At 44.5% G+C, this 58,905-nt stretch overlaps 2 protein-coding genes and 1 non-coding gene across 14 annotated transcripts; 2 read left to right on the top strand and 1 right to left on the bottom strand.

The window, feature by feature from the left end:
• Positions 1-380: 380 nt before the first annotated feature.
• On the bottom strand, positions 381-48,183 carry SPATA6L (spermatogenesis associated 6 like). 8 transcript variants are annotated; one of them, XM_042964212.1, is made up of 14 exons: positions 47,967-48,180; positions 47,301-47,436; positions 43,362-43,499; positions 40,670-40,718; positions 37,022-37,063; positions 26,100-26,224; positions 20,601-20,678; positions 17,317-17,544; positions 14,221-14,323; positions 10,972-11,006; positions 10,021-10,217; positions 6,142-6,235; positions 4,747-4,849; positions 381-642 (listed from the first exon to the last, which is right to left on the bottom strand). In XM_042964212.1, the coding sequence occupies exons 3-13, from the start codon at positions 43,389-43,391 to the stop codon at positions 4,760-4,762; spliced, it is 1,071 nt and encodes a 356-aa protein (XP_042820146.1). In that variant the 5' UTR covers positions 43,392-43,499; positions 47,301-47,436; positions 47,967-48,180; the 3' UTR covers positions 381-642; positions 4,747-4,759. The 8 variants fall into 8 exon arrangements, with proteins under 8 accessions (XP_042820146.1, XP_042820142.1, XP_007094223.2 ...); XM_042964208.1 differs by lacking the exon at positions 47,301-47,436 and having other exon boundaries at positions 4,747-4,866; positions 47,967-48,183; XM_007094161.2 differs by lacking the exon at positions 47,301-47,436 and having other exon boundaries at positions 47,967-48,181.
• TRNAC-GCA lies at positions 33,666-33,750 on the top strand. The gene has a single exon. It is a non-coding gene; the product is annotated as a tRNA-Cys (tRNA).
• PLPP6 (phospholipid phosphatase 6) lies at positions 43,758-47,468 on the top strand. 5 transcript variants are annotated; one of them, XM_042964219.1, is made up of 2 exons: positions 43,758-45,031; positions 45,474-47,468. In XM_042964219.1, exon 1 carries the CDS (start codon positions 43,825-43,827, stop codon positions 44,728-44,730), a length of 906 nt encoding a protein of 301 aa, XP_042820153.1. In that variant the 5' UTR covers positions 43,758-43,824; the 3' UTR covers positions 44,731-45,031; positions 45,474-47,468. The 5 variants fall into 5 exon arrangements, with proteins under 5 accessions (XP_042820153.1, XP_042820149.1, XP_042820152.1 ...); XM_042964215.1 differs by having other exon boundaries at positions 43,758-45,069; XM_042964218.1 differs by having other exon boundaries at positions 43,758-45,096.
• Positions 48,184-58,905: the final 10,722 nt, after the last annotated feature.

Here is a 58,905-nt window from a genome sequence, read left to right as displayed (position 1 = left end):
GGGGCGCCTGGGTGACTCAGTTGGTTAAGCGTCCGACTTCAGCTCAGGTCATGATCTCGCGGTCCGTGAGTTCGAGGCCCGCGTCGGGCTCTGTGCGGACAGCTCAGAGCCTGGAGCCTGCTTCAGATTCTGTGTCTCCCTCTCTCTCTGACCCTCCCTCCTTCATGCTCTGTCTCTGTCTCAAAAATAAATAAACATTAAAAAAATTAAAAAAAAAAAACAAAAAACTGTTCAAGAACACATCGGCTGCCACAAATGAGGAGCACCTCCAAAGGCGTCCTGAGCTGTTCGATTTCTACAGGTGCCCTCCCAATAAAAGCACCGGCCACCCACCCTCCGCTACTTTCTCGTTCAAGCTCAAAACACAAGCACACACAAAGTGTATCAAAAAGTTTCCAGCTTGACAAGGAAATAGGAGCCCCGCACTGGAAACACTTTAATCAACGACTCTGACCTAGGTACAGAAGACTGAGTGAGTACAGGGTTTGGTGTAAAGGGGGTGAGACACTGGTGATTCCACACACATAACAAAAACTTGTTCATTTCTCGAAGGATGTGTCAGTTGACTCGACGAGTGAGTTCTTCGCGATGCTCCTTCAGTTTCCCCTGTGAAGCCGGCAACGTCGTGCACGGCACGTGGTCCTGAGGAAAAAGGCAAAGGATCAGCGCCAAGGAGGAGACGGTGATTTCGCTCAATCCTAATCTAGGCAAGTAGCTCTTCCCGAAGATCCCTTGGTGTCTGAGCCCCTTCTACATTCCCAGTGCAGGGGGAGGCGACGTTAGGGAAACCTGACCGAGCAGCTGTGTGACCTTGGGCAGGTTACCTGACTTCTCTGCGTCACATCAGTTTGAGGATAAAAGCCCCTGTGACAGAGAGTAAACAGACTCCTGCCCACCCAGTGTAGACAGAGTGAGGCTGGGAGCTGTACCAACCACTGTCTTAGGACCTGGAGGCGTAATGAGCTGAGACAGACCAAAAATCAGCATTTTAATTAACTTTTGTCCTTTTTTGGTTTCTTTCTTGATTTTTTTTCCATTTTGCTACTCTTTAATTTTTCTTTTTTTAAAAAAATTTTTTTAACGTTTATTTATTTTTGAGACAGAGAGAGACACAGCATGAACGGGGGAGGGGCAGAGAGAGAGGGAGACACAGAATCGGAAGCAGGCTCCAGGCTCTGAGCCATCAGCCCAGAGCCCGACGCGGGGCACGAACCCACGGACTGCGAGATCGTGACCTGAGCTGAAGTCGGACGCTTAACCGACTGAGCCACCCAGGCGCCCCACTTTAATATTTCTTAATGTCTATTTTTGAGAGAGGAGAGAGGGCACATAGGGGGGAGGCAGAGACAGAGGGAGAGAGAGAACCCCAAGCAGGCTGTCAGCACAGAGCCAGACATGAGGCTCGAGCTCATGAACTGTGAGATCGTGACCTGAGCCGAAATCAAGAGTCAGATGCTTAACCTACTGAGCCACCCAGATGCCCCGCTATTCTTTAATTTCAGAGAGGTTTTTGTGCTACGGTTCTCGTCTGTGTCTGAGGACACGAGGCCTGGGTTCCCTGCCCACCCTCTGGCTGGAAGCACTCCTAGCGGACTGGCCCCTGCTCCAGACCAGCCATGGTGCTGGAACTCAGCGGGCCGGAGCTGGTGCCGTTTGGTCAGTCTCTGTCCCCTTCCTCGGAGGGTTTTCACAAGGAAAACCAACTATAATACATGGCTGCGGGAATGAGGTGCTAAGTGGAGGTTCGTTTGGGAGCAGAGGGCAGCGGGCCTCAGTCTGCCTGAGGGACCAGGCGTCGCAGAGGACAGCCCTGGAAGCTCGCCCTTGAAAGCGGAGTCTCAGTGAGCACCTGCCAGACACACACAGTCAGCTCACACACTTGGTAAGGACCGAAACACAGAGACAACCACCCATTCCAAGAGAACTAGGGGGTGGGGAGTGGTATACGGGATTTTTTTTTTTTTTTTTGGTGGCAAAATTCACATAACACAAAATTTTCTGTTCATGGTTTATAAAATTTTAACCATTTTGAAGTATACAAGGGATGATCTGTTTTATAGCAAAAGTGCCAAGTCCCAAATCATCCAGAATAAGGAGAAAGAGATGTATTCCCACCCCCACTACCCGATTCTTCCGCCCGTTCCCTTGTCAGACAACTGGATTCACTGTTTCTGGGTCAAGAATTGCTGGTCCTTTTGTGGTAAGAGTCGACTGTTTCATTTCCCCCGGTCTTGAGATCACTAGGCACCCAGGAGGGGGACAGCTGGTCAACAGCAAGAGAGCCAAAGTGGCAAAGGCAAGCGACAAGAATTGGAGTCTCCAAGCGGGAGACGGTCCTTGAGAAAATCAAGGTTGGGGACAGGTAGTGGAAGCCCACGGGGTCTTCTGTGGATGCTCCTCTCTGGGACTGTCTTCCTGACCCAGAGGGGGGACTCTAGCCGTCCCATTTTAGTGGCCTGATCTTGCTTGTTTGGATCCTCCCTAGATTCACTGAGATACTCAGCATCCTTGTAATAAGTGCCCTGTTTGCTTAAGATGAGCCAAGGTCACCCGTGTTTCTTTGCACGCATGAACACTTTCACGGACACAGCCCTCCAGGACTCCTGCCTCCCCAGGAATGCATGACCCAAACAGTGGGGGGTGATCGGGGAGCGGCATGGAGCACTTCCAGAGAAGGCCTACGAGACTATTCCAAACTAGTGGGTGGGAACTTGTGTTTGGAAGGAAACCTATTTTCTTTCTTTCTTTTTTTAATTTTTTTTAATGTTTATTTATTTTTGACAGAGACAGAGACAGAGCACGAGTGGGGGAGGGGCAGAGAGAGCGGGAGGCACAGAATCTGAAACAGGCTCCGGGCTCCGAGCTGTCAGCACAGAGCCCGACATGGGGCTCGAACTCACGGACAACGAGATCATGACCTGAGCCAAAGTCGGACGCTCAACTGACTGACCCACCCAGACGCCCATATTTCTTTTTTTTTAAGTAAACTCATCCCCAACATGAGGCTCAAACTCATGACCCCGAGATTAAGAGTCACATGCTCTACCGGACTGGGCCTGGGCCAGCCAGATGCCCCAAAGGAAACCCACTTTCTAAGAAGTTACTCATTTTTTTTCTTCCCTTCACTCTCTCCCCTCCCATCGGCATCCACGTATCAGCTGGTTTTGGAACTTGATGCCAACACAACTTGGCATTCAGTAATTATGTGGGCCCGGTTCCCATGGTGGTAATTATGTGGGCCCTGTTCCATATAACTGCCTAATAAACGCCGAGATGACTATTTTGGCAACTGGAGATTCAGTGGCCCAGAATCTATCCTTTAATCTACCAAGCAGAACGTTCGGGGGTAGAAGCTTGGAGAATGGGCTATTACCGAGCTGTCCTCCCCACACCTCGGTGCTAAAGGCAGCGAGTCCTGGCCAGCCCTGGAGGCGGGGGGGCGGGCGTGGGCAAGCAACTTGTGCCCTGAAGCATGAGTGACCCTCGAGCCAGATTTTCTGGAGCCCAACTACTGTGAAAACCTAGCATATCATCTCACACTCCTTTATGGTTTAAAAAGACTCATAATCATTTTGATGTTGCTAGGATGCTAGGGACTACATAATACAGCAACACAGGATCCCCGAGGGAGATGTTCAAGGGCACTGTCCACGGACTTTGCTCAGATTCCCAAGGGCTCTGCTCTTTCTCCCCAGGGCTCCCCTATCACACAATCTAGGTTTCGGGAGGCCACAGAATGTTCGTATTCCTGGCCACGCCATCCACTGGCCATGTGACCTTGAGCACGGCACCTAACCTCCCTGCGCCTCAGTTTCTCTATGAAATGGGACTAATGACAGAACCTACTTCATAGGATTGTTATGAGAATTAGACATTCACTCATCTTTTTTTTTTTATTTTTTTTTAACCTTTATTTTTGAGACAGAGAGAGACAGAGCATGAACAGGGGAGGGGCAGAGAGACAGCGAGACACAGAATCGGAAGCAGGCTCCAGGCTCTGAGCCGTCAGCCCAGAGCCCGACGCGGGGCTCGAACTCATGGACCGCGAGATCGTGACCTGAGCTGAAGTCGGACGCTTAACCGACTGAGCCACCCAGGCGCCCCAACATTCACTCATCTAATGCAACCAAAGTGTTCGGACCAGTTTCTGGCACTCAGGAAGCACTTTGTAAGGAAGACCTATTCTAATTCTAGGCCCAGGCAGGAGAGGAAAAGAACAGAATTCACTGCATCATATGGCCAACTACTTACCATACACCTGAATCCTAGAGTTGGCCTCATCCCCTCGTTCGACACTCACTCATTAAGGGATACCTACCGAGCACCAACCACAGTGGAAGGTGATCTGATACAAGGATACTTTTCCCAAGAAAAGTGCAGAGAGCTTTGGTCACGAGACCAAAGGATAAATAGAAGTGACCCAAGCAGGGTCTGGAAGCAGTATTCTAGATGGAGGGCAGCACGTGTAAATACCCCACAGCAGGAAAGAGAGCCTAGAGCTCAAAGAGGTACCATTAAATAAGAGGGTGGGAAGGAGGGGAGAGAAAGAGAGACAGAGACAGAGACAGAGACAGAGACCGGGCTAGCTGACCACAGACAAGCGTGCTGTGGTTCTACCGCGTGGAAGAAGAATGTGGCTCTTAGGTCTCCACCCCGTCTCCTGTCCACCACATTTTCTAGTTATTTCATGTTGACAGGAAATTAAGCAAATCAAAATAGGAAACAGCACTTAAGCTGCTCACTTACCTAAGACAGCTGCTTAAAAGTATCTCTGTTCCTGCACTGGGTATTTCTTCAACGGGTAACTTGGTCTTTCAAGGATATACTTTGTTTCAGAGATAGTATATTCCTGTAACAAAAACAAACCTGGCAATTGCATTACTCATAGTGTCATATAGATCAACAATACCCAGATGTGTGCTTCTGCATGTAAGAGGCCGGGGGGTGGGGGGGTGGGGGGGTGGGGGGGTGCCTAGGTGACTCAGACAGTTAAGCAAATGACTCCCGATCTCAGCTCAGGTCTTGATCTCAGGGTCATGAGTTCAAACCCCCGCACTGGGCATGAAGCCTACTTAAAAACAAACAAACAAAAAGAGGTCTATGACCCATGCATGCCCCATATGTGGGGTTTACTATATATGTAAATACATGCAGATACTTTCTTCTTTTTTCCTTCTTTTTCTTCTCTCTCCTTTCCTCTCCTTCTTTTTACATTCTGAAAGGATTCCCTTCCTTAAAAAGACTAGAAATTAACAAAGCAAAGCCAATGACTTTGCAGAGAAGCAGCAAAGTAATTCACAACCCTCTCCATGAAAATCAATGTTTATTTGTATTTTTTAATGCTTTCATTTATTTTTGAGAGAGAGAGAGAGAGAGAGAGAGAGAGAGAGAGAGAGTGAATGGGGGAGGGGCAGCTAGAGAGGGAGACACAGAATCCGAAGCAGGCTCCAGGCTCCGAGCTGTCAGCACAGAGCCCGACGCGGGGCTCGAACCCACGAACCGCGAGATCATGACCTGAGCCGGTCAGATGCTTAACCGAGTGAGCCACCCAGGTGCCCCAATGTTCATTTATGACTGTCATCCTATAAATCTAGAATATGCCAGTGTTTATGTAACTCAAGATGACTGCTTCAACTACTACATGGTGTCGTTAAATCCATCCATGGGGGGCACTGTTAACCTCTCATTGGAATTCCTTGGAAATGGCGACAGGTCCCTTAGCTCGTGCTGCACTCCGCCGTAGACAGAGTACTGGGTATATCTAACTACGGGTTAGAAACTGTGCTCCGGACCAGTGAGAGGTCCTCCCTCAGTCCCTGAAAGGACCGTGCTCCCTCACGATGTAGGACCTCTGCCCCGTGCGTGCTGAGCTGCAAAGTAGCTGCTACTCATGGGTCAGATGGAAGCTCCTGTGTCTCTTCCTCAGGGAAGCCCACCCTGATTCCCAACCACATCAATACCCCCCTTTCGTACGCTCTCAGGACCCCATGCACCCTCCTTGGTAAGTGTCACAATTGTACATTTATTTCTACGGTGGCCTGATTAATGTCCATCTCCCCCACGCACACACCCCCCTCGGAGACTGTAAGTCCCAGTTCCCGTGGAACTTTGTCAGCGATTAGGTGTTCCCAGAAGCCCTACCTTGTTTAGGTGTTGCTGAGCTCTGTGGGATGTCAGAAGATCGCACACCCTCTCGTGGATCTTCCTCCAAGTGGACTGAGAATAAAGGTGGAATCTGCTCAGAAAATGAAACAGGCCAGAGTGTTAGGCAGCTGCTGAAAAGGATACTAGAGTACAGAACGCTCTGGGCTGATATTTACAGCTTGATGGCAAGAAAAAGCAGTAACAGGCAACCTGTACACATAGTGTGGTTTCAGTGTCCTTATTAACCCCGATGCATACGACACACACTGATGAATAAAAACCACAGGGTGGGGGGGCGCCTGGGTGGCGCAGTCGGTTAGGCGTCCGACTTCAGCCAGGTCACGATCTCGCGGTCCGTGAGTTCGAGCCCCGCGTCAGGCTCTGGGCTGATGGCTCGGAGCCTGGAGCCTGTTTCCCATTCTGTGTCTCCCTCTCTCTCTGCCCCTCCCCCGTTCATGCTCTGTCTCTCTCTGTCCCAAAAATAAATTAAAAAAAAAAAAAAAAAAAACGTTGAAAAAAAAAAAAAAAACCACAGGGTGGAGAATGGCCTGTGTGGGGGTGGGTGCCTGCGAGGGATTCTCTTCTTCTTTGCTGCGCGCTTCAGATAGCTCTCCAAAGAATAAAGCCTGCGTTCACGTTGAAAAATTTAATCCGCCGATGTTTAACACGAAACGCAATCCCAATTGTTTTCCACCACAAGGATTTTTTTTTAATGTTTATTTATTTATTTTGAGAGAGACGGCATGCATACATGCATGCATGTGAGTGGGGGAGGGACAGAGAGAGAGAGAGAGAGAGAGAGAGAGAGAGAATCCCAAGTAGGCTCCACTGTCAGTGCAGAGCCCAACACGGGGCTCGATCTCAAGAACCACGAGATCATGACCTGAGCCAAAATCAAGAGTCAGACGCTTAACCTGACCGACTGGGCCCAGGAATTTACTGTTTATCTCACCTACTTTAGGCTGAGCAGACCCAAACTTCACCACACACCTTAGGGTGCCTTTCGGTTCCTCACATAGGAGGCACTTTCTCCCTTCCACACCCGCCAGCACTGCTCGCTAGGGCCTGGAATGCTGCCACTCCCACCCCGATCCCCACTCCGTGCTAACCCCGACTCCCCTTCAGAGCTCAGTCCAATCACTGAGTTCTCAGCAAAGTCCCCCCTGAGCCCCCTCCCGTAGAGGGAGCCGGCTCCCCTCCTACATGCACTTGGAGTCCATTCACCACCATTCATAGCACTTCACCCAGTGACATTTTGTCATTATTTGGTTAATGTCTGACACTGGGATGGGGGAGGGGGACGCCTGAGTGGCTCGGCCGGCTAAGCATCCGACTTTGGCTCAAGTCATGATCTCACGGTTCGTGGGTTCAAGGCCCACGTCGGGCTCTGTGCCGACAGCTCGGAGCCTGGAGCCTGCTTCAGATTCTGTGTCTCCCTCTCTCTCTGCCCCTCCCCTGCTTGTGCTCACTCTCTCTCTCTCAAAAATAATAGATATTTTTAAAAATCTATGCAAGGATTAAAAAAACACACATTGTTTTCTAAAAATTCCTAAGAAATTTAGCAATATGTTGAAATCCTTCTCTTTAATTAATGTATGATACACACTGGGCAGTCCTGGGCAAGCCAGATGGCCTTTCCATGACTGTGTTGTCCTTTGTCACAGTTGATCATAGCCTTATCTACAAACTCATAGTCTAATTAGTTCCAAAGTTCTCCATTTAGAGTGATTTGGGGCACACAGAACTTGCTGATTTGTCAGAGGTAGAGGATAAAAATCTGATCTGCAGCCGGAGCCATCATCCTACAGTCAAATGTCCTAACTCCTGAGAATGAACTTGAAAAAGCTCCCACTGCCTTCCAACAGAGCCTAAACTCCTTAGCTTGGCTTCCACAGGCCCTCAGACCCTCAGCCTTGGCACCCACTATTCCCTCAAGCTGCTCTAACTTCTAGAAGGTGCCAGAGCCCTGTGGCTTCTCACCTCCAATCCCTCCCCTCCATTAACTCCATCAGAATCCAATCCCCTCCCCTCAAGGCCCACCTGGGAAACACCACCTGCTCCATGAAGCATTCCTTCTTCCTGCTTCATACTCTGATAACGTTTGGTCTACACTATTCTCGAAGTCCTGCCTTGTAGAAAGCTCTCGGTACACATGTTTGTTTTTACATCCTCTGCTAAGTTGCAAGTTCTCAGAGATCAGGAGAAACGTCTTCAGTGTTAGCGTTTCCAGAGGCACCTGGGTGGCTCAGTCGGTTAAGTGTCCAACTTCAGCTCAGGTCATGATGTCATCCCTGCATCGGGCTCTGTGCTGACCGCACGGAGCCTGCTTGGGATTCTCTTTCTCTCCCTCTGTGTCCCTCTCCTTTTCTCTCTCTCTCTCAAAAATAAAAAATAAACATTAAAAACAATAATAAAATAAGTCCTAGGTATGTAATGGACAGCATGGCAACTAGAGTTACTACCATATTGCATATTTAAAAGTTGCTGCAAGAATAAACGTCCAGAATTCCCATCACAAGAAAAAAAAAAAGTCTGTAACTATGGCGACAGGTGCATACTGGATTTACTGTGGTGAGTATTTTGTAGTCTGTACAGATATCCAATCATGTTTGTTGTCTACCTGAGACTAATATAATGTCAATTATTCCTTTTTTAAAGCTGTCTTAAAAATATTATCTTCAGGGGGCGCCTGGGTGGCTCGATCGGCTGAGCGTCCTACTTCGGCTCAGGTCATGATCTCACGGCTCGTGGGTTCCAGCCCCGCGTCGGGCTCTGTGCTGACAGCTCGGAGCCTGGAGCCTGCTTTGGATTCTGTGTCTCCCTCTCTCTCTGCCCCTCTCCCACTCGTGCCACATCTCTGTCTCTCAAAAATAAATAAACATTAAAAATCTTAAAAAAAAAAAAAAAAAATATATATATATATATATATATATATATATAATCTTCACCACTTCCCAGCATTAAGGTGACCACATGTCATGGTTTGCTGGGAGTAAGGCGTTTCCCAGAATGCAGGACTTTAAGAGCCAAAGTCAGAAGAGTCCCAGGCCAAGTGGATGGCTGGTCATCTTACCAGAGAGTACAATTTGGAAAATACGGGTTCTTCTCTCAATTTTGTCCTGCTTACCAGATAGGTGCAATTGTGTGTGTGTGTGGGGGGGGGGGGGTTATTTGTGGCAATCATATAAATAAACCAAGAAAACATGTCTAGAAAGAGGAAGAATACACCTACATGTTAGTAATTCTTGTCTTTGGGTGGCAGAACTATGGATGATTTTTTTTCACCCCTGTTTTTCTGGAATTTCCCAACTTTCTATAGTGGGTGCTTTTCTACTGGTGAAATCAAACTCCTGGGGCGCCTGGGTGGCTCAGTTGGGCGTCCAACTTCGGCTCAGATCATAATCTCACGGTTCGTGGGTTCAAGCCCCACAGATCCCGTGGGCTCTGTGCTGACAGCTCGGAGCCTGGAGCCTGCTTCGGATTTTACATCTCCCTCTCTCTCTGCCCCTCCCCAGCTTGCACTTTGTCTCTCACTCTCTCTCAAAAACAAATAAACATTTTTTAAAAATTATTTTAAAAAAAGAAGAAAGAAATCAAACTCTTGAGGGTTTAAACTTACGAAAGATGAAAAAACGGATAGATAAATAGTATCTACGCCAAGTTAGCTGTCCCATTTTCAACAAACATGAGATGTGCTTTCCACAGGCAAGAGAAAAGGCTCAATCCTTCCTTCTGGGAAGATTTGAAAAGAAATGGTGACTTTTCCTATCACCAGCTGAACACTCGTCAGGAAGCCAACTGGTGAAGCGACCAGGCTTTACTCCCACTAGACCACAACACGCTCTTCAAACGAAGAGACGGGTGCTGGCCGCTGACCTTTCTCGGAGAAGGGGCTGATCCAGAAGAGGGCTAGAAGATCTGGAAGGCTGGTCGGTGGCAAATGAGGCTTCCCGGTGGAAATCGGCGTCCCCTTGGTTACCATAACTGGGCGACGGTTTTCCAAACTTACTTGAATCTAAAGGTGATGGTGATTCTTTCCTTAAAACAATCCGTTCATCTGGCTCTTTGATAACCTGAGTGACAATGCGCATTATTCTTTAGCTGTCATTTTGCTTTGGTCTGCTTAATTAGAGCCAGGGGTGGGTGGGATGAGGAAGGGGGCAAGCTAATTGAGTACCTGCCCCAAGGAGCTCCTGCAGTAAAAGAACGGCAGGAGTAGGCGGTACTAGAAACAACATGCTGAGGAGTCAAGGTCAAGGGAAGGAAAACCAAAATTCTGCACGTTTGGCACATATGAACAAGCCAAAATAAACTCATGCTCCGAACTTTGATTTGAGAGGATAAGGGATTATCGGGTTTGGTAAAGATACAATTTCTTAAATAAAATATTTAAAGGCCGTGGCATCAAAAGCTCAGTGTATCCCATCCCTCTGCCTACATCTATTTTCATGTTGTAACGTACAAGTGTGAGCCTTCACCTTGACAAACCAAACTTCAAGAGTAAGTGGCTTACCACCTCTTGGTGTCATAATAAGTATTTGATTGGGGAAAAAAAAGCAATAAAAATACCAACTGGTAAAGTAGGTATCGGGGCGTTCGACCCTGGTGATTCATTCCACAAATGGAAAGAGCTTGTAGGAGGGGAGCAGAGCGACCAATGCAAGAGGACAGTGGCGCCTGGGCATCTCTTAAACTCTAGAGCATCTACAGCGATTCCACAAGCAGCACTTGCTAGAAATATCCTTTCCACCCCTCGTTGGGGAACGCACAATAACCGACATTAGAAGCTGGAAATAAATCATTTACAAACGCTACTTCTACAATTACCTTTATGTTAGCAGCAAAGCTGTCAAAAGAAGAAGCTAGAAGAGAGAGGAACAGGTGTTTCAGTGATTCATTTTTACCGGTAACCCCTAAAACTGCTGTTAGGTCTCCTCCGCAGCAGCGCAAAACTATGACACGTGAATGAATTATTAAAGAATCTAAGCGCTCCCTTGTAAATTACACTGTCAACTTTTATGCCTCCCTTGAGTCACAGTAATCCTATCTCTGAGTTTTTCCGTCCTTTGGAGGTCCGGTGAAGTTGTATTATTAATGACAGTACACAGGGACGTGGAAAGGGCAAAGGAGGGTCTACAGTGAAGCAGTAAATTCAGTAACCCTCACGCAGCCTGGAAAACAAAACTCATATTCGCCCAATTGCCCAGAGCCTGAAAGAAAACCGTGTGACTCTCATATAAAATTCATATACTCTGCGTCTGCCATTCCCTTCATGTTTGGTTTACGTGGAGATCCTATTTATGCACAAGTCTCCAGCATGCTTGTCCAAGGTGGACACGACTGTTAAATGGAGACAATGAATAGACAAGAGCTTGGGAAAACATAATGCAGCGAAGTGTAAATCATCAGGATTACCCTAAACAATCATGAGTAAGTAAGTAGACCGCATGCCAGAGCCTCGTAAGGATGACTGGGAAGTGAAGTAATAAACACCCACAGGCAAATTCAAGACTAAACTGGATTCTTCCAAAGTCAGAAAAAAAAATGCTTTTGGAATGAGTATTTGCAGGGCTAGCCCAAAGACACCGTGACTTCCCCCTCTGCGCGTGGGGCTTAGGCAGTGACAAGGGCTTTTTATGGACTGCTGATGTCCCTCTGTCACTGACAGTAAGAAGGAAGATACGAAACGGGCTTTTTAAAGACTGGTAATCGCCACCACTTCCCGGCATGCAGGTGTGTGTGACTACCTTGTCCCAGAAGTTCCCTTCTCCCCAACTCCTAGCTGAGCCGGGAGCTGGCAATGCTAAGGCCCTTTACGGCTATAGCCACAAATCTGCCCTGTTGATAGAAACCCCTTGCTACTGGCTGGGATCACTGCCTTTCACAAGGGGCCTGCCCTGTTCTCTTGCTTCTCAAAGTGCAGTCCCCGGACCAGCCACGTTGTTATTACTGGGAAGCTTGTAAGAAAAGAAGGCTCCCAGGCCCCACCCCAGCCCTACTGAATCAGAATCTACAGTTTAACAAGAGCCCCAGGTGATTCAAATGCACATTCAAGTTTGAGAAGCCGCTACTTTATTCTGCTTTAGGCCGGGATGAATGAGCTGACGGGTGACCTAAGCAAAGGTCTGGCTTGGGACCCACAGGGAATCCAAGGATCTGAGAGCCCAGAGGTCTGAACGTCTTCTCTAAAGGTAGGTGTGCCCTACAATCTGTAACTTCTCTGGAACCTCAGTTCTCCACCTGCCAGGATTAAGAAAAGACAGAGAGGCCGAGACCAGTGTGAGGCATGAGAGTCCTGTCGTAACTGAGCCAGCATTAAGCCCAACGTGTCCTCTCCAGGAAAGGACACTTGCCGTTGCCTGATCTCACGGTAATAGGGAAGGCAGTGCTGCTTTTATAGGCTACGTGGGTGATTTTCAATCCAAAGGACTTAAATTAAATGTCAGAGGTGATAAAGCACTTTCTGCTTCAAACCCCGTACTCTGTCCTTGGTCGGCTGCTAACAGTCACCGTGTTCCAGGAACACTGGTTTGAGTTACTAAGAGAATCTGTGTAGCCCCTTAAAAGCATAAGCCTTTAAGCCTAAAATAGGGAATGTGCTGTCAGGATTGGCCTCGGTCCAGTTCCACCAGGAGTCAAGAAAATAGGCCAGCACTGCAAGCCTAAGAATTTTTATCAGGTTCAGGAATGGATGCACTTCACTGCCGTGACCTTGGGAGCTGCCACATCATAAGGTACATGCCACCAAGGGATGCATTAACTCAGTGACTCTCAACATAAGGTTCAGGGACCTCCCCAGGGCTCACCAACAACTTCCAGGAGATCTGCAAAGTCAAAACCGTTCTAATAATACCAAGACACGAGTTATCTTTCTCTCATTCTCGCACGAGGGAATTTTCCAGAAGCTACATGATGTGTCATGACATCACCACTCTACGTGGCTAATGGAACGTGTGCTTGTAAAATTCCCGTATATTACAAATTTCTCAGTTTCAATTTCTAATGTGCTAACTATTAAGAGGTATCATCCACTTAAACAAAAGCTCTTTGGGGACCTCAATAGTATTTAAGAATACTTAATTCAAAACCCCTTAATGCAAAAGGGTCCTGGGGCACCTGGGCGGCTCAGTCCGTTAAGCGTCCAACTTCAGCTCATGATCTCACGTCTCCTGGGTTCGAGCTTCCCGTCGGGCTCTGTGTTGACAGCTCAGAGCCTGGAGCCTGCTTCGGATTCTGGGTCTCCCTCTCTCTCCATCTCTACCCCGCTCATGTTCTGTCTCAATCTCTCTCTCTCTCAAAAATAAGTACACATAAAAAAAATTTTTTAAAAGAATGCAGAAGGGTCCCGACAGTTGCACGTGGGACTCCCTGCCTTAACCTAACTGCTTCAGGTCGAGCTGGCGCTCCTCTTGGCTGACCTGGCCTCTTGTAAAGCAAAGCTCTGATCTCCACCAATCCCCTCCCACACCCCGGCTCTTTCCCATCTCGAGAAATGGTGAGCCTCCTCTGTTAGCTATGTGGGGTGCCTTTGAGGGTGTCATACCAGGACAAGCTGGCCCCTCTTCCGGCCCAGCCACCTCGTGATGGTGCTACTCAGAGCATTCTCCTTCAACAGCGAGGGGGACCAGGAAGGGGACAGCTCTCCCTGGCCTCCGCTCCGTGGGAACGCCTTCCCTGCAAGCTCCACAGCTGGACGGCACTTGACAATTAGGCCAAAGAGTTTCCCCCCAAAAACGTGGGATGCTTCAGAATGAAAGAAGATTTAGGGAGCACCTGGGTGGCTGGTCAGTTGAGCATCTGACTCTTGGTTTCGGCTCAGGTCACGATTTCCTGGTTCGTGGGTCCGAGCCCCGCATCGGGTTCTGTGCTGACGGTGCTGAACCTGCTTGGGATTCTCTCTCTCTCTCTCTCTCTCTGCCCATCCATCCCCCCCAACTCGTGCTGTCTCTCTCAAAATAAATAAACATTAAAAAAAAAAAAGAATGAAGGAAGATTCAGAAGGAGGATGGGGAATCTGTAGCAGGAGCCCAGTAATTCCACTGGGGAATCTGTAGGAATAACAAGAAACTCCAATACCTCTTCTCCCTGGAAAAGGTAAGTTTGAAAACTTAGGCTTTATCCTAGACTTCCGGGGCTGAAGCTCTGAAATACTGTCACCAAAAGGCTTCGCACTGTCCACCTGAAAGAAAGGAAAGAAATAAGATTTGAACCCACCATAGCTCATGTTACCCTCTCCTCATTACCTGTAGTGCCTTTCTCCCATTCAACTGCGGGCCACGCAAGTAAAAAGGGAAGGCTGGGCAGGGGGGTGCCTGGGTGGCTCAGTCGGTTAAGCGTCCGACTTTGGCTCAGGTCACGATCTCGTGGTCCGTGAGTTCGAGCCCTGCGTCGGGGTCTGTGCTGACAGCTCGGAGCCTGGAGCCTGCTTCAGATTCTGTGTCTCCCTCTCTCTCTGCCCCTCCCCTGCTCGCGCTCTGTCTCTCCCTCTCTCTCAAAAATAAACATACATTAAAAAATTGTTTTAAATAATTTAAAAAAAAGAAGAAAAGGTTGGGAACAAATTGAATCATATCTCCATGTATGTTAAATGTTATCCCAACAAAGGAAGCTGTGTGTCCTTACCTTCGCTGAGGCTTAAACAGGAAGGTATGAGCTAACTCTTAGCATAAAGTTGGACACAAATTATATTCTAACCACAGGTTCGGGATCAAGCCCAGAAACGAGTAAGTGAAGTTTATTTCTAAATCTTTCAAAACAGGACAGTTTCATGTTCCTAAACAGGACGCAGTGCTGGCCTAGGTAGGGTCCTCCCTGAAATCAGGGGATTATCACAAGATGACATTTCAGCCTTCCCCATTCCCTTCCAATCTGAGTGCCTGTATCCTTAAAAAAAAAAAAAAAAGAATAGTGGCAGCTGCGTGATTTTGATTAAGGTGACCTTATTATCCTGACTGGGCAACATAATCTGTAAACAGGTCCAAACACTTGAAATAGGGAACTAACTACTTCAGAATACTTATGGCATAGAGTCGCTAAATTATTTTTATCTTGTTCATTTCTGCCATTTTTTTTTTAATTTCAAGAAGGCAGGTTATAATGTTACTCTTCATTCTACTTTCAGAATTTTATTGATTAGAATTTACTGTCTTCACGACATTAAGTCCTCTAAATTTTAATGCTTCTGCTTGAAGAAACGTCACATGCCATCAGGAAATCTGGCTCCGTAAGAGTAACTACGTATAAAGCATTTAGAAAAGAGCTTGGTACATAGCAGAGGCTGTACAAGAATTTGTTAAATAAAATAAACACCAAGCAGGTTTTATTCCCTACGAAATCTATCAAGATTTTAAGATTATGTAGCCCAAAGGGCCTCGACTACAGTTGTATTTCACAAAAATGAAATGCAATGAAGCAGAGTGTCCAATAAACTCAGTTCAACAATATTTAAAGATTGGTCGCTAGGTTTTTACCATTTTGCCCAGGTTACCATGAGGTAACCCCAGCGGCTCTACGGTCTCTAGCCAAATAACATCTCTGTTAAACCTATAAACCCACTCTGCACACAGTCACCTCAATCAATAGCACCCTGACTTGGGGGTTGAAAATGCTTCGTATCTTTTTTTTTTTTTTTTTTTTTGAGAGAGAGAGAGCACACTCGAGCAGGGGAGTGGGGCAGAGGGGGAGAGAGAGACAGAGAGAATCCCAAGCAGGCTTGCCATAAGGCTCAATCCCACATCCCTGGGATCATGACCTGAGCCAAAATCAAGATTCAGAAGCTCAACCAACTGAGCCACCCAGGTGCCCTTTCTTATATCTCATGCACAAACATCACCACCAGTGACTTCTTTAAGCCAAGTTATCAATTGGACAGTAATATCCACAGTTGACTACTGGGAGTTATAAGGACTCCTGGAGAATAAATCATTAACTAGAATGTGGAATAAAGAATATGAACTAATATAGGAAATGCTTTTAATGTAATAGTAACCATATATATTGAGAAACCAATCTATATATACAGTATAATTATAAGTTTGTGGAAAAAATAAAGCCTTATGAATATTTAAAAAGTGAAAGAATCCATTAAAGAAAATGTTTATTTATATTACATTGGTGAGCCTATAGGTAATCTTTTTTCAATTTCTCTATATTTTCCATTACTTAAAAAAAAATTTTTTTTTAATGTTTATTTTCGAGAGAAAGAATCCAGAGCAGGCTACAAGCTCCGAGCTGTCAGCACAGAGCCCGATGTGGGGCTCGAACCCATGAATCATGAGATCATGACCTGAGCCGAAGTCGGACACTCAACCGACTGAGCCACCCAGGCACCCCTCTGTTACTTTTATAGTAGTCAAAAAAAATGTAAGGAGGCGATGTGGGCTGCTGCGATTAAATTTCCCTGTTACTTCCTGAGGGCTAAACCTAAGGAAGCTTTAATTAAGGGCCTTGAGTATGGCACGTCATTGCTTCTAACTCAGACATAGTTTTTCCTGCTCTTTAAAGTAAAAACAACCATGGGGCGCCTGGGTGGCTCGGTCAGTTAGGCATCCGACTTCGGCTCAGGTCGTGATCTCACGGTCCGTGAGTTCGAGCCCCACATCGGGCTCTGTGCTGACAGCTCAGAGCCTGGAGCCTGTTTCAGATTCTGTGTCTCCCTCTCTCTCTGCTCCTCCCCTGTTCATGCTCTGTCTCTCTCTGTCTCAAAAATAAATAAACGTTAAAAGAATTTTTTTTTAAATAAAAATAAAGTAAAAACAACCTCATTTAAAAACTCAAGCCATTTTCTTTAAAACTGATGAAGCTTCAGTTTGCGATGGGGACAGAGCACATGTCAGCCTTCGTTATGCATCTCCCACCCCTGTCAGTTGGCTGATTCTTCTGGGTAATGGCAGGTTGTCACATGCAGACATCACCCTCTATTAATAATTTCCAAAAATTAAAAATAGGGATGACTGACATTCAGTGAGCAAGTCCTGTGCACGAGACAGCTTCGTATGGCTTTCCTGACAATGACTCCGGGAAGTGAACATCATTTAATCATAGTTACTATTCAGCTTGAATTCCCTCTTTATTTTAATATTGCCCATTCGTCTTCATGGCCTGACCTTCCCGTATTCTGCCCTCATTCGCACCTTCACCCTTCCAAACTCTGAAAAATAATTTTAGGCTCACGTGTCTAACTACAAATGGAGGTTTGCTTTCCCCGGAGATTCTGAAATTATTTCCAAGGCTCGGTGGAGTGGGCTGGTCCTGAACGAAGCACCTGGGGGAGCAGGGCGAGGGGGCCCAGGATTGCGTGCTTTCGACCTTACTGTCCTTTGGCCTCATCCTCACGTTATTTAAGGGGGATCTGGGCCCATCTGATGTAGATAAAGGCCTTCTTGACTTCTCTCTTTCTTCCTGAAACCAAGAAGAAACGTTTTCAAAAATGAAAATGGAGAAAAAAGAAAATTCAATCAGAATATAACCGTATTTAATCGAACTCTGTAGAAGAGTGAACACCTCAGATTTGCAAACCATGAACTTAGAAAGGGTGTTCTCTCTACTTAGCTTTTCTTCAGTTCAGCTTAACATCACTAGTATTTATAACTCGCTAGGGTAATATCTTTCCACCAGTAACAGCGACATTTATTTGTATTAGGAGAAAGCTGGGGGGCACCCGGGTGGCTCAGTCGGCTGAGCGTTTGACTGTCGATTTTGGCTCCGGTCATGATCTTGCGGTTTGTGGGTTCGAGCCCCGAGGTCGGGCTCTGTGCCAACAGTACGGAGCCTGCTTGGGACGCTCTCTCTCTCTCTCTCTGCGCTGCCCCGCCCCCCACTCTCAAAATAAATAAATGAACAACTTCTTTAAAAAAGAAGATAGGTGATTGACAGAGACAGAGATAAAGAGAGAGAAATGGAACCTGGCACACACCCCACCCCGGCAATTTCACGTCAAGGAATCCGTTATAAGGAAATAACTGCGGCAATGTGTATAGTTACAAACATTCTCATAACCGTTCCAAACCTGGGAAGTCAGCTATACCGGTGAGTAAGCAATTTCCTCTCTGCTGGGAACCCCCCTCGCTCCAAGGCTCAGCCGGGCGATGCTGGGGCAAACCGGCCGCTTGTCGAGCCGCTCGGGCAGGCCCCACCGCTGGAGGGCGCTGGGGAGCGGCTGCAAGCCGGGAAGGGAGGCCAGGCCCGGCTCCCAGGGCTGCCATCTACGGCCGTCAATGCCACCCCAGCAACCGCTCTTCACCTTCCGAGTGACAGAGGTACCGGGTTTATAGTGTTCCTCCCATAACCGCAGAGCTAGCCTCCTGTGCCCCACTCACACCTTCCAGCACCAGCTGGCCAGAGGGCCCCGCTCAGAACTCTGGGACTTGCCCCACAGGACCCTTCCTCCAAGCTCCCGGGTCAGCAGCGGTGAGCAGTGTCAGTCCCGTGTCCCTTTTACCTTAAGTCCTTCAACCCGTTTGGCTTTACTTTAAAACATTAAGTCTTTTGGGGCGGCTGGGCGTGTCAGTGGGTGGAGCGTCTGACTCTCGATGTCGGCTCTGATCTTGATCTCACGGTTCCGCAGTTCAAGCCCCAGGTTGGGCCCTTTGCCGAAAGCGTGGAGCCTGCTTGGGACTCTCTCTCTCCCTCTGCCCCGCCCCCGCCCACACAGGTGCATGTGCTCTCTCTCGTGCGCGCTCTCTCTCAAAATATAAATAAACTCCAAAAAAATACAAGATCAAATCTGTTTACTAAAATAACATGTGCGGTCTGTTTTCCTGACTGAACTCTGACTACTGTATCAGTGAAGTGCCCAACAACAGGAAAATGACCAAATTATGGTGCTTCCATATGGTGGACTGCAATGAAGCCGCGAAAATCTGCCTGATGTAAGAATACTTAAGGACGTGAGAAACATGCCCAGGGCATGTTAGGTGAAGAGGGAAAGGTGCAAAGTGATATGCAATCTTTTAACGTTAAAATTATGTGTGTGTGGGTGTGGGTATGTGTATACAGAAGAACATGCTCAAAAAAAATGAGTCATGCTCATCTCTAGCTAATAAGAATGACAGGCAATTTTTATTTTGTCCTTTTTGCTTATCTGTATTTTCTAATTTTCTAAAATGAATACTTTTGCCATAAGAAAAAACAATAAATCTGTTACTTTAAAAAGTTAACACTTGGGGCCCCTGGGTGGCTCAGTTGGTTAAGCGGCCGACTTCGGCTCAGGTCACGACCTCGTGGTCTGTGAGTTCGAGCCCCGCGTCGGGCTCTGGGCTGACAGCTTGGAGCCTGGAGGCTGCTTCGGATTCTGTGTCTCCCTCTCTCTGCCCTTCCCCTGCTTGTGCTCTGTCTCTCTCTCTCTCTCAAAAATAAACATTAAAAAAATTTAAAAAATAAAAAGTAAAAGTTAACACTTAAAGGAAGACCTATATTAGGAGATCAAAGCAAGATTAATATGATGGAGTGGAAAAGAAAGATAAACTGAAAAATCACCATGCACCCATATCAGCCTGGAAAAAATAGCAGGTAAGTAAGGAAATACTGGGGCGCCTGGGTGACTCAGTTGGTAAAGTATCTGACTCTTGATTTCGGCTCAGGCCATGATCTCATGGTTCGTGAGTTCAAGCCCCGCATGGGGCTTTGCGCTGACAGCACAGAGCTGGCTTGGGATTCTCTCTCTCTCCCTTTCTGCCCCCTTCCTCTTTCAAAATAAACAAATGCTTTTTTTTTTTAAATAAGGAAAACCTAAAAAGCAGCTAATGCCTTCCTTAAAATTAATCATTGGCCTCCCATTATATGAGTTATGATGCCCACAGGAGTGATGGATTTGCACAGATTAGTGGCCCTTTTCATTCAGTACCCCCTCAACCCACAGCCTACATTTTCAAGGATTTTCCAGGACACCAGGCAAGATCTGGGATGACAAGCAAAGCACCTGAAGAAGCTTTACCAATTACATTCACCCATGCTCCATATTGTTCTAGAAAGGATTTTAATGGTTAAAAATTATAAGCCACAAGGTAAAGGAAACACCAAAAGTACTCAGGATGACGGGAAATCGGGGCTGAACAAGAACACCCGAGACCCTTCCCGATCACCAAAGACGGCCCCAAATACAACTCAGAGCAGCAGCCTCAGCCAAGAGGGAAGGAACACTCCTATTCACAAGCTCAAGAGCAAAAGCCATGGAACAATAGCAAATAAGCTAACCAGCCTACTTATGTCAAACTTGTGACTTTGGCTTCTGTATCGCTTTTCTGTCCGCTCCACCACAGACCAGAAGGAACCCATGTCAGACACAGTCTAATGGGGCAGGCTGAACAGTCCGAGTAACAGAAACTCAAACCCAGCCAGGAGTCTCCAGGTTTCTACTCATCCAGTTGTATCTAAACTTAGTAACTGAGTTTGAGCTGAGAAAATTCTGCGGAGAAAATTCCTGACACATCTACCACTGGCTTCTTGACTATACTTACAAGAAACCTGCTTCTATGCAGGAACACGCGTTCTCTGATGGCTGTCCGTGTGGAAAACTCTATTTCGGGAGCAATGCCCTAAAAATGAAATAGCATAAAGGAAGCAAATAAGTTACTGGAAACAGATTCTTCGCCCATCCCATTCTAACTTGAAAGCCTGTAAGAACCTAATTACTCTTTTGTGTGGTTGGCATAACCCACACATATCGCTTAAAATATATACATATGGGGCACCTGGGTGGCTCAGTTGGTTAAACATACGCTCTCAGCTCAGGTCATGATCTCACGGTCCGTGAGTTCGAGCCCTGTGTCGGGCTCTGTGCTGACAGCCCGGAGCCTGGAGCCTGCTTCGGATTCTGTGTCTCCCTCTCTCTCTGCCCCTCCCCCTGCTCGCACTCTGTCTCTGTCTCTCTCAAAAATAAACATACATTAAAAAATTAAAACACTGAACCACAGAATTGAGTGAGATTATTTAGGATTATCTGGGATAGATAGAGGTTCTCCTTCCTTGCCTACTTGCTTTGAAAAACGTGCTTCGTATCTTATACCAAATATTTATGCTCATTAGATCTATTTCCAAACTTCCCATTTCGTGTCATTGACACTTTTCTGGGGATCGGTGCCACACTGAATAATACACAGCCACACACACACTCAGTAATAACAAGGAACAAAGTGCTGGCGCACACAATCACATGGGTGACTGTCCAAGGCATTTTTCTAAGTGAAAGGAGCCAATCTCAAAAGGGTGCAGACCATATAATTCCCTTTACGTGACCTTCTGAAAAAGACGGTCACTACAGTGATGGAGAGCAGACCAGCGGTGAGGGGTAAGGGAGAGGTTGCACCTATAAAGGGATAAAAGGAGGAGATTTGGGGGTGGATGGGAGAGTTCCACATCCTGATCACGGTGGTGGTTTCACAAATCTATACATGTGTTAACATTCGTGTAACCGTGTTATCAGAAAAATCAATTTACCGCACGGTCATTTAAAAAATACAATTATCTGGGCACCTGGCTGGCTCAGCCAATGGAGCGTGCGACTTTTGATGTTGGGGTTGCGAGTTTGAGCCCCGTGTCGGGTGTAGGGATTACTTAAAAATAAACGCTTTTAATTGATAAATAAATAAAATAAAAATACCATTATCTTTCTAAAAAAGACTGAGGCTTTAGAGAGACAGAAAGCAATTTTCCCAAGGTCCCGTGGCTTCTAGATGGCAAAACGAGAACAGAACTGGATCTGATCGAGTTACAGGATCTCCGACTGACCTCATGGACTCACCTGCAGCCATCACTCCCTCCCCCCCTCCCCCGCCCAGCAGGACCCTCTGCTCTTCCCTCCCCCAGACACCATCACCTGGCCAGGTGTTCCTTGTCCCCGGTGTGCCTTCCCTTTCTTCATCTCCTGTCCAAGCCCCAGTTGCCTCTCAAAGCCCGCCCTCCCCCTCACTCCTCCGGGCTGTGAAAGCTCATTCTCATGACAGGACATAGTCAGTAAGAAGGATTTGCATCAGCTGAAGCCCCAGGGGGAGAGGATACTGACAAGTACTGTATCTTTTACCACTCCGCCAGGGTTTGTGAGGGACTTTCACGCCATCTCATTTAACCCTCCCACAACCTGGGTAGTACACAGTGCTATCCCCATTTTATCCAACGAGCTTGGAGAGGTTAAGTCTGTCCACTGGGGATTGATGGAGCCAGGAGTCAGCTTGTTTCCTGGGCATTTATTCACTCCTATGCACGTTCATTCTTGTGCGTTCACCTTGTCCACAGAACATGTCCTTACAGGCACAGCCTAGATCCTCAGCTCCTTTTTTTCTTTCTTCTTTTTTTTTGCCTCTAGAATGTGGTATGCCCAAACAAGCGGTAGGCTTGGGCCAGAGACTCAAGATTTCTGGGCTTACAAACACATGAGCCCAATTGCTGCCAAGTTAGAAAATCCGGGGGTGGGGGGGAAGGGTGGGGGGGGGTGGAGACATCCGGCAAACAGCGTACAGTGACGTGACCTGCTCAGCCTCACCTCCAGCTGTGAGACTGCCCACCGGAGAGGAGACTGGGGGAAGCTCCAAGGTCCACAGTGCTGTTGGTTAGAATCATGAGACCTCGTGTGTGCCAGACCTCAGGTCCCCCCTGGCCCAGCCGTCTGAGCCTGAACACGTCCCCACGTGGGCCACAGACTCGTGCAGTTTTTCATGGCCTCACAAGGAGACAGCATCATCATTTGAATGACAGTTTAATAAACCACAACAGGTCACGTTTACCGTGAACCTAACTATATGCCAGATAGCATGCTAAACACTGTACATACATCCAACCCTCGCAATAACCCTATAGGGGAAGTACTATTATCAGTCCATTTTACAGCTGGGAACCTCAGGTAAACAGAGAGAAAGCAATTTACCCAAAGTCACAGTAATGAGTGACACAGCCGGGACTGAACCCAGACAGTCCGAGTCCACACTTCGCACGTGTGGCTGCCTAGCAGGACTTCAAACCGCTGTTACACTTTGCCTGGAGAGGAGGAGGGAGGTGCCCTACCAGCAAGGAATCCACACCCCGTAACACATTCCTGTTCGCTCATATAACCTCGACGCCTGACAGTGACTGACAGATAATAAGGAAGAACGTGTTTTCTTGTTCACAGGAACATGATTTTAGTGTAAAAGTTTAAAGCTGAAATTTACAGGGTCTATCTTGTCCAATTTCCTTAGCAACAGGATGAGGGCAATGATGGTTAGGTCAAGAAATGGATTTAACAGTACGACTTTTCTAGAATCATGGCCCTAAAGAAAAAATGAAATTATTAACTAAAAGTTAACAATAAAGAAATAATAATATTCCTTCTGCTTACTTTACAGTCTTCACCTAACAAGAGAACAAATTATATTAAAAAAAAAATTCTTGGGGCACCTGGGTGGCTCAGTCAGTTAAGTGTCTGACTCTTTAATTTCAGCTCAGGTCATGATCTCCCAGTTTATGACTTTGAGCCCCAAGTTGGGCTCTGCGCTCTCTACTTGGGATTCTCTCTCTCCCTCTTCCACTGCCCTTCCCCCCCTCAAAAATAATTAAATTAAAAAAAAATTCTTAACCTCAGCAGGAAAAGGGGGGAGAAACAGTGGTTAAGGTATCAAGTGAAATGAAATACAGAAATACAAAGGAAAAGTCACATTTTCGTGAAGGAAATAAGTCTACTTCTTAATGAATTAACAACTTAGAGAAAACAAGTGAATGATTTGCCTGACCCACACATGTACACACTCAAGTTCTATGATATGAATGTAGAGAAAGTGGACAATGGGCTGAAATAAACACGAGAGAATTAGCGTCTCACAGTGACCAAGATTCCAGACTTTGAAGTTTGACAGACAGGCATGCCCCATCATTCATCAGCCCTGTGTCTTCAAGCCCATTCTTTTTTTTTTTCAATATTTTAAAAGTTTATTCATTTTGAGAGAGACATAGCGTGAGTAGGGGAGGGGCAGAGAGAGAGAGAGAATCCCAAGCAGGCTGTGTACCGTCAGCACAGAGCCTGATGTGGGGCTCGATCTCATGAAACTGTGAGATCCTGACCTGAGCCAAAACCGAGAGTCAGACACTTAACCGACTGAGCACCCAGGTGCCTCTCTTCGAGCACCTTCTTAAACTACCTATGCCACCTTACCCATCAGTAAAATGAGGAAAAAACTGATAGCCACCTTGCAGGGTCAAGGAGGACTGCACGAGATAACCTATAACAAACTCAGCACAGTACCTGGCATCTCGCGAGCGGGCACTGAATGTCTGCTACCATTAAAACTGTGGCAGCTGGTTTTATGTTGCTTTATAGAACATTTGGGAGAAATTGAGCTCCGCTATCTTTTTACAAATTGTTTAAAACATAGTTTCATTAACTTCACTGACACTTTACCTCTAATGCCTGCCGATCTTTCCCTGCGGTTTTAAAGCCCTTTCTCTGCATTTACAAAAAACTATAAACACAACTTCCTGTATGTTCTTCTTCCTACTTATGCCCATAAAGTTAAACAGAGACAACACTTGAGAAAATATAAGAACGTGTGTTTCTCCTCGTCTCGATACTCAGCTGGATACCAGCTCAGTGTTTGTGGATGGCTTTTCTGTGATAGAAAACTCAGGCAAACCGAAGTTAATATAAGGAATATCCTTCACGTGATTCTTGCCAGTTTTGATCCTTTTAGCTCCTGAAGAGAAATATGCCAATAACTCAATATGATGAAGGCAAACATTCTCATGAGTACGATGGATACAGGTGATATACAAAGAGTATCTCGGAGGGGAAAAAAAAATGGCGTCAGTGATATTCACCAAACCCTCAAAGATTATGGAGGGTTTAGAGTTGCGGACATTAGCAATTCTGAGGAGGACAACTTTTGATGAAAGTTTGCCATTTGAAGTATTAGAACTAGAAGTTCTGTCGTCATAAACATCACAGAAGTAAGGGTCCTGCATGTTGTATATTCTACACAGTACTCTCAACAAAATGGGAGGCAATGACATTTTATTAAGTGATAGTAACAGAGATTCATGGGCAAGTAACAGAAAAGTTGAGTATTAAATATGCTTTTTATAATTCATAAAGGTGCGGCCCTTACAACAGAGGCCATCCAGGCCACAGAAATGTTGAGAAAACCATCCGAGTTGCTGTGAGGTTAGAAACTATCACAGATATCATCAAAATGAATATTTTGAATTTGGGTTCAGGCAATGCCCCCAAAACAGACTGTCATCTGAATCATTGCTGTGTCTTTCAAGATCCTTCAATAATATCACCGTGAACCTCTCTTTCCCTTCCGTTAAGTGGAGACTGTGATAGCTGCCTTGGATGACATGAGAACTCTGAGGAAAATAACATATCTTATGAAGAACCGAAAGCTCAAAATAAATGAGAGGTGGCATTATTACTATTACGACTGTATTTTGCTTTCATTATTACTACGAAAACAATAGTTACAATTAAATAAACTGGTACAGGGGCACCTGGGTGGCTGAGCCAGTTAAGCGTCCGACTTCGGCCCAGGTCGTGATCTCATCGTCTGTGAGTTCGAGCCCCGTGTTGGGCCCTGTGCTGACAGCTCGGAGCCTGGAGCCTGCTTCGGATTCTGTGTCTCCCTCTCTCTCTGCCCCTCGCCTGCTTGCACTGTCTCTCTAACTCTCTCAAAAATAAATAAAACATTTAATAAAAAACAAACCAGTATCAAATCTTTCAGTTAGTCTGCATTCAGAGAAGGTGGAGAAAACGTCCTTCTAAGTATGTGACAGTGTGACGATGGCAATGATTTACCTGGCTAGGTAAGATCCCCACCTCTCAGACCAGTATAATTGGTATTTTGAATGGGGCATCTAAACGGGGCTGCTAAACAGAACAAGGGAACTAACCCAGATGGAAGTGATCTGCCCAAGAGCATCCCCTATCGGAAATAAAATGTCCAGGTCGCAAGAATCTCTCCCAGCAGAAGTCCAGCGGGGCATGAATCACTTACTGGAAAACCTGCAAATGTCTTCATGAGCACCTGCCTGTACATGCCAGGGAGTGAAGGTGTCAGCTTGGGCTCAGGGAAAAGAAAATCTCGTGTGTTTTCTTCATAGAAGGCCAACTCTTCCCATGCTAGAATGCAAGGAGAAAAACCATAAGTAGATTTACGTTCTGAAAATGATCTACTTCTTGAGTTTAACAAAATAAGAGCTCAGACAGGTGATGGCAGAGAAGGCACTCAGATAAAAGTAGACATTTTGGGGCGCCTGGGTGGCTCATTTGGTTAAGCATCAGACTTCAGCTCAGGTCATGATCTCACGGTTTGTGAGTTCAAGCCCCGCATCAGGCTCTGTGCTGACAGCTCAGAGCCTGGACTCTGCTTCAGATTCTATGTCTCCCTCTCTCTGCCCCTCCCCTGCTCACACTCGGGGTGAGCTCAAAATAATAATAAATCATATTTATTTATTATAATAAAAATGTTTATTTTTATTTATGTAAAAATATGTATTTATTATAATAAAATGTTTATTTTTATTTATATAAAAATATGTATTTATTATAATACAATAATAAATAAATGCTCAAAAATAATAAATAAACATTAAAAAAATAAACATTTTGATTAAAGCACCTCTTATTTAAGAGGCAGAGTAGAAGACACTTCTACTGGTTCTTATCTCATGGATAAAACTTAAAAGTCTTCCGAACTCACAACAGAGAGAGACAAAAATATCTAAAGGATTACTCCACAAGACAGAACAAAGAGAAAAATCTCTTTTCATCCATCTGTCTGTCCATCCATCCATGCGACCACCCATCCTTTCCTTCCACATGTTTTCCAAGGACACACTTTGGGCCAGGTCCTAGGGACAGAACAGGAACAAAGCAGACAGCGCCCTGTTCACACAAAGCTTACAGCATAGACTGGGGCTCGACGTGTCCTGTGATGCAGAGATACCAGTATCCTGATGGCCCACAGAACAGCCGAGGCTGTGGTTCTTAGCACAGTTGGTACCAGCCTCAGGGACACTTCCAAGATTTGTGGGGACATGTCATGGGCAGGAGCCAAGGTGCCAGGGTCAAGACATTGCAACACTCAAGACACTCCTGCACAACATTCTAACATCATAACCGACATTCTTTTAGGCGAGAAGCTAATTCTTCCCTTATAATTAGCGAAGCCTGGAACCTCACGGCTACATGTAAACACAAAGCACTTTCTCTGCATGGTTTTAAAATACACTGAATTTTCGGGAATGCAGGTACCATGTGAATTAAAGGGCCGTCGTACTTGACTGTGTTTGGGTCTTTACTGAGCCCCTACTGGCAGTTTGAAAACCATGCCACATCTAAATACTTCTTTGTGCCCACCATTTATGTATTGATACGCTATCGTTTTATTTGAAACCATTTTCCTTTTATTTCTCTATTTGCAGTGATTTGCTTCAGTTGGTTATATTAACCATCAATATTATTTCAGTCTGACGAAAGGGATGTTACCAAACACTCATTACCAAAAGATCTTGGGGCTACGAGGACCGAGAATCACTGAGCGACGGACGGAGAAGCTGCCGTCTGAACGCTCCTCGTCCACACAGCAGGTGCAACACAAGAGGTTCAGACTAAGAGTGGCCTCTGTATGGCACACTGCCACAGAAGAGACTATGGTCAACCAGGTAGCTTTACTGTTTGGTGACTACCATTCTGTTTGTGAGAAGAAGTCTGACGAGGGTGGATTTCTGGCACATCGATGGCAGAAAACACCTGACATTATCACGTATAATGGACCAATTTCTTCCTACTTATTCATTAATACAGATGTTCGGGGGGCGCCTGGGTGGCTCAGTCAGTTAAGTGTCTGACTTCAGCTCAGGTCATGATCTCACAGTCCGTGAGTTCGAGCCCCCCGTCGGGATCTGTGCTGACGGCTCGGAGCCTGGAGCCTGTTTCAGATTCTGTGTCTCTCTCTCTCTCTCCCCCTCCCCTGCTCATCTCTCTCTCTCTCTCTCTCTCTCTCTCAAAAATATATAAAACATTTTTTGAAAATTAAAAGAAATAAATAAATATGAATGTTTGGGTTCTAATAAGGATCCATGTGCAAAAAGAACGAATTCTATGGTTTTCGTCATCAGATCATGTGTCCCCACCCTTCTCTCAGACGTGCTCCGGCCACAACGGATTGATGATGTATCTCTCCCTCCTCCACCGCCGCGTCCTTCCTCTGCCGGTGCTGTTCCTTCCAAAATGTCCTTTCTTCCTTCCCATCCTGTTGAGATCTCCTTCGTCCTTCAAGCTTCACGTCCAATGTCTCCTCATGTCTCCAAAGTAACAGGTCCAAAACAACACCCTTGATTTTTTCCCACACATAAGCTCTCCCCTATTCTCCCTTCAGAGAGAAGGGAGCGTGTGCTCGGGCCAAAAGTCCAGGCTTTATCCTTGACTCCACTCCTTCGCCCCTCACGTTAACCCGCTAGCCAGTCCTGTGGACTCCATCTCCGAGATAAACCTGCAATCTGTCTCCTCTCTCCATCTTGACGGTCACTACCCCGGTCCCCGCCACACCACCTCCCTCCCGGACCACTGCCACGGCCTCCACACTGCTCTCTCTGCTTCCATTCTTGCTGCACTCACACCTGTCCTCCACACACCGCGGTGTTATAAACACGTCAGACTGGGCCTTTCCTCTCCTGAGAACCTCCCAGCGGGCTTCTCATCACTCGCGAATAAAGCCTGAGCATCTTGCTCTGGACTTCAAGACTCCACATAATCAGGCCTCTGACCGCCTCTCCTCCCTCATGTTACCACTCTTCCTCCTCGGTCATTCCACGCCCTCCCTGCCGCCCTTCCCGCTGTCCCTCCAACACGCCAGGCTCGCCTCGACCTCAGACGTTTGCCCCGGGTTCTCCCTGTAACGTTCCTTCCCTGGATCTCTGCAGGGCTGCCTCCCTCCTATCCCATGATGGGCCTCGGTTGAAATTTCATCTCATTAGAAAGGCGGTATGCCCTTTGAACTTGCAGCCCAATGAACTTGCAGCCCTTAACGTACCACTCAGCAGGCTCTTCATTCGGATATGTATCTCTGATCCGTTTCCATCAACGTTCCATGAAAGCAGTCCCTGTCTGTCAACGTTCCTTACTCTGTCCCTGGCAGGGCTGTGCCCAGAAAGGTGTGAATGCCAGGCAGTTAGTGGCCCAGCCACGACGCCTCACCTGGAGAGGGACCATTCTGTCAGCGTTTCCCATAGGGCCCTTGAGATGTCATTAAAGATAGACATTTTACACCTGTGTTTGGGTGGCCGTCAGAACCGAGTGGTAAAACACAGCCCCCCGGGGCTGCCCCCAGACGGGTGCCTGGTACAGGGCGGACACTTGCTAAGTGCCTCTTGAGGGGATAATCGTGAAGACCGATGTGGAGTCAGTTAGCAGTAATCACCCTCTCTGAGACTCCGTTTCCACCACCGTGAGTCAAGGCAGACAGACCAAAAATCCTCTGAGGGGTCCCTGGGTGGCACAGTTGGGTAAGCAGCCAATTCTTGATCTCAGCTCAGGTCCTGACCCTGATCAGGGTCTTGATCTCAGGGTCGTGAGTTCAAGCCCCGTGTTGGGCTCTGCACTGGGGATAAAGCCTACTTAAAAAAATTTTTTTTCCAACCTTCACGGTTCATTCATTTCTCAATCATTTCTTTCCAATATTTTCAATTTCTCTTCATTCATACGTTCAAGAAATATGCATAGAGAACCTACTGTGTGCCAGGAGTCCTAGACCCTGCATGTATACTAGCAGACAAAATGGGTCCAACTCCTGCCCTCCTGGAGTTTCCAGTCTACAGATGTCAAAAAAACTATGCAAATAAATATACAAGGTACACTGATGACAAAGAGAAAGGTGGAGAGGCAGTGGAAGGCGGGTGCTATCCCAGAATCAATCTTAGCATCAATCATTTCCCAGTCTTATCCTGGCCACCTTTTTTATCAGTGCTCCCTAGGAGGGGCATGGCCTCCCCACCTCTGCCGGCCAGACAGACTTCCTCCAGTCTGAGGTCTCACAAGAGCAACCTGAAAATGGGAAGTGATGTGACGGTCTCCTCATCCGTCACCAGCAACGGAACGCAGCTTTCTGCTGAGGTCCACGTACAGTGGGGAAGAACCGTGTCCAGATGCACACAGAGCTGGTTCAGATCCCTGCCCCACCCTTTACCAGCTGTGTGACCAGGAGCACGTTACGTGATCTCCTAACTTCAGGGGCCTCTTTGGGAAAACGTAAAAGTCATCGTAGTACCTGCCCCCTAGGGCCACTGTGAGGTCACCTGACATATACAAAGCGTAGAGCACTCGGACATCACCTGCCATTATCGTGCCCGCTCCATGACACCAACCCAGCAGGGGTACAAGGTACCAGGGCCACCCTGGTCTCTGGACGTCACGTGTTTTCAGTCACACGCTCCTACCGGGAACACCTGCGTGCATGGGACGATGCCTCACACACCGGGCTGTTCCTTTTTCCTTTCATGGGTTTTTGGCTAGCTCTTGTCACTGCATCCAAAATGACAGCTACTGAGTCACTATCGCCGTCGTTAGCAAGAATGAAGATAAAAATAAGAGGACAGAGAACTGGAGGCCTGCTCATCTACTAGCTTTGGAATCACGGGGATGAAGGCACTGAAATTGGAGGAGATAGATAGAAGGCTATGTCCTCAGTTCTCTCTCTGGTTCCATCATATTCTAGAGTCCTAACTGCCACCCAGTGTAAAAATGTTGGCACCCCACGAGGATGTTACAGCAAGAGCCTGGGTTATACACAGGCTGAGCGATACTCATAGGCCACGTGCTATGTCTGAAGGAAATCCGTGTTCTTATAGGCTAATGGCACAGACAGACAACGACATCATCGATGCCGTCGATGAAAAACATTTCCCCTAAAAAGGAAAACGAATGAGGACTTCAAGAAAAAAAAAAACATTTTTTTTTTTTGAGAGAGAGAGAGATAGAGAGCACAAGCAGGGAAGAGGGGCAGAGGGGGAGAGAGAGACAGAGAGAGACAGAGAGACAGAGAATCTCAAGCAGGCTCCACGCCCAGTGCAGAGGGGGCTCGATCCCATCACCCTGGGATCTTGACCTGGGCCGAAATCAAGAGTTGGATGCTCATCCAACTGAACCACCCAGGCGCCCCCAAAATCGATCATTTTAATAACAATATTGTATTGAAAATCTAACATTTATAGAGCACATCAGAATCGACAGCTTGCTTCCCACTATGGAGTCTCATTTGATGCCTTCTCTACCGATAAGGAAACAGGCTTTGTGAGTAGAAGACACTTATCATGATGCCACACGGCAAAGCAGAAATTCAAAACCATATTTTCTGAGGCAGGAGTTCTGTTCTTGCTGATGCCTGGTAAACACACTACAAAGTATAAAACCAAACTCTGATTGAGGGAACAGGTGCCCACAAAAATGGCAATTTACAGCTGGACTGAATGTACATGACTTATCCCCAAGTAGACGTTTTTTCTCTAAGAGATCAGTAAAAAGAAAGCATCAAGCTCCCAGTCCAACAGGATTACACTGCTGCCCCCCTGTGTCCACTTGCTTTTTTCCCATCTTGGTAAACAAGAACCCGAGGCGTCTTTACAGCTTCTAAGCCAAATCTTTGGACCCCTTCATTCTTTAGCAGTAAAGCTGTGTGTAAATCTAAGCTACTTGTATCATTAACACAGGGTCATAATATGTCTTTTGACTATCAGCGTGTTTGAAAGGAATGTGAATAAATATCAAACAATGAGGGGCGCCTGGGTGGCTCAGCTCATGACGGCGCAGTCGGTGAGCTCAAGCCCTGCGTCGGGCGCTGTGCTGACAGCTCGGAGCCCGGAGCCCGCTTCGGATTCTGTGTCTCCCTCTCTCTCTGCCCCTCCCCTGCCTGCACTGTCTCTCTCTCTCAAAAATAAACAAACATTAAAAAAATTTTTTTAAGGAATCAAACAATAAAATAACATCTACAGCAAAATGAAAAGGTAACAATTCAGCCAAGTGAAGGGATGGTCCCTGTGAACCTACATGTGACCCATGTGACCCTACGGTGTAGCCTACAATGAGACAAATCATTTTTACTTAATTATCTGCTATGGAGACCCAGCAGAGCAAAAGGGCTTACAATCACCCTTCCGCCTGGCACCACTGGTGGGATGCCAGAAGCACACTGTGGGGCACGTTCCGGGCACACCCTCAATGAACACCTCGGGAGAACTAAAGGATCCGTCTCCAATGCATCCGAAGCTGAGTGGAATTATTTTGAGCAATTCTAACTTCATTCCACTAAGATTACAATCTGAAATTGAAGGACCGTAGACAAAAGGAAAACACGTCTCGTAAGGCCTCCACTTTGTATCTGAGTAACTTCTGAGTTATAAACAGTACGCGTGCACCCAGCCTCAGTATTCTCCAATCATCGTGGCTTCGAGCTATTCTTGCAACCCGCTCACAGATGGATTTCTGGTCGTGTGGAAAACATATGGTTGGGGCACCCGGGTGGCTCAGTCGGCTGAGCATCTGACTCTTGATTTTGGCTCAGATCATGATCCCGGGGTCGTGGGGTGGAGCCCCATGTCAGACTCCATGCTGAGCGAGGAGTCTGCTTGATCTCTCCCTGTCTCTCTGCCCCTCTCCCCTGCTCATGCTCTCTCTCTCTCTCGAAATGAAAAAAAAGAACATATGGCAATCTAAGATATATTAAACTTTAAAAAGCAAGCTGCAGAATATGTATATTCAACCAATATGTATACTAAACATACATATGATAAATACTAGATATATATAGCACATGTATGTATATGTATGTATATATATGCATATATGTATTTTAGGTTAAATGCATTACATATACTAAATACATTTTAAAACATCTGAAAAGAAAATTATTAGTAATTGTTGTCAGGAGCTGTTGACGAATGTGGCTTTTGACTTTTCATTTTATATAACTTTGTGTTAGTTTAATTTTTACAGTGAGAGTATGTAGGTATTGGGTTATTTTTTTTTTTAAATTCGTGTAGAATTAAATAAGACCAAAATGAGTCTGCTTCTATTTTATTAACATACTGAAGTATAACTTGCCAGTTAGCATTGATATATGTTTGAACATAAAACTAGGTCAAATAAGGAAAAAAAAAAAAAAAACGTGGAAAAAAATTCAATGCCCTGATTTTAGCCTGTCACTTTTAGGCTGAAAAATATTCAGTAAGAATTTCTGGAAAGCCAGGAAGAGGCACCACTGGCCTTCCTTCTCTTCTGTCTACCTAAGAAAGCCCTAACACATACGAGGGTACCCGTCCTTAGATCCACAGAGAGTGGGGTACTTCGCTGTTTCGGGGCCTCCTCTGCCAGTGAGCCAAGAGGCAGAAGAGCTACAGATTTCTGGGTCCCCTCCATCCCTTGGGGCCTTGACCCGCCACAGGCAGGGCCACACCAGGCACAACTGTGATCCTCTTAAAAGCCTCCACAGTCACCTCTGCTTTAGCTCAGGAATCTGCCAGGCTCACTCTCCTTCCCTCATGTTTTCTTAAGAAGAAGAGAAAGGGGCGCCTGGGTGGCTCAGTCGGTTGAGCGTCTGACTGCAGCTCAGGTCATGATCTCGTGGTTTGTGGGTTCGAGCCCCGCGTCGGGCTCTGTGCTGACAGCTCGGAGCCTGGAGCCTGCTTCAGATTCTGTGTCTCCTTCTCTCTCTGCCTCCCCCCAGCCCCCACTCACACTCTGTCTCTCTCTCCTTCAAAAATAAACATTAAAAAAAAGTCTTTTTAAAAGAAGAAAAATTCAAACAATAACGTATCAGAACATACAACAAAACAGGGGGAATCCATACACAGTAAGCATAACTTATTAAAAACTTTGGTAAAAATATCAGGAAGTTATACCAAATGCAATGTTAACATCCAGACATCACTCCACAAGTAACCACGGGGCACTGAAAGTCACGTTGTACAGAGGAAAAGAAAGAAAACAAATCATGGGAAAATGGAAATTTTTTAAGAAGTAAATTTTAAATTTGAGGTTGTCACAAATCATGTCTGCAAAAAAGAAGAGGCCAGAAAATATAGTACAATATACTTTAAAGAAATTATTATATACTTGGCAAACATGACTAATTCAAACATTAATATCCAGCATTAGCTAGGATATGGGCAATGGACCTGCTGTATACACACTGCTGAACACAGTAATAATGGAAGCTTGCTGACGATCGGTTTACTTTCAGGTTACAGATATGGATGGATGGTTTAGTCGAGTCCCCGCTTATCCATGGGGAATTATATACCAAGGCCCCCACAGCAGACAGCATTGAATCCTACATACACTACGTTTTTTTCCTATGATAAAGTTGAATGTATAAGTTAGGCATAGTTAGAGATTCACAACAATAACTAGTAATAAAATAGAATAATCAGAACAACACACTGTAATCTCTGGCGAAATATCTTTTTTTAAGTGTTTATTTGGGAGAAAGAGTGCAGGGGGAGAGAGAGAAAGGAGGACAGAGGATCCGAAGTGGGCTCTGAGCCATCAGCACGGAGCCCGATGTGGGGCTCGAACTCACAAACCATGAGATTGCGACCTGAGCCGAAGTCAGAGGCTTAACTGACTAAGCCATCCAGGAGCCCGGAGAAAAAAATAATTTTTATAAATATGTGAAAGACAAGGAAAACCTACATGTTCAACAATATCAATTTAAGGATAATTAGAATATTCTGGAAAAACACATAGCTATTGAAAAAAGACAAACTACAGACAACGTATAGTCAAAAAACCCCAAATATGATGTCCCTACTGTTTAGAGACTTTTAAGGACACATAAGTAAATTAATGGAATTCTTTATTACCATTAAAAAGAATGAGGTACCTCCAGGCTTTTAGAAATGACAACACAACAGTGATATTTGATGGGGGGAAGCCAATAAGAGAAGAAAATGTATGTGACACTATTATGTAGAAATTCCATATCTAGGTGTTCTGTCCACAGACAAATATCAAGAAACATGTTCACCAAATTATAAATAGAGGTTTTCTCATCATTTGGGAATGCTTTTTGCAGCAACTAAAAACCATAAAGCTATTTTCATCTCGGGAAGAGAAAAGGCAAAAACCCGTAACAGCAAAAATCAAAAAAGAATTCTAAATGTTTCTGAGTTTTAATGTTTATTTCTTTTTGAGAGAGAGAGAGAGTGAACAAGGGAAGGAGGGGCAAAGAGAGAGGGAGACACAGGATCCAAAGAAGTCTCCAGGCACCAAGCTGTCAGCACGGAGCCTGACGCGGGGCTCAAACTCATGAACCGTGAGATCATGACCTGAGCTGTAGTCAGACACTTAACCGACTGAGCCATCCAGGTGCCCCCTGAGTTTTAAATATTATCTCTCTCTCCCTCTCTCTCCCTCCCTCCCTCTCTCTCTCTCTCTCTCTCTCTCTCTCACACACACACACACACACACACACACACACACACACACGACTAAAATCACCAGGTAACCAGCCACACTGAGAAACCACGTAAGAGAACTGATGCCACCATGCAGAAGTTTAGCTCAGGTGCCCTGCCATTCAAGACACACAGGAAGCAGAGGCACCACAGAATGGTTTCCTCCTAAAGTCCCATGATTCTGGCAAGAACTGCTTCCATAAAAGGGTCAGATAGTAAATATTTTAGGCTTTGCAAGCCACGCGGTCGTAACTACTCAACTCCAGCATAAACAAAGTCAGCCACAGACAATAAATGAAGCATGGCCGTGTTCCAATAAAACTTTTTGGACGATGAAATGTGGATTTTATATAATTTTATATAATTTTCCCATCACGAAATACGCATGTTTTAAATTTTTTTTCCAACCCTTCAAAACGGCCAGAACCGAAGACAGTTTGGCAGTTCCTTAAAAAGTTAAACGTGGAGGTACCATATGATACAGAAACTCTACTCCTAGGTATGAACCCAAGAGAATTGAAAACATGTACTCACACAACAACTTGTACGTGAATGTTGATAGCAGTGTCGTTCATGATATTCAAAAAGTGGAAACAACTCAAACGTCCATCAACCAGGAAACAACTCAAACGTCCATGACCAACGAAGGGATAAACAAACTAGGCGTATCCATATAAAAGCACATTATGCATCCGGACAAGGAACAAAGTAACGATAACAGGCTACAACCTGGGTGAATCTTGAAAACATGCCAAATGGAAGAAGCCAGACACCAAAGGCTACATATTGTCTGGTTCCATTTACACTAAATGTCCAGAAGAGGCACAGCCATAGAGAAAGTAGACTAGTGGTGGCCAGGGCTGTGGGAAGAGGGAATAAAGGGTGACTATTAAGGACTACAGTGGTTTGGTTTTGTTTTTTTTCCAGATAATAAAAAGGTTTTGGAATAAGATGGTGGTGATGTTTGCAGAAATTTGTGAAGATACTTAAACAACTGAGTTGTACACTTGCAATGGAGAGGTTTATAGTATATGAATTAAATATCCAGTATATGAATCTCAATTTTTAAAAAAAATAGAAATTTAGCTCACGAGTCACACAAAACAAACTGCAGGCTGGACTGTACAGTTTACCAACCCCGTTCTGGCATCTAACACAGAAGATAGTTTTGGGTTCGCCAACAAAGCCGAAGGCAAAAACGTGAAAAAAACTGAGCCAAGCTTTTCTTATTTGGTGATAATTAAAGTTATGAAAAACTGGAAAGCCAAAGCACCTTTAAGTTATGCTTACTGCCACCAGACCCATAAAGTTACTTCTGTGAGAATTGATAAAATTCAACAGACTGGTCGGGGGGAAAGTGAGTGTTCTAGAAAGCACAACTTGTAAATACCAGTCCCCATTCTGTCGTGCCAAAATCCCTTCAAAATTAAAATAAACTGATTTAGAAATGCATTTATGGGCACATTACCTGGAGATACTAGCTGTATTAATTCAAACCTGGTTAGGAAGCCTAAAATAGAAAAAATGAGAGAGTTTTTCATAATTGCTAAATTCAAAACTGTCATAACATTCCATTTATAATAATAATAATAATAATAATAATGCCATATCAACAAGGATTCAGGTATTTCTGGACCCAGTAATCCAAGGGCATAGAGTGGGAGTAACTAAGTCATAAAAATAACATTTTGTGCCCTAAGAAGTATTGATGACATGGATGTAATATTTTGTCTTAAAAACGTACCCATAAATCACTGACATAAAAATCAGATTCTCATTTTAAAAATTCAAAATCCAACTCTTGTCCATCAACCTATACAAGTTTATCTTGCTTAAAACAGTATGCTCTCTGACAATATAAATGAAACATAAAATATAACATTTTTTATACTTCCCGAGCACAAAGTATATTTACAAATAGTGAGCCCATGTACAAAATCTATAAGGACAAGAGTAAAATTCAAATCTGAAAGTAACTTAAACATAAATGGTATAACAATAAAAAATCAATAAAGATAATTCCCCCAAATTATAGAAGTGAATACATTTTAAAATAGACAATAGGGGCGCCTGGGTGGCGCAGTCGGTTAAGCGTCCGACTTCAGCCAGGTCACGATCTCGCGGTCCGTGAGTTCGAGCCCCGCGTCAGGCTCTGGGCTGATGGCTCGGAGCCTGGAGCCTGTTTCCGATTCTGTGTCTCCCTCTCTCTCTGCCCCTCCCCCGTTCATGCTCTGTCTCTCTCTGTCCCAAAAATAAATAAAAAAAAAAAAACCAAAAAAAAAAAAACGTTAAAATAGACAATAATGGTGGCAATCATAGACGATTATAGTTACTAATCCATATTATATATTTGAAAGTTGCTAAGAGGGTAGGTCTTAAATGTTCTCACCACAAGAAAGAGATGGCAGTTACATGATGGGAGGAGTGTGTTAGCTCATGCTGTGGTTATCATTTTGCAATATCTAAGTGTATCAAATCCACATGTTGTATACCTTACACTTACATAATGTGATATGTCAATTATGTCTCAAAACAGCTAGAAGTCTGTATACAAGAAAAGTAAAATTCTCCCTCTGCAGACTTATGAAAAGCATGTGGATGTATGAGGACAGAATTTTAAATGCCAAGAAACTGACAGTTAAGGCAGTTTGTAATTTTAGGTTTTCCAAGTAGGACAATGGGAATGTTAAGCCCTCCATTTGTCTCAGGCTCTAAATCCCTTACGTTCAGTGAATTCTCACTATATCCCATGTTCATGGACTGGAAGACTCGATATTGTTCAGATGGAAACATTCCTCAAATTGATCTACAGGTTCAAGGCAACCCCCATCAACATCCTAGTTGGCTCCTTTGCAGAAACAGACAAGCTGATCCTAAAATTCACATGGAAATACAAGAGAATCCAAATAGCAAAAACTGCCTTGGAATGAAGAACTAAGGTGGAGGGCTCACATTTCCTGATTTCAAACCTTACTCACAAAGTTACAATAATCAAGACTGTGTGTTACAGGCATAATGATGGATATATGGATCCACAGAATACAATTGAGAATCCAAAAAAACCCCTCATATTTACAGTCAGTTGATTTTCAACAAATGTATCCGGACTATTCAATGGGGGGAAAATACTCTTATCAACAGATGAGACCAGGACAACTGGATACCCAGATGCAAAAGAATGAAGGTGGACCCCTACCTCATGCTATTTACAAAAATAAACTTAATAGGTGTCATAGGCTCAAATGTAAAAGCTAAAACTACAAAACTCTCAGAAGAAAACACAGACATAAATCTTTGTGACTTAAATTAGGTAATGGTTCCTTAGGTACGACATCAAAAGCTCAAGTAAAAAAAGAAAAACGAATAAAATAGAATTCATCAAAATTAAAAATTTTTGTGTTTCAAAGAACACTATCAAGAAAATGAAAAGATAATCCAAAGAATGGAAGAAAGTATCTATCATACATCTGCTTTGGGACTTGCATCTATAATATACAAAGAATTCAATATGTTACAAGTTCATAATATATTACAACTCAATAATAAAAAGTCAAATAACCCCATTAAAATATAAGCAAAAGCTCTGAACACACATTTCTCCAAATAACAGATACAAACAACCAGTAAGCACATGAAAAAATGCTCAAAATCATCAAAACCACAATGAGATTTCACTCATACCCACAAGAATGGCCACCGATCAACAGGACAAGTAACAAGTGTTGACCAGGATGTGGAGAGATGGATCCCTCACGCATTGCTGGTGGAATGTAATATGATACAGTTGCTTTGGTGAAGTTTCTCCAAAAATTAAAAAGAATTACCATACGACCCAACACTTCCACTCTGAGGTATAGACCCAAGAGAAATGGAAACACATGTCCACAAAAACACTTGTACACAAATATTCACAGCAACGTTGTTCATCATAGCCCAAACATGAAGAAAACCCAAATGTCCCTCAACCACTAAATGAATAAACAAAACGTGGCACAGCCATACCATGGAACGCTACTTCGCCACAGAAAGAAATGAAATACTGACACATGCTGTAGCAAAGATGAATCTTGAAAACATGCTAAGTGAAAGAAGCCAGTCACAAAGGACCACATATTATATAACTCCATTTATATGAAATATCCAGCATAAGCAAATCTATAGAGACAGAAATATTGGTTAGCAGTGCCCTAGGGCTAGGAGTGATAAGGAAGAATGGGTTTAGGGTTTCTTTCTATGGTGATAAAAATACCCTAAAATTAATTATGGTGATGGTTGCAAACTGGTACAGCCACTCTGGAAAAGAGTATGGAGTTTACTCAAAAACTTAAAAATAGAACTGCCCTACGACCCAGCAATTGCACTACGAGGTATTTATCCAAGGGATACAAGTATGCTGTTTCGAAGGGGCACATGCACCCCCGTGTTTATAGCAGCGCTATCGACAATAGCCAAAGTATGGAAATAGGCCAAATGTCCATTGATGGATGAGTGGATCAAAAAGAATGAAATCTTGCATTTGCAACCACGTGGATGGAACTGGAGGGTATGATGCTAAATGAAATTAGTCAGAGAAAGACAAGTATCATATGAGTACTTTAAGATACAAAACAGATGAACATAAGGGAATGGAAGCAAAAATATTATAAAAAACAGGAAGGGGGACAAAACGTTAGAAACTCTTAAATATGGAGAACAAACAGAGGGTTGCTGGAGGGGTTGTGGGGGGGGATGGGCTAAATGGGTTAGGGGCACTAAGGAATCTATTCCTGAAATCATTGTTGCACTATATGCTAACGAACTTAGATGTAAATTTAAATATTAATTAATTAATTAATTTTTAAAAATTATGATGGTCACATAACTGTATGAAGATACAAAAACCATTTAATTATAATATATAAACAAACAGAAGTGTACCATCAAATAAATCCCATCTCTATCTAGAAAAGGGTGTGTAATAGAATCAAAACCATGATTCAAATTTGACACAGTCTTGAATATAAGTATGGATCAAAATGGAAATATCACAATACAGAATTAGAATACAGAATTTTATATCTGCACACACAATTACATACACCCAATAGTTGTTCTGCTTTGTTTTAAGAGCACTTACTTTCTAAAATTTCTGCTACAGCCCCAGGATCTATTGCATTTTCAAATACCTGCAGGAAAAAAAAATGGTGAAAATAAATTTTCAAAGATTAATATATGCTTATAGAAACTGTAGGTTTTATCTTTCCAAACAATTAACACATGTCAATTCCAGCCATATAGTATTTTAAAATTCAACAGAAGTATCTTTAACGTGTACGCGGCTAAAAGTTCAACAAATGACTATAGAATGAGAATAAACACAATACCAAGTACAAGGAAAATCTGAGTTAGCTGACTCTACCCCATGCTCAAAATGTCATCAACTTGACCTAGTCTTATAGTTTGTGGCTAAAAGCACATCTGGCATCAACCTCAAAGAGTCTTGCTTGAATACCTAGAAAAACATTCTGCATACCACGGACACTCATTAAGTGATGTTAACTGAATAAACGACTCTAACAATTGGTTGTGCTAAACAGGAACCTCAGTACAAATTCTATGTGCAACACAAAAGAAAACCTACGCACCCTCCTACAGAACAAAATAACTAGAGAGAGGGAGAGCCTCATAAGTTTAAAGTATATCATGAAGCACAAGACAAACGTTGTGATATCTGCCTAGCGAATGCCAAATCTGCTTATTTTGTCCTTGAGCTAAAAGGGTCTGGGACAGGACTGAAATTGAAAGCACACCACGCCCGTCTCCCTAAACTCTGGAAGCCTGCATGAAACCAAAGTTTTCACCAGAGTTTGGTTTCAGGCATTAATGTTCTGATGTAAATGGTATTTAAACGTAAGCATGGTTAAAATCTGCTCTTGATCTAAAGCCAGGTCTGCTTTAACTACAAAAGTGGAGGCTATGCCCTGCAATCCGTTTTTGCCTTCCTGACCTAGATGTATCAGGGCAAATGTGGGTGAGGGTTTTTTTTCCCCCTAAAATATTTCAGTAATGGCATCCCTTCACTTCATCCATGTTTAAGGATTTTCTCAAGTATGACTCTGGGGAGTAAATGATCAACATGAACTGTTCAAACACAATGTCTCATACGTTCGTTATGAACAGTTTATTTATCCAATTGCTTTAGGGTGTTCAATTCTGGGTTACACAGAAGGTCCAGAGACGAGAAAATGATTTTGATACTTGCTGCACGCATTTGCAGCTGGAAAACAGAACAAACCCAAGAACACTAGAGCCGAATGGAGAAAGCTGGAATATGAACCCAAACTGCATGAGGGCAGTATTTCAGATTTTTAAAGAACCACATTTTATAAAAAGAAAAATGGCCCATGATACATGTTTGACCAGCAACCTTAAATGCACAGTTTTGCAAGAGAGCAGGAGAGGCATCTAGAGTATGTGTGAGTCTCTCCTTCCTTTTCTACACATCAGGGATGTTGGACTTGATGACCTCCAAGTTCATTTACAGAATTATCATTCTGTGCTTCTTTGACTTTGTACCCTTGGGTTTCTTATAAAAAGATTTCTAAAGTCTTCTACAGAAGCAAACTTGATAAAAAGGAAATTCTTAGGGGAAAACATAGACTGGATTTTCACCACTCACTTCCTACCACTGCTAATATCTAGTAGAAGTAGGTTGCTTTCGATTCTGACTGTATGTCCCAAGGTAATAGCCATTTATTCTTCTCCTCTCTTATCTAACCAGTTTGGTAGACTCTGTTTAAATAAACAAGCTGTAATGTACAAAAATATTATCTACAGCCCTAGCCTGTTGGAAAACCAACCCTCATCTCATCGCCCATTCTCAGTTCAAAACATGTCATTTTCTGGGCAGCACCATCCAGACCTTTAAAAGTGATAGGCTCCATGCTTCCGATTCTGTGTCTCCCTCTCTCTCTGACCCTCCCCCCATTCATGCTCTGTCTCTGTCTCAAAAATAAATAAACGTTAAAAAAAAAATTGAAGATAAAAGTGATAGGCTACACCCTGGAGCCCTTCCCGGATTTGTCCCCTCTCCCAAAGAAGCAGCTCAGTGATATCATTTTGAAGGGAAATCATTAGACTCATCAAGGTTAAAACTGATTTCACCTCCAAATTCCAAAACAAAAACTTCAAAGGACCGCCAATGAGTCACAGTAATGAACTTCATATTCTAAATTGAGGCGGGAAGCAGGTTGATAAATGTTCTATTAATATCATGTTCCTATTCGTAGGAATGAAACCCAGTCTTTATCACTGTAGCTAAATAAACCAGGTATGGCCTAAGAATACTCAGTAAATCTGAAGAGGCCTGTTTTGTTACAGGATTTCAGGTACAGGGTTTTACTAATTTGAATCTAGTTTTTGTTTTTTGTTTTTTTTTTTTTCATTATTTCTCTGAGTCTACCAATTTGTTTCTAAGGTCCATAATTCACTGATAATCCCTGTCATGAATGTAACGCAACTGCCTCTAACACCTCCAGGAACTTTGAGAAAATGCTCTCTCTGCTCCAGTTAGAAAAATGCCATGGGAGTTCCAAGAATAGAAAACATCGACCAGGGTATTTAGCACTAGGTTGACAGCACTTGGCTCAGACCTACAATGTAAAAGCTATTCCTCCAACTACGGTGTGCTGAGGCCGCTTCAAGTCATTTTTTAAAGAAAATGTACCAAGTAACTTTTTAAGAACCGCGTTCTTTATAGGAACCATTAGAGGATCTTCAGACAGCAACATCTACATTTCTCCGTTTAGCAATGAGAAAGTCAAGATCACCTTTTCAAACCTCATGCTCTGCTGAATCATAATAGGGAACACAGAGGGAAAGCAGTCTGTCTCCAGGTACTGATTCAGGAGGTACACCCCAAGGTACACATCTTGCTTGTCGGGAAGGAACACCCCTGGACAAGAAATCTTAAAAACAAAGAAGAAGAGAGTAGAGAACAGGGCTTGGTTCGTTTCGTGTTTCAAGTGGAGCTGCGTTCCCTAGGCTCGCACGGACGCGGTGGAATTCGCCGCCCCGCCATCTCCCACACCTCCGCCTTCCTTGCCCCGTCCCCCCCTTCCCCAAGTGGAAACGCCAGTCTCCTCCCACGTCTCCGCCAGGTGTCACAATCGTCCTCTCGCCGGCCCTTCTCCCCGCCCCCGCGGGGATGGCAATGCGGAAGCGGAAGAGGCTGCAGGGCCGGGAGCCGCTCGCTAGGCCGGTCGGGTCCTGGGGTCCGGGCCCCCCGCCGCGATGCCGAGCCCCCGCAGGAACGTGGACGCACGCCCGCTGGCCGCCTCCGCCTCGAGCAGCAGCAGCGGCCCCGGCAGCCCGGCCCACGGCGGCGGCGGCGGCGGCGGCGGCGGCGGCGGCGGCGGCAGGTTCGAGTTCCAGTCCCTGCTCAGCAGCCGCGCGCCGGGCTTGGACCCCACCTGCACCCGGCTCCGCGCGTCCGAGAGCCCGGTGCACCGCCGCGGCTCCTTCCCCCTGGCCGGGGCGGGCCCCTCGCAGGCGCCCCCGGCCCCGCTCCCCGAGGAGGACCGCATGGACCTGAACCCGTCGTTCCTGGGCATCGCCCTGCGCTCCCTGCTGGCCATCGACCTGTGGCTGTCCAAGAAGCTGGGAGTGTGCGCCGGGGAGAGCTCGTCCTGGGGTAGCATGCGGCCCCTTATGAAGCTGCTGGAGATCTCGGGCCACGGCATCCCCTGGCTGCTGGGGACCCTCTACTGCCTATCCAGGAGCGACAGCTGGGCCGGGCGCGAGGTGCTCATGAACCTGCTCTTTGCCCTGTTGTTGGACCTGCTGCTGGTGGCCCTGATCAAGGGGCTGGTCCGCAGGCGCCGCCCGGCCCACAACCAGATGGACATGTTCGTCACCCTCTCGGTAGACAAATACTCCTTCCCCTCGGGCCACGCCACCAGGGCCGCCCTGGTGTCCCGGTTCATCCTGAACCACTTGGTGCTGGCCATTCCGCTGAGGGTGCTCGTGGTACTATGGGCCTTCATCTTGGGCCTCTCCAGGGTCATGCTGGGGCGGCACAATGTCACCGACGTGGCTTTTGGCTTTTTTCTGGGCTACACGCAGTACAGCATCGTGGACTATTGCTGGCTTTCACCGCACAATGCCCCGGTCCTCTTCCTACTGTGGAGCCAACAGTGACACCATCTCATTCATCATGACACCAGGAGACCTGAAGGTTTCCACGTGTGACCATGCTGACAAAAACCAGCCGCACTCCTGCTCGGCCCTCTAAGGACATTTCAGGCTTCCTTTGAAATTTCAGGTGTCATTCCATCTTGATGGCTTGCTAGGCCGGAGAACGTGCTGGCCATTGGACCACAGCCATATTATGGAAAGCAAAAAAAAAAAAACAAAAAAAACCAAACCTCTCTATTACAACTCTCTATTTATTCAACAATTGTTTGTATCTCCAGAACAAATGCAAAGAAAACAAGCTGGGGTGATTATAATACTGCTGTTTTTTAAAAGTTGACATCGGTAAATTTTGTGTTTTGTAGTTATCCTGTAAGTCAACGTATCACCTGTAAAGTGAACTTGGGGGAAAAAAGCAAAACATGGTCTGCATTCTGTAAATGTACATGCAGATGAGCCACCTACTAAGCCTGGTTCTTCTCCTGAGGTAGACTGTAGACAGTAGTTTAAGAGTCTAAAGCATGGGTTTTTCTCGCTGATTCCCTGAAAATCTGTTGCCATAGTGTCTTCTTAATCCCGATTTTCTTGATAAGCTTATTTTGTTTATTGTCTCTTCCCTCTTTGTGGATTGGGTAGCGAGAAGAGAGATTATAGTATATATCTTTCTTTCCTTTCCTCTACCTTCTCAAAAATTCTTTAAATAGATATATATCTCCCAGTACTCTCTCATGTTATCTTTTTGCATTCAGAGAACAAGCCAAGAACTTCCTTGAAGAAGCAGCACTTAATGTAGATATGGGCATATCTACAGTGCCAGTGGAGAAAGACTGGGACCATGACCAAATGTGTGATTCTATTGACAACAAATAGCGTGGCATGACAGAGGGCAGAAATCCCATTGAGGACGTCAGGAACTAAGAGTCTGGGGTGAGCTTACCACACGTGATGGCAGGGGGCCAGTATGGCAGGAGATGGGACTGTGCTGCCCACTATCTCTACTGACAAAGAATGATGCTTCTCTACGTAGGTAATAAAATAGGAAAATGACTTGATTCTTTGCAGTGCAAGGGCATAAGCTTTCTCATATGTACCACAGGGATGACCCTGTATACTACGGTTTTTCGTACAGAATCCCATTTCCCTGTGCACAGCACACTTTAGGTAACAGTATTCAACTTGAAACTCATCAGGGGAACCCACTGCTATACCAGGCTCAAGGTATAACTAACTCCTAAATTTGCCTTTATGGTGACCTTTACATTTAGATCGGTTTATCCATGGTGCCTCCCCAAATCACAAGACCAAAGACCACCAAACGCAGGATGGACTCTGCTCATTATTCTTTGACCAGGAAAGACCACAAAACGGGATGTGCTTTAAATGCTCCCTGAAAGTTCTCCCTGAAAAATGAGAACCTTTAAATTACCCGTGGAACCGGTGTTTTCAGAGAATGAGGAATTATTTTGACATTTATAAAGAGAAAGGATTATGGCCTTTGATCTGCCACATAGAGGTGAACACTAGAATCTGGAGAATAGCGTGACAAGTAGGTTCTGATTGGGTGGAAGTGTGAACCTCCTGAGCGTGAGAGGCACACTGAAAGAGGAACTCCTCAAAGTAAAATAAAGTCATTTGCATCCCCACAACATCTTCCAACGTGGACTACCTCTTCTCTCGCTGAATCAGCCCAACTGTAAAGCTCTAAGTGGTCTGCTTAATTGTTTAGCCTTAGAGAGATCTTTGTTTTAATCCAGCAATATTCGGGCCAGCTATTTTTGGAAGCAATGACATTTATTGCCTTTGCAGTGTTCACAAGTCTGAATATTGGGGGCTCAACACTAGGCTTCTCTTCTGGTCCCTGGAATCCCACATCTTAGTTGTCCAGACCTGACTTTGCAGGCTGTTAAAGCACAGATCAATTCAGCTGATGTTTCTGAAGCACTCTAAGTACTGTAGACTAGAAAACTGATTTTACTGTAATCGTGCACTGAGGCATGCTTTTTAAAACTTAAAATAAAATAAACCAATAATGTTTGAATGGAGCGAGATGCAAACTGGTTTAATCTTTGCCTTGATGAGCAGGAAGACTGATTTATCACTCAGCTCCTCAAGAATTCCTTCCTCTTACTGCAGAATTTTGAGACTTGGCATTTGATGGAGCACAACTGATAGAGTCTGGTCCTATTTGCTGTTAGCAAAATGGGACAAATCCAGGAAATTTTTATCTTTCAGAACTGCATGTCTGATGAAAGCACAGCACGTGTCACTTGTACGGAGGCTGACAGATCTTCCATGGCCGTAACCCGTCGGCATTTCGCTTGTACTCACGGCCAGTAGAGACGCCCCTACAGCTGACAGGCAAAGCTGTATGACAGTCTGTCACCAACTACAGATGGAAGGATTGGAAAATATAAGCTGAATTAAAAGAAATGCCTGATCCCAAACAGGAACAATGCAGTCACTCTGCCACAAGCACCTCACTTGAGCAGGATTCAGTGGACAATCATAAAACAAGTGTTGGTTGATTGACTTCCCTTTTGGAATTAGCAAGCCAGAGCCATCTCTAGGGGAAATACCTTAGAATATATTCAATTGGTTCATAGAGGTGGCAAATTATCAGGAAGTCATTGGGCTTCATGGAATTAAACTCTTCCCTTGTTATTTAAAGGAGGGTGTTGTTGTTTTCTTTTAATTCTTTCACAAATCTTTATCCTGGAAAAAAATAAAATTCTTCTTGGACTTAATGCAAGGCTATTATTATTATTATTTTTTTTTTTTTTTAATTTCAGAGAGTGCACTCAAGTAGGGGAGAGGGGTAGAGGGAGAAAGAGAATCTGAAGCAGGCTCCTCGCTGAGCACAGAGCCTATGAGGGACTCCATCCCATGACCCTGGGATCATGACCTCGGTGGAAATCAAAAGTCAGACACAATCAACTGAGCCACCCAGGCGCCCCCATTATTTTAAAGTAACAGAAAAATTTAGGATAAAGCTAACAAGTCGTTGGGGCTTGTTAGCCCCAACGTGGGGGAGTTGGAAGGGGTTGGGCTGAATTAAGAGTTAAGAAATCAGGAAAGACCAATGTAGAGGATCTTAAGGACTGAGAGGTATGATCTGTCCCCAAAGACAATGATGTGTGTGGTGAGGTGGGTAGGAGGTGGTGAAAATGATCAAGACCATTTAGGAACCCTGGGCAGAGAGTGTGATTTGGGGCAAGGAATGGAGGTCGGTCGACTTCTCTTACCGCCCGGATCTGGAGTTCCACCACCACCTCCAGAGGCATGGTCCCCTGTGTGGGCGAAAAGCACTGGAATGAAAAGATCCTTTTGTGCTCAGCCCTGGGCCAATTTTTCTTGGTTTAGCTCAATCCCTAGGGCAAAGGTTCCCAGCAGCTTCCCCAGGCCCTTTATCCCCTGGTCTCGCCATCCGTCCCCCCGCCCTCCGCCCCAGCTCAGGTCCCTCCCACCGGGATGGGTCTCACACTGCGCGAGCTGGAGCCAAGGCTTCCAGAAGGCGGAAGCGTCGCGTTGCCATGAACGCTCAAACTCGCAACCTTCCACCTGGAACGCGCCAGCGAGGCTCTGCGCAGGCGTGCGCGCCCCCGGCTGCCCCACTGGGAGCGCGGCGCGCTCCCGAAGTGGGCTTCCCAGGCTGTGCGCAGGCGGGAGAGCCCCAGCAGGTGCAGGCTTGGCGGCTGGATCCTGAGCTGCTGAAAAAGCTCCAGTTTCCCTTCCCCCAACCCTCTCCATCACCTCTCTTTATGGCCCCCATTGCTATGTTAAAATGTTCACAGAGTCCATTCTGAAAGGGGAATATGATCATGAGCTCCGTTATCATTTAAGTGCTACCCGCTTTTAGTAGCTGTAAGACCGCCAAGCCCCAGAATTTAACAGTTCAATTAATATAATAGCCTGTCCCTAAAGGTACTCTCTTGCTTACGAAATGTTATGTCCTTATGTTTGGTTTGGAAAACATGGCCCCCTTCAATAACAAGAAATTAACATGTTGCTTATTGGAAATACAAGGATAATTCCGAAAGAGATTTAAACGTTTGGTTTCCACGTTAGCCACAGTAGAAATATTTGTCAGTCTCTCTTTTCTGGCGTCTACTTAACCGGGAGCAAGCAGGGAGTTACATTATCTCCCAGTGGGTAGTTACGGTGGTTGCCAAAGGCAGGGCCACACTGTAAAAACCATCAGAGGGGACAGGCAGAGAAAAAGTTTTTCACCAGTACGGTGCACTGTATTTAACAGACAAAAAGACAGGAAAGGAGGCGGGAGTGCTGCTTCTAGCCAATCTGAAAAATCTGGGAGGGCCAGTGCTGTCTCTGGAAAGAAATCTTAAATTGTGATGAGTCATTTATTACTAAACTTTTGGAGATTTATGCCACTGCAGAAATCCAAGTGCACAAAGATGTTCTGTGACAAGAATTAGGCATTCTTTGGGAACCGGAGTTCCTTTCCCAGCAACAGAAAGACTCAGTATGATGAAGGAAGGTATATTATGTCCTTATCCAATCTTTGTTGCTCTGTCTGTCTGCATACCGAGAGAAACACAGGTGCGTGCTTGGCCCCCTGCAACATCCGGAGAACTGATTTGTTGACTCACGACAGCGTGCCGGCACCCAGACCAGAGCGGGGATATACAGGATATACAGGAACATATGCAGGGATATACAGGGACATGAACTGTGTTGACCCTCACGGGTAAGTTACCACCACCAATGCTAAGTCATCATGGAGAGAAACAACCAAAACAGATGAATAAATAAGATGGATAGATGAATAAGTGAGATGAACTAAATAGATGAATAAATGAGTGGGCAGGGACACAATGGAAGGGAGGAATCGATCTTTCTTGAGAACGTGCAAAGTGCTAGGCACATTGCATATGCTAATTCATTTCATCTCCACATTAACTCTTGGAGGAAGAGATTCTCCGTTTGACAGATGCGGGATCTGAGACCAAACAGCCTTTTCCCCAAGGTCACACGGCTAAAGGGAAACAGCCACACTTGAATCCAGGTGTGCCCTACCACATCACTGCCCCTGTGGCATAGAAATCCTATTGATTTCTACAGACACACTGCCCCATCCTGTGTTCTTCCTAGTCTTAATCAGACTCTCCTTGCTTGGCTCCTAGAATACAGCCCTTTTCTGGTTTCCCTTCAACTCTCTGGCCACTCTTTCTCTCTGTTCATCTTCCTCTACCTGGCTATGCAGTGTTTCCAGGTCCTTTCCTTTACATAATCTGTGCCTTTTACCTAGGGTGGCATACAATATAGGTATGGATAAAAACATGTATGCAGATTTACATATCACACCCAGGCCTCCTGATGAGGAGGCATCTCACTACTTTTATATTTATATTTATATTTATATTTATATTTCTCCTCTTTGTAGCAGCTGCCACAATAGCAGTTTCACATTTGTTCCTGTGATTGTTATTTTTCTCTATAAACTACGCGCTTTGCCTGGCTAAGAGTTTGTATTCGAAATACCTAGCTTAGCAGATGCTCAATAAATAGCTTTGAAGCGATGTTAAATGCAGAGCTGATCAAGGCAGTCTGTAGGGTTCAACGTACGTGGGAAAGGGGGTTCCCACTTGTTGGAGGAGGTCATCAAGAGGACGTGACCACTGGTTGACCCACAGGCGGGACCAAGGCAACTGGAAGTTCTGCACCCCCCCCCCACCTCCACTGTGCTTGGAATGTACATTCTACCCACCATTCCCTCAGTGGGAGTTATTTCAAGAACACAGGCCTTGAGAGAGCAAAATGCTGTTGAGACCATCTGGATCGTAAATGTGTCTGAATCCAGTTCTAGCTTCTAAATAAACTTCTAGTTTCTGGTGGGTGGGTGCAGATATCTACTCATCTGGTGGCCGCCTAAGACAAACCTCCTGTGTAAGTTCCCTTGCTTATTAAAACTGCCACCTACTCATCTTGAGTGGCCTGCCTCTTCCTTCAGTCTCTCACTGTCCTCCACAACTAGGAGCCAATTTCAGATATCACCCAGGGAAGCTCTGAGTTTGGGAACCAACACCACATCAGGGCAGACTAAATGGCACTTTGTAGCTAGCACTTTTTTTTTTAATTTTTCTTTATTTTTGAAAGCGGGATGGGTGGGGAGGTACAGTGAGAGCAGGGGAGGGGCAGAAAGAGAGGGAGACACAGAATCTGAAGCAGGCTCCCGGCTCTGAGCTGCCAGTACAGAACCCGACCTGGGGCTCGAACTCATGAACTGCGAGATCATGTCCTGAACCAAAGTTGAACTGTGAGATCATAACCGATTGAGTCACCCAAGTGCCTCCTTTGTAAGCTAGCACTTTGCAGGTTCTCAATAAAGATTGATTCCTCCCTTTTACTATGCTAGCTACTTCTGCTACTCTGCCGTGGAGGCTTACCAACTGAGTTGATAAGGAATATTTATACTCTGTTAATTTTCCCCACCGTGGTCACCTGAGCTACCATGGAGATGTAGAAGTTTCTATCATACATAGTGCCTTTGGCCCATCTTGCAGAGTAGTTCATCATCGAGACTGCCACCTTGGTGGCAGAAAACAAATCCCACTGAACAACTTCTATTCCCACAGTGTTTCTGCACTGCAGGCTGGTCAACAGTGATATCAGCACTGCAGAAATAACACATCAGCACATCCTGCTCACATCCTGGCCACTGCAAAAAAACAAAAAACAAAAAAAAAACAGGCACATGTCCCAAATGGGAAATTTCCAAAGAGTTAATTAGCAAAGAACAAAGGTGTAACAGTCAGACAATTATGGTTGCGAATTTTCCATTTAACTAAACACATGAATCTAAATCGTTTACACTAAATCGTAAACATTCCTCAAATAACGTAGAAAGGAATAGTCATATGGAGAAGGGAACTATGTATAAAAAAAGAAGGCTCTAATCTTATGGATGTTGGTAGGAGTGTAAATATATCTTATGCATTACTTTTCTACACCTATTGTAACAAATAACCACAAACTTAATGACTTAAAACAAGACAAATTTATTATTTGTTATTATTAGTTTTGTGGGTCAGAAATCCAACACAGATCTCACAGGGCTAAAAGCAAAGCTAAAAAAGCAGGGCTGCGTTCCTTGCCTTTTTCGTTTCCTTGTTTTTCCAGCTTCTGGGGTCACCTGCATTCGTTGGCTCCTAGCTCCCATCCTCCATCTTCAAAGCCAGCAAATTTGAGCTAATCCTTCCCACACTGCCACCTCTCTGGTTCTCTCCTCCACTTTTAGGGATCTTTGTGATGACTCTGGGCCCATCCAGATAACCCAGAGTAATTTTCCTATCTTTTTTTTCATGTTAATTTATTTATTTTGAGAGAGAGAGAGAGACAGAGCATGAGCAGGGGAGGGGCAGAGGGAGAGAGAGAGAGAGAGAGAGAGAGAGAGAGAGAGAATCCCAAGTAGGCTCCATGCTGTTAGCACAGAGCCTGATGAACAGCTCAATCCCACAAACCATGAGATCATGACCTGAGCCAAAATCAAGGGCCAGATGCTCAACCAGCTGAGCCACCCAGAGGCCCCGATAATTTCCCTATTTTAAGATCTTGATTAGCCCCCCCAAGTAGGCTCCATGCTGTTAGCACAGAGCCTGATGAACAGCTCAATCCCACAAACCATGAGATCATGACCTGAGCCAAAATCAAGGGCCAGATGCTCAACCAGCTGAGCCACCCAGAGGCCCCGATAATTTCCCTATTTTAAGATCTTGATTAGCAACCTTAATTCCATCTGTAATGTTAATTCCCATTTGCCATGGAAAGTAACATATTCATAGGTTCCAGGAAATAAGATGTGGATATCTTTGGGGACTATTATTCTGCCTACCATGTATAACCTCTCTGGAGAGCAGTTTGTTAATGTCTATCAAAATTTTTCATTCAACTCAGCAATTCTACTGCTAGGAATGGGTGTGTATGGATATACTTCCACACATACACAAAAATACATGCTGCAGCATTATTTGCAGTTTTGAAAAAAAGATACTGGGAGTGCCTGGGTGGCTCAATTGGTTGAGCATCCAACTCTTGATTTCAGCTCAGGGCATGATCCCAGGGTCGTGAGATCAAGCCCTGAATGGGGCTCCATGCTGAGCATGAAGCCTGCTTAAGATTCTCTCTGTCTCTGTCTCTGTCTCTGTCTCTGCCTCTCTCTGTCTCTCTCGATCCCTGTACCCCTTTCCCCCACTCATACTCTCTCTAAAATAAAAAATAGTAATAAAAAAAGATACTGGAAACCACTTAAATGTTCATTAAGTAGGGTCAGGTTCAATCAATTATGCTTAAGCCTCAAGTTGGAATATTATGCAGCATGGAAAAAGTATGAATCTGAGATGCACATCTCAGCAATAAATCCTCTCGAAAATATAGGACTAAGGGGGCAAAAAGCATTGAACAAAAAATGTGTGGACTATGCTGCCTTTTGGAAGAGACAGGGCATATGATATGTATATACAGGCTTAGAATATTCCTAAAAGGATATGCTAGAAACACCTAATAGTGGATGTCTCTAGGGAGGGGACCTAGAGGAGAGAGAGAGAGAGAGAGAAAAGGAACTTCCTTTTCACTGAATATCCTTAGGTATTTTTTGAACATTTTTGCCAAGTATTTGCAGTATCTAATCTAAAAAGAAAACAAATTAAAACAGGTAGAAAACATAAAATAATAAAAAAGCTAAATGTGGCTAAATTAGGAGGACCAGGAACTGGATTCTTCAGCTCTTTGGGCTGTATCATATATACCGCATGCCATGGAAACATCCATGCAAGCGTGGTTGCTCTTCAGCTTCCAGTGCAGGATGTCTTATCTGGCGATCCCTGGCTGTCTCAGGGGTCCTACAACTCCTGGAATAATAGGCAACTTTTCCTTCATGTGCATATGTGCATTTTTCTGGGAAGACAGGCTGTCGTTTTTCTGAGTCAATCTGGAAGGGATAGAGTTAGTCAAACCAGGTTTTAGAATTACTGTCCCGCCCTCCAACCTGCCGTCAGTTCCTAGCACAGCAAAAAGAAGGGCCACCCGGCTTATCTGACAAAAGCAGCAAGTAAGGAAAAGGGGGCTCTTCTCTCCAGAACATTCATGCCCACTTATTAGAGCAAAGTGTCTCTCCAAGGGCAGCTGTATTCAATAACAAGTGAAAAAGACTTCCAAAGTCCTGTTCTGGGACATTAGTTTATGTGGACTCAGATCCATTTGCTAGGCCTACATTCTTTTGATACAGTGAGTTATTCATTAGCAAATGTGAATAACACTAGCAGATTGAGTTTCCAAAGTGAGTTCTTCATTAGCATTTGTGAGAAATGCCTGAAAAGCAGAAGAAAAAACAAAAACATCCAAGTATATGAAACAATCTGGATTATTTCAGCAAAGGTGCATTTTCAAATCACCGATTTTTTTTTTTAAAGCACAGACCCAGTCTCGAGACCCAAGAAATAATTGCTTTATATCTGCCTTCTCCAAAATCTTTCTCTGAAATATCAACAATTTAGTTTTCTTACATACAGACGAGAAAAGTTTATCTTTCTAACTTTTACTCTGAATGTGTAACAGAGCTCAATGAACTGTGCTGGGCCCTTTCCTCATTTCTCATCAACTGCACAAAGATGAAGTTTATATTTTTTAAAAAGTTAATGAATGCACTAATTAATCTTAACGTCACTGAGAGTGACATCATGTCTCCCTATGTGATTGTAGAAACCACCCTATGCCAAGAAAGTTGATGTTGAATCTCATCAAGCCACTAGAGCTGCACTAATAAGATAGCCATATATAGCTATTTATGTTTAAATTAACTAAAACTAAATAAAACTTAAAATTCAGTTCCTCACTCACACTAGTCACATGTAAAGTGCCCAATAGCCACATGTGGCTAGTGGCTACTGTATTGGACAAGGCAAGTAGGATATTTCCATCATCACAGAAACTTCTATTGAACAGTGTTGCTCTAGAGCTAACTTGACTTATTAAAGGAAATATGGTGGATACATCTGGAACGTAGGACATTCTACAGGACAACTGATCCAATTAGTCTACAACAAGTCAATGACATTGAAGAAGAAAAAAAGGAAAGAGTCAGGGGAAATGCTCTAGATTAAAAAATACTCCAGAAATCTGACAATCAAATGTAATACGTGGCCTTCATTGGGGCCTTGATTCAAACAAACCAACTTAAAGAGAATATTTGAGACTGTTAGGAAAATTTGATTATGGTGTGGGCATCGGATGATACCAAGCAATTAATTTTGACAGGTATGGTAACATCTTTGTGTTTATGTAAGGCAAATTTCAACATTGTTTAGAGATGCATATTAAAGTATGTCGTAGCAGGGGTGTCTGGTTGGCTCAGTCAGTTAAGGGTTGGACTTCAGCTGAGGTCATGATCTCGTGGTTCGTGAGTTCAAGCCCTGCATCAGGCTCTGTGCTGACAGCTCAGAGCCTGGAGCCTGTTTCAGATTCTGTGCCTCCCTCTCTCTGCCCCTCCCCCCACTCGTGCTCTGTCTCTCTCGCTCTCAAAAATAAATATTAAAAAAATTAATAAAGTATGTACTAGTAAAATGATCTGATGTCTAAGATTTTATTTTCAAATACTCCAGCAAATGAAAAAAAGGAATGGATACAGCAAATGTAGCAAAATTTTCACAACTGTTAATCTGGGTGATGGATATATAGTGGTTATCATAATTCTATATTTTTGTGTATAAAAATATTCATAATAACAATTTAAAAATATTTAATATACACTTAAATAAGAAAAGCAATCACATCCTTATGTGAGCTTCCTTCTGTCCTAAAATAACTCGTCAAGAGGATTCTTAGCGGCATCACAATGAAATGCCCTACAGTAGAACTCGTACATACACTTAAAGAGATAACAGGGTGGATCCATTTCCCTCAAATGCAGATAAGAAAATCATCGAGGTGTATAATACTTTCCAAATGATTCAGAGAGAAATCCACTTAAAGAAAAAAGCAGCACTGTATTACCAGAATAGCAGCCTTTGCGTAAATATACAAAACAGGAACTGGCAATTTGAGTATTTCTTTAAGTGCCCATACTTCTCCAGAATTTCCCCAAGTATCAGGAAAGCTTTCAAGGAAGGAATTAAATTGCAACTGCACAGCTTTTAACAATCTTGAAGTCATTTGGGATCTGAACTCACACATGGGATCTATTTCACAAACTTTATTAGAGTTTATGAGTCAGACTCATATGTTACTCTTTGGCTTCTACTTTGATTCACTGGCTTTTGTAGGCTCAGTACTTATTTAATACCACACAAACTCTTCCACAAGGACTGCCGTTGGGCATTCTGGACTACACAGTCCATATCCTTCCATTTTAAAGTAATTTCTTTTCAAGAAAAAGTAATTTGCTCCTCTGAGTTTCAGCTGACTAGTTCTATGTCCGTGGGGGCAGTAGACTAATTATGACCCAAAGCAGTTTCCAAGGAATTATATTTATTATCCAATATAAGAAAGTAGAAAAGAGTTTGATTTAGTTCCAAGACTTGTAAAATGTATCCACTGAACCTGGGCACGGGATTTAGGCCCCAAAGTCAGCAATGGCTAAGATGATGTCATTATATCCACCCCTTCTTCTCCTACCAAAATATACCTCTTTTCATTCCTTTTCACCCTCTTCTGTCTTTATCTAGTCCTACACCTTTCCTCTTATCCTTGTTTCCATTCATTCATTCCTCATGCATCTATCGACACATATGTATTGAATACCTACTGTATGCTAGGTACGGTTCTGGACAATGGAGGTACGAGGGTGAACAAGAAACAATCTATGCCTTTGTGGGCTTTATATTCTGGTGGGAGAAGACATATAATAAATAAGTGAACCTAAGATAATAACGGGGTGATAGATACTAGGAAGGAATTTGGGAGTTGGGGGTGAAAGAGAAGGTCATAGGTTAGAGAGGGAATAAGAACCTAATTTAGACCCAGTGGATAGATCGGCCTCTCTAAGGGCATGACATTTGATCTACGATCTAAAAAAATAAGCATGACCACTAGCCGGACTTTTAAGTACCAGAGAAAAAATATCCCAGTGCTGGGAGCAACAAATGTAAAGGGCCATGAGTCAGGGAGGGGATGGATATGTTTGAGAAACTGAAAGGAGGCCAATGAACATACTAAGAGAGATCTGGGCGGGGGCAGAGGGGGTTAAGAAGTGACACCGAAGAGGTAGCCGGCATTAGATTACATGGGAACTCAAAGTTATAGCAGACAATGTGGCTACCTAATAGTCATAAGCCCTCTTCCTTGCTACTGGAGCACCGGTTTTGCTTGGGTGGCAATGCATCTAGCTCTGGGGAATGAATCATTTATTTAACCAGTTCGGGACAATGAGCTATAAGGGGAAGTCACTGGAAGCTTCTGAGAAATATATTTTTTTAATTTTAATGTTTGTATTTATTTTTGAGACAGAGAGAGACAGAGCACGAGCAGGGGAGGGGCAGAGAGAGAGGGAGACACAGAATCTGAAGCCGGCTCCAGGCTCTGAACTGTCAGCACAGAGCCCGACGCGTGGCTCGAACTCACAGACCGTGAGATCATAACCTGAGCCGAAGTCCGACGCTTAACCGACTGAGCCACCCAGGCACTCCTGAGAAACATTTTTATGTCTCATAGTAGAGCCACAAGTAAGTAAAGCTGTTTGCCTCCTCCCTCTTCCTGCTTTGGCTGTTGTCGTGTTTCGATGTGACATACAGAGCTGTGGCAGCCATCCTGCCACCATGACAGGCCTGGGGATGAGGGTCAACAGACTTAGGATGGTGGAAAGAATAGAAAGAACTGGAGTCCTTGATGACGTCGCCAAACTGCTAAACCAATCCTGAGAACACCCATCTTCATCCTTTTTCGCTCAAGAGAAAATAACTTTCCTTATGGTTTAAGTTTCCATTAGCTGGGGTTTCTGTTTCTGGGGTTGAAAGCATTTAAATGATAGAGCGGGGGTGTGACACGATCTGATTTATACACACGTATTTTTAAATCTCTTCGGCAACCGTGTGAAGAGATTTGTAAGGAGCAAAAATGGAACAGAGGCATGAAAGATTAGAGTACTAGTAGCGTGTAGTAATTCTGAGGAAGGATCCTGGTGTCCTGAGCTAGGGAGGAAGCATTACAGCCGGAGAGTAGACAGATTCCAGATGTGTTTGAGGGTAAAAATAACAAGATTCGCTGTTGGTTCAGAAATGGGAGGTGAAAGAGAGGGGATGAATGAAAGCCACCCTCTTTTGAAGTTGGTGGTGCTGCTGCTTATTGATATGGAGAAGATAGGAAGAAGTTTGGGGAAGGAATGGAATCAAGAGAGGTTTTTTTAGGGAAATGTTAAATTTAAGATGCGCATTCAAAGGGAGATGTCAAGTCAGCAAGTAGACAAATGAGTCTGAAATACTGAGGTTAGGTCAGGGCTTGAATTTCAATTAGTGAGTTGTCAATACACAGATGTTATTTAAAGCCACGGGAACAGACAAGGTCCTCCCCACTGGCCAAAAATTGAAGAACTTTAAAATTAGAGGTCATTTAGAAGGGGAAGAGGCTGCCAAAGAGCCTGAGAAGTAGTGAGACAGGTAAGAGGAAAACCAATATTGAGCTTACTTTAAGCCAGGCACTGCTCAAAGCACTTTGTGCCTTCATGGAAACAAAGAGAATTTCTTCCTCCTTGTTTTCTCCTGTGGCTTTTCCTAACCCAAAAGGTTTAGGCACACTGCTTCTCAAATTTTATTTGTAATTATTAAGGTATACGCACTGAAAAATATTCAAACAGCTTAACACAGGAATGCTAAAAATGAAAAGCGAAGAAACTCAGAAACTTTCCTCCCCAGCCTGATCCACCATTAACAATTCTTGTTTACCCTTCAGGAATTTTCTAGTATATGTGCTGCCAAAGCGAGCACTACCCTCCAGGAATTTTCTATACACACGCACACAAATTGGATCCTTCTCTTGAAAGGTAGATGTAGATATACACACAAATATATATACATACATACATATATATATACATATATATACATACATACATATATATATACATACATATATATATATATACACATATATATATATAACACTGCAATTTTTTAAATTCATCACATTTTGGAGATTTCCTGTATCAGCACGTATATATCTACGTTTTAAAGACTGATA

Source organism: Panthera tigris, chromosome D4, assembly GCF_018350195.1.
Source record: "Panthera tigris isolate Pti1 chromosome D4, P.tigris_Pti1_mat1.1, whole genome shotgun sequence".
NCBI lineage: Eukaryota > Metazoa > Chordata > Mammalia > Carnivora > Felidae > Panthera > Panthera tigris.
The sequence above is the reverse complement of the archived record's forward strand: the minus strand, read 5'-3'. Positions and strand labels throughout refer to the sequence as shown.

What these genes read in the sequence shown, in the direction of transcription:
- PLPP6 (XM_042964219.1), top strand. Translation starts at nt 43,825, where the DNA reads ATGCCGAGCCCCCGCAGGAACGTGGACGCACGCCCGCTGGCCGCCTCC.
- SPATA6L (XM_007094161.2), bottom strand. Translation starts at nt 48,005, where the DNA reads ATGCCTCTGGAGGTGGTGGTGGAACTCCAGATCCGGGCG. An exon ending in AGAGCATGAGGTTTGAAAAG is followed by an intron (nt 40,719 to 43,361) that starts GTGATCTTGACT and finishes TTTTTCCTGCAG; the next exon opens with GTATTTGAAAATGCAATAGA. An exon ending in ACCTTTTCCAGGGAGAAGAG is followed by an intron (nt 11,007 to 14,220) that starts GTATTGGAGTTT and finishes TCTCTCTTCTAG; the next exon opens with CTTCTTCTTTTGACAGCTTT.